Source organism: Oryctolagus cuniculus, chromosome X (assembly GCF_964237555.1).
Source record: "Oryctolagus cuniculus chromosome X, mOryCun1.1, whole genome shotgun sequence".
NCBI lineage: Eukaryota > Metazoa > Chordata > Mammalia > Lagomorpha > Leporidae > Oryctolagus > Oryctolagus cuniculus.
This window is the reverse complement of record NC_091453.1, coordinates 124,316,978-124,387,319: the sequence shown is the minus strand read 5'-3', so window position 1 is coordinate 124,387,319 and position 70,342 is coordinate 124,316,978. Positions and strand designations below refer to the sequence as shown.

Below are 70,342 nucleotides of genomic sequence, written 5' to 3'. Positions count from 1 at the left end.
AACTGGGGCTTATATGGATGCTGGCACTGCAGGCAGCAGCTTTACCTGCTACACCACAGCGCCAGCCCCCTGATCATGTTTTTATGATAATCATTGCTGGTGCTAAGAGAAGCTTTTTGATTTTGTATATGTCTTATTTGCCCACCCAGTTTTGTGTATATGTGTGTGTGTGTGTGTGTGTGTGTGTGTGTTTGGTAATAGATATGTGTGTGAGGCATTGCAAAACTCCAGGAAAACTCCATACCTCATTTTGATAGGATGATATCAGGACCAAGGCCTCAGTATTCATCCACATCTGCATTTTAGAGGCAGGATGCCCACTTCTATTTAAGGATCTAAGTTCTTTCTGGTCATTGTTGTAAGATGATACTGTTACCAATTTATGTAAGCCTTCTTACTGTCGCTCCCCGTCTTCGTGGAGGAACGACACAGGACCCTGCGCTGTTCTTTTCGTCTGCTCGGCCCTCCCCGGGTTTGCTGCTGGTTCTTCCCGGGTTGGCTACTATCCCTTCCACCTCCGTGGAAGGGCGGTTCCCCCTGGCCACATTCCCCACTTCCGCAGGGGAGCGGCACACCGCCGGCCGGCTCTTCTCGGGGGCTGCACAGGTGTTCCTTCAGCTAGATGTTCCCCTTAGATGTTCCCCATAGATGTTCCCGGTGCATGCCGTCTCTCTCCTCCTTTATAGTCCTCCTCCGCCAATCCCAACTCGGCTGCCCACACGCCGAGTACGCTGCTCTCCAATCAGGAGCAAGTCCTACAGTTTATTGGTTGAACTGGAGGCAGCTGTGCGGAAGCTGTTTACTTCTCTCCCAGCGCCATATTGTGGGAGAGCAGATGCATAGAATAAGTCTTAATTCCAGTAACTCAGTCTAGTCCGGATTGCTCCCCACACTTACCCTTAGACTCTCAAGAGTTTCAGGTCCTTTTTATTGAATATTTATTTATTTATTTATATAAAGGCAATGGATTTCATCTATTTCATATGTACAGTTTTATGAACATAATACTTCCTACCCTACCATTCTTCTCTCCCAAACTCCCATTCTTCCTCCCCCTTCCTTTCTTATTTTTCTTTTAATTTTTTTGCAATGACATACTTTCAATTTACATTGTAATAATAAGCAAATTATGAGATTAATGTTATCCCACAAGACAGGTAAGTAGGGTCCAGTGCTGTGGCGTAGTAGGTTAAGTCTCAGACTGCAGCACCCGCATCCCATATGGGCAATGATTTGGGCCCCTGCTGCTCCTCTTCCAATTCAGCTTCCTTCTGATGGCCTGGGAATGTATTGGAAGATGGCCCAAGTGTTTGGGCCCCTGCACCGATGTGGGAGACCCAGAAGAAGCCCCTGGTTCCTGGCTTCGGATCAGCCCAGCTCCAGCCATTGTGGCCATTTGGAGAATGAAGTAGCTGATGTAAGATCTCTTTCTCTCTCTGTTTCTTCCTCTCTGTTAATCTGCCTCTCAAATAAATAAATACATCTTTAAAAAATAGATAGGTAAGAAGTCTATATGTCAGAAATGTATACATTATGTTGAATGGGAAATCCAAGGGTGAGATACTGGCATTGTACCTGTGACAGTTTGCAGATTATAGAAATTTTTTTGTATATTGTCTTATTTAATGCTAAAGACAATTATGTGATGTAAAATCTTGATACTTGTATCAAGAGGTGGTTGTGAGTACATAATAGAGTACTGAGCAACCTGCATATCCCTGAGAACACTTTCAATGAATAGCAATGACTTTATTATTGTTTTGTAGTTGCTATTAAAGAGAGATTTAAAGGTAATAAAATGAACAGCCTGTAGAAGTTACATGACTTTTATATGGTTTCACAGAAAATAACTAGTTAAAGTTTACGTTTATTTAAAAATCTCTTGATGTTTACAAACAATAGCAGAAGCATATTCTTAGCCTAACTGGTGACAAACGTATTTAACAAAAATTAATCACAATATACAATTCCACTGTGTGTATATACCACATTTTCTTTATCCATTCATCTGATGATGGACATCTTGGTTCATTCCAGGACAATGTGGTTGATTTTGAAGTTTGGCTATTGTGAACAGTGCTGCTATAAACGTGGTGGTGCAGATATCTCTTTGCTACATTGTGTTCAAATCTTTTGGGTATATACCCAGTAGTGGGATTGCTAGATCATATGGCACATCTATTTCTAGCTTTTTAAGAAATCTTGGTATAATTTTCCATAATGGCTGCAATAATTTACGTTCCCACCTACACTGTATAAGTGTTCCCCTTTCTCCATATCCTTGCCAGCAATTTTTAATCTCTGTATTTTGGATTTTAGCCATTCTTAGAGGAGTGATATGCTAGCTAATTGTGGTTTTGATTTACATTTCCTTGTTGACTAGTAATGTTGAGGATTTTTTCATATATTTATTGATCATTTTTATTTCTTTTTGTTTTTTTTGTTGTTGATTTTTTAAGTAGCTGATATATTCAGGATATTAATCCTTTGTCAGAAAAGTGGTTTGCAGATATTTTTTCCAATTCTGTTGGTTGTCTCTTCACTCTATTATTCATTTCCTTTGCTATGCAGAAGCTTCTGAGTTTGATATAGTCCAGTTTATTTAGTTTTGCTTCTGTTGCCTGTGCTTTTGGGGTCTTGTCCAAGAAGTCGTCACCCACACCAGTGTCTTGGAGTATTTCACTAAGTTTTCTCCCAACAACTTCATAGTCTGAGGTCTTATTTAGGTCTTTAATCCATCTTGGGTTTATTTTTATGTATGGTGAGGTTTATGGATCTGATTTCATTCTCCTACGTATAGATAGATAGATAGATAGATCCAGTTTTACCAGCACCATTTGTTGAAGAGATTATCCTTAACTCCATTTTATGGTCTGAGAATTTTGTCAAAGAATAGTTGGCTGTATCTTTGTGGATTACTTTCTTGGCTCTCTGTTCTATTCCATGCTCTATGTATCGGTTTTTATACCAGCACTATGCTGTTTTAATTACTATAGCTTTGTAGTATTAATTGAAGTCAGATATCATGCCTCCAGCTTCTTTTTTCTTGTTCAGGGTTGCTTTGGCTATTCAGGGTCTTTTGTGATTCCATAGGAGCTTTAGGATAGCTTTTCCTAATTCTATAAATAATGTCATTAGTCTTTTGATAGGGGTTACAATGAATTTATAGATTGCTTTAGGTAGTATTGACGTTTTAATGATATTGATTCTTCTGATTCATGAGAAGGGAGTATCTCTATTTTTTGTGTCCCTGATGATTTCTTTCATCAGTGTTTTACTAATTTCCATTGTAGAGATATTTCACTTCTTTGGTTAAATTTATTCATAAATATTTGGTCTTTTTTTTATAGCAGAGTGGACAGTGAGACAGAGAGAGACAGAAAGAAAGGTCTTCCTTTGCCGTTGGTTCACCCTCCAATGGCCGCCGCAGCCTGTGCGCTGCGGCCGGCGCACCGTGCTGATCCGATGGCAGGAGCCAGGTACTTATCCTTTTCTCCCATGGGGTGCAGGGCCCAAGGACTTGGGCCATCCTCCACTGCACTCCCGGGCCACAGCAGAGAGCTGGCCTGGAAGAGGGGCAACCGGGACAGAATCCGGCGCCCCAACCGGGACTAGAACCCGGTGTGCCGGCGCTGCAAGGCGGAGGATTAGCCTAGTGAGCCACGGCGCCAGCCAATATTTGGTCTTTTTATGGCCAATGTGAATGGGATTTCTTTCTTCATTTCTCTTTCTGTGAGTTCATCATTAACATACAAGAAAGTTACTGTTTGTTTTGTCTGTTTATTTTGTAACCTGCAACTTCACTGAATTGGTTTATCAATGCTAACAGCTTTTTGGTGAATTGTTTAGATTTTTCCATGTACAACACCAAGTCATTTGCAAACATGGATAATTTGGCTCCCTCTTTTCCAATTTTGATGCCTTTCTTTCTCTGCCCTAATTGTTGTTGCTCAAGCTTCCAGTACTATATTTATTTTTTGTACATTTAGATGTTGAAATTTTAATGAACAATTTATTCTATGAATAAAGTTTTCCCCCACCATATATAAGGAATATAATGTTATAAGGAACCTTCTGATGTTAGAGTATATTTCTTATCTTATTATTCACCTTTCTGATGTGGCTTGGTATGTTTGTATGAATTATATTGAGTATTTTATACCTAAAATACTATCTGCAATTTTTGGATTCTAATAATGTAACTGTATAACATACCTTCCATATAATACACCACCTTAAGTAAAGGTTATCTCTGAATTATTAAACAAATGAGTTTTTGAAACTCCCTTTTTTCCTTTGTCCCATTTGGCCCTCTCCAAACCCCAGTTTTTTATTTTATTCTAGGTTTGTTCACCTCTGCTTTGAATAGTGCATCCAGCATTTTGCCAGGACATGGATCACAACTGATCAAAGGATGCTTTAGCTGTCACATGCAATCCAAATTCGTTAAAAGCAATTTGTTATAAAGCATTACCATAGAGTGGAAACATAATATGAGCTATATATGTAGTGTTATCTTATGGTCACATTAAGTTTTAATAATAGGTACATCACTTAACCTTCTGTATCACTAATTTTATTTCAACTTCCCATCAAAATAAAATGTATTAGATATTTTATATTTTTCTAAGTTTGAAACATGGTATCCATTTTACTGTTATCATACATCACAATTTAGACAAGCCACTTTTCAACTGCTCAACGTTTCAGACCTAGATATTTTTTTAAAAAAATAGAATTTTTAGAAAAGGAACATGTTGATTTGGTTCTGGGAAATTCGAGGGAGGGAGTTGCCATAATCTAGATGGGTAAGTCTCTTTTTTCAAGAGGGGTGGTAGCAGATGAGAGCACGTTTAAAGGCAATGGCCAACAGCAGTGATTGTAGATCACTCTGTACCTCCTGACACCTCCACTGGTTAGGTATGAGCAAAGAAGAAAGGCAGTAACAGTAGACTACAGGCTGAAGCAGAAATGGATTGAGCCTCATCCCGAGTTTGGAAGGATTATGCTTCCAGTTCCTGGGTTGTCCTATGATGTATCTAAAATGCAAAATTTTTTAACTTCATGGATTAGAGAGATGATTGAATAGTGATAGTGATTGTAACTAATATTAAAGAAAATTTTGCATTTGGTGGAAAGTTGAGATTGCAAATAGGACATATTTTATGATGATTTTATTTATTATATTGTAGTTACAGAATATCTTTATTTCTTTGCTGCTTCACAGGTTCCAAAAGTATTTTCATGTGATTCCTCAATAATCCTTATGCCAAATCTGTGTCAGTGAGTTAGTAAAAGATTTATTGACCTAGGTATGTCACGAGAGTCAAATGATAAAACTTTCATGAAAAGCCCCAAAGACATAGCCTGCTGGTAAGTAAGAAAGTAAGGAAATCCTGTTCAATTTCTGTTACCTTTATTATCTTCTTCCCTGGTTTTTAACAGCTTCTTCTAACTGTTGTCCTCCTCATCTTCTTCCTTTATCTTCTTTTCAATTTCTTTTATTCTTTTTAGTAGTGTTATCACTAATTAATGCTACCATGACTATGAGTAGTTTTATGACTCACTTTTTATTTTTTTAAACATCTTATTTATTATTTATTTGAAAGGTAGAGTTACAGACAGAGGGGGAGAAAGGGAGAGAGGTCTTTCTTCCATCTGCTGGTTCACTCCCCAAATTTGGCCAGAGCTGCGCCAATCCGAAGCCAGGAGCCATGAGCTTCTTCTGGGTCTCCCATGCCGGTGCAAGGGCCCAAGGACTTGGGCCATCTTCTACTGCTTTTCCCAGGCCATAGCAGAGAGCTGGATCTGAAGTGCAGCAGCCAGGACTAGAACCAGTGCCCATACAGGATGCTAGCACCGAAGGCAGAGGATTAACCTACTGCGCCACAGTGCCCGCTCCCAATGACTCACTTTTAATTAAGACTGGGAGATCACATTCTAACAAGTAGTGTGTACTGATGCATGTAATGCTAAATATTTTCCTTCTTAATAGTGGACTTTTCTGACATTATGTCCTGAGACAGAAATCCAAGTTGTCTGCAAAAATTGATTTGCACAAGGAATAGTCCTGCTGCTATGTGAACTACCATAGTCACCATCTCACTAGTCTTTAAGATGAAGAAGTTTAGTTTGCACATATGGGCAATTGGCCAGTTGGGGCCAATCCCAACAATTAAGAAGAGGCTTTCAAAGTATATCTAGCTCATCACCATATACAGGTTCCTAAGAGGTTGTGCTATCCAGCTGTGAGTTCCTGTGGACAGATTTGCTGTTTAACTCATAGATACATGGAAATAATTTGCTATGTTTATGAATAGTAATTTCATTTTTTGTATTTCACTTTTATTTTCTTTATATTTTGTGACAATTTATTTGTATTATAAACATAGTGTTAGAATATTTCCTTTTTGTTCTACCACTTTACCTTTTGATGTTATTCATGAGTTTGAAAAGCTAGCATTTTATGATTATACCTATTGAGTTCTGAAATTATTTTTAATAAAACATTGCACAACCTAAGACATCTAGTAAATGCTTTAAGTCATTAGCAACTTTTAACTCTCCTCTTCTTAGGGTTCATATTATTTAGAGAACTGAGCTATTAAATCCTGAGTCAAAAGGTTTTTATTTCCTTCACATGCAACCTTGTGGAGTTTTCTCTATGAAGCAGTAAAATCTAGAGAATTTGAGAATAATATAGCATAAACATTTAATCTACATTAAAAATTTCTATGAGACTTTATTGCTTCATAGAAAAGACAGATAATAGATACTAGTTGATCTTTTTCTATTAAATTGCATTTGATAAGTATAAAAATTTTAGATATTGTGATAGCTTTTGAATTTTTATGGATGTTTATTGTCCAAATGTATTTTCAGAATGTTTTTCACTTAAGTCTTATCTCAGCTGAGGAATTATTAAGTATTCTTTTTAGTACAAATTTGTTCTCCGTGTCAGATGTGGAAATCTACATGAAAGCCTCAACTACCTTATCTTTCAGGTATGAAAACATTGAACAAATTTTTTTTATTGCTAGACCTCCAGTTCCTCCTCTTCTCTTTATCCTCCCACCATCCTTTTTCTTCTTTCTTTTAGTAGTTTGACAGTTAATAAGTCCTAATGCTGTCACTTTGGGTAGGTTTATGACTCCTTTTGCTTTCAAAAGTGGGAGCAAGTTAATTGCCTCTTAGTGTTATTATCCTTGGATATCCTGAAGCATTCAAGAACAAATGACTTCCTTCTTATTAATCAACTTTTCTGAGCTATTTCTTGGGAACTTTAGTGAAGATTGGGTGTATGTGGCCCTTACTTTAATATCGTCAAAAAGAAATTGTTTGTGGCAGTGGGACATGTTACTATCATGATAACATTATTGTCATTAAACCATTATAGTCATAATGACCTTAGTTTTCCTGGAGACCTTTAGACCCTAAAGATTACCAAAAGGATAAAGAAAGTTAATTTTAGCAATTAGACAGGGGTTCTCAAGATAGATCTAGCGCATTCCTTTATTTTTTTTATTTTTAAAGATTTTATTCATTTATTTGAGAGGTAGAGTTACAGATAGTGAGAGGGAGAGACAGAGAGAAAGGTCTTCTGTCCGTTGGTTCACTCCCCAAATGGCCGCAATGGCCAGAGCTGCACCGAATTCAAAGTCAGGAGCCAGGAGCTTCCTCTGGTCTCCCAGACGGGTGCAGGGACCCAAGGACTTGAACTGTCTTTTTACGGCTTTCCCAGGCCATAGCAGAGAGCTGGATTGGAAGAGGAGCAGCTGGGACTAGAACCAACGTTCCTATGGGATGCCGTTGCTGCAACCGGAGGATTAACCTGCTGCAGCACGGTGCTAGCCCCTAGTTTATTCCTTTGTATAAATTTCTGATCAGTTATACAATCTAGCTTTTAGTTCCTTTTGGAAAGATTCACTCTTTTCATTGTAGGTGTCTGGAAAGAATATGTACTCATGCCTTGCTTTATGTATTATATATGCTTAATATATAATTTCTGCTCTTTTATGAATGATTGTTGTTTGAGGATAGGAAATATACTGATTTTTTAATATTTCCTTTTTCTCTATCACCTTACTTCTCAATACTACTCACCTTTCACACCATTCTACTTTTATGACTGCACCTCCAGTGTTTGAAATAATTCTCAATTAAACAATGTAACCGAACATCTTTTCAGTCCTTTACATGATTAACAATTTTCAAATCTTCTCTTGTATAGTTTGTATTTTGCTGACAACTGAGTTCTAAATTTATGACTCAGAAGAGCTTTCTCTCCTTTTGTAGCCTTGCATTGCTTCTTCCTGAAGCACTGAACCTCTAGAGGAATTTAGATATTAAACAACAATTTTTGCTCCCATTAAAAATTTCTGAAAGCACTTACTTCTTCTTCTTCTTCTTTTTTTTTTTTTTTTGACAGGTAGAGTTAGACAGTGAGAGAGAGAGAGACAGAGAGAAAGGTCTTCCTTCTGTTGGTTTACCCCCCAAATGGCCACTATGGCCGGAACTTTCCTTTCTGAATATTTCATATTATATATGGTAATATAATAGTTTTGCTTCTCATTGATTTTTAGGTTCCAGAAGTATCTTCATGTGATTTCTCATTAATTCTCTTGGCTAATCTGTGTCAGTGAGTTAATAAAAGATTCAGTTACATAGTTTTGTTATAAAGGCCCCAAGTCCATTGACTGCAAGTAATAAGTAAAAAATGTAACTTTTTCTTCTTTTTCTCTTTCTTGTTTCTGTTTCTATCATTTTTCTTATTTTCTTTTCTCATCTCTTCTGTTCTTATTTGTTTCCTCTTCCTCTCTTACTCATGCTCCACCTACTCTTTTTTCTGTTCTTTTTTTTTTTTAGTAGCATGACTCCTAAGTCTTAATATTCACAGTCAGTAGTTCTATCATGAGCTAATTATCATCTTGTAATATAATCCTACAGTTATCCAGGGATATACAAAGTAAATGGCTTACTGCTTAGTAGTCTCATTGTCTACAATATATCCATTTACATGGGGCCAGCATTGTGATGTGGCTGGTAAAGCTGCCACCTGTGATGCTGGTAACCCATATGGGCACTGGTTTGAGTTCTGGCTGCTCTACATCCAATCAAGCTCCCTGCTAATGCCCTGGGAAAAGCAGTGAAGATGGTCCAAGTGCTTGGGCCCCTGTGTACCTACATGGAAGACCTGAAAGAAGCTCCTGCCTCCTGACTTCAGTCTGACCCAGCTCTGGCCATTCTGGCTATTGCAGCCTTTTAAGGGGAATGAACCAGTAGATAGAAGATTCCTCCCCCCCCCCCAACTCTGCCTTTCAAAAAAAAAAAAAAATCTTTAAAACAAGAAAATAAAAAAGAAATCCGTTTACAGCCCTGCAGCAATTTTGCTGATATTTGAACCTGATTCTTCGCTTCAGCCTCAGTAGTACGCCAGATATTCTGCCTTGACTGTGAGCAAAGTGTTATAACTAACAATCAGGAAGGAGTTCTTAATATAACTGAAGTTCATCCCTGATGTGATCTCCTAGGAGGTTATCAAACACAGATTGTGATGTTTATTCATTGTAATATATGGTGAAGACTTTGGAGTACGTATTATTGAGTACGTATTATCGGAGTACATATTATTGAGAGTTTTTAATTGACTTTTCACTCAGAAAACATAGTTTTCATAGGCATTTCAGATTCCAGATTTGTTGTAGGAAATTGTTCTGGATTTTGTTAACCAATATTTCTCTGTGTTAACTCCTGTGAGTTTTGTTCATGGCATTTTGAATCTGATGTAGCAGATTCCCTGTATTTCTTTTAAAATTTTAATTTTATTTATTTTTATTTTTATTTGAAATGCAGAGAGACAGAGAGATAGAGAAAGAACTTCCATCTGCTGCTTCACTCCCCCAAAATGTTCACACCAGCAAGGGCGGGGCCAGGCTAATTTCAGGGACCCAGAACTCCATCCAGGTATCCTACATGGCTGACAGAGACCCAAGTTCTTGAGCCATCATCTGCTGCCTTCCAGGGTGCACCTTAATAGAAAGCTGAATGGAATGCAGGACCTAGACTTGAACCAGGCACTTTACATTCCTTACGTTTGCATTCCCTGCTGTTCTCTTAAATTGATAATTTCCATTAATACTGAGTTTAAACATTATAAATCTATTCTCAAATTTCCATTAAAATAGTATTGACAGTGTTAATTGTAGATAAGTAATGGATAAATTTGACAAAAATCAATAATGCTGTAATATAGATTTTGTTTACCAGGTTATGGTTAAACTATCAGTTACATAATTATTTTATTTGTGTATGTAATTTTCTAGAATTTGAAGCTATTTGCTGGTGACAGAAAAACATATGCTAATTATTATTAGGAATTCTAAACTTTTAAAATGTTTCTGTGCATTCCTATTTTATCAGTCTTTCTCTGATGATTATTGATGTTATTTTGGTATGCTACTAATACTTTTTTTTCTTTTTCTAAAACTTGAGTTATCGTCTACTGCTCTCCCAGGAGCATTAGCAAGGAGCTGGCTTGAAGTAGAGCAGCCAAGCAGCCTGTGTGCTTCTGGGATGCTGGCATTGCAGGTAGGAGCTTAACCCACTACACTACAATGCCGGCCCCTAATGCATTTTAAGGAACTTAACATGTTATAATATTTAGTAGATTTTGTTGTGCTAATGAAATTGCTTTTCAGTTTCTGTTGATTTGCAGTTTCAAATGTATTTTCACATACCGTGTCTTTTAATATGCATGATGTATTAGTAATTATTATGATGTATTAAGAATTTTGTTAATGATTTGCTTATTGTGATTTTTATTTATTTTACTCCTTATTTATTTATTTATTTATTTTGTTTGTTTATTTTTTGAAGATTTATTTATTGGGTCTGACACTGTGGAGTAGCGGGTAAAATCACTGCCTGCAGTGCCGGCATCCCTTATAGGCGCTGCTTTCAGTCTCGGCTGCTCCACCTCCAATCCAGCTCCAGCTCTCTGCTGTGGCCTGGGAAAGCAGTAGAAGATGGCCCAAGTGCTTGGACCCTGAAACCATGTGGGAGACCTGGAAGAAGCTCCAGGCTCCTGGCTTCAGATCAGCCCAGCTGCTCCAGCTGTTGCAGCCATTTGGGGAGTAAAACAGCAGATGGAAGATCTCTCTCTCTCTCTCTCTCTCTGCCTCTGCCTCTGCCTCTCTAACTCTGCCTTTTCAAAAAAATAAATACAGCTTAAAAAAACACAAAGATTTATTTATTTGAAATGTACAGAGTGTGAGGAGGGGAGAGAGAGAGAGAGAGAGAGAGAATCGATTTTCTATCACTTCCAGATGGCTGATAGCTGCATCGGCCAGGGCTGGGCCAGATGAAACCAGGAGCCAGGAGCTTCATCTGGGTCTCCTATGTGGGTGTGAGGACCCAAGAACTTGGGCCATCTTCTGCTGCTTTTCCAGATTCATTACCCAGGAGCTGGATTGGAAGTGGAGCAGTCAGGACAGGAACTGTTGCCCAAATGGGATGCCAGTGTTGAAGACAGTGGCTTTACCCGCTGCACCAGAATGCCAGCCCCTGGATATGGTTTTTAGATGAGAAAATGCATATAGGAAAGTAATCATTCAGAAAATTTTACTTAGTACTTTTGGCTGTTATTACTATGATATTTGTTAGCAACATAAAGAACACTGTTGCTTACTTTTTAACTTCGTACAACAAAGGAAGACATTTTGTAAAAATACATTCAGCTATTGATAATTTATAAGGATGTATAAAATTTTTAAGTTCAGTTAATCTAGTGCAATGAATAGGTGGTTTTAATGTAAAATTTCATTTTTCTTCCAAACATGCTACTCCACACTTTATTTTCAACTAGCCCTACATATCTAGTACTTAACATTTAGATGTATTTTTCATTTGTCAGGAAATATAGACAGACCAGTGTTCGATTTAATTCTAGAGAGTGGTGGTTTATTTAGTTTTTCTGTACATATTGACACCTACTCACTTTATTAGCTCTCTAGAATGCTTTCAATAAGGAACAGGCCATCAAGGAGAGAGGCGCCTTTCTCTAAAGGGAGGAAGGAACCTCCACTGTGATACGGCCTTGACTAAACAAGTTCAGAGTCGGTGAGCCTAGACAGCTCATAGCAAGAGTCTCGGGTGATTGCTGACATCATAAATAAGAGTGCCAATTGTTAAATCAACAGCGGGAGTTGCTGGGTACTGTCCTTAATGTGTTCTACTATGAAACTTAAAAACAACAACTGATTTCTTTTGGTTTTGGTAAATTTCCAAGAGTGGGATGGCTGGATCATATAGTAGGTCTATATTCAACTTTTTGAGGTATCTCCATACTGTCTATCACAGTAGCTACAGCAGTTTACATTCCCACAAACCACGGGTTAGGGTACCCCTTTCCCCACATCCTTGCCAGCATTTGTTAATTTCTGTATGAGAGCCATTCTAACTGGTATCATGTGAAACCTCACTGTAGTATTGATTCAAATTTCCCTATAGTAATCCTGAACATTTTTTCAAGTGTCTGTTGGCCATTTGAATTCCTTCTTGAGAAATTCCTGTTCAAGTCCTTTGCCCATTTCTTTACTGGATTATTTTTTTTTGTTGTTGTTGTTGTTGTTGAATTTCTTGAGATCTTTATAGATTCTGGATGTTAACCCTTAATCAGTTGAGTAGTTCGCAAATATTTTCTCCTGTTCTGTTGATTGCCTCTTCACTTTGCTGGGTGTTTCTTTTACAGTGAAGGTGCTTCTCAGCTTGATGTCAACCCATTTGTCCATTCTGGCTTTGAATGACTATGCTTCTGGGTTCTTTTCCAAGAAGTCTTTGCCTATGCCAATGTCTTGCAGAGTTTCCTCAATATTCTGTAGCATTTTGAAGGTATCAGGTCGTAAGTTTAGGTCTTTTATTCCATTTTGAGTGATTTTTTGTGTGAGGTGTAAGGTAGGGGTCTAGTTTAATACTTCTGCATGTGGAGATGCAGTTTCCTCAGCACCATTTGTTGAAGAGACTGTCCTTGCTCCAGGGATTGATTTTTGCTCCTTTATCAAAGATAAGCTGGTCGTAGATGCCTGGATTGATTCCTAGAGTTTCTATTCTGTTCCATTTCTCTATGCATCTGTTTTTGTATCAGTAGCAGGATGTTTTGATTATAAGTGCTCTGCAGGATATCTTGAAATTTGTTATTGTGATGCCTCTGGCTTTGGATTTCTTATATAAGATTGCTTTAGCTATTCGTGGTATTCTGTGTTTCCATATGAATTTCAGCATCATTTTTCCCTAGATCTACAAAGAATGTCATTGGTATTTTGTTTGGGGCATCATTGAATCTGTGAATTGCTTTTGGTAGTATGGACATTTTGATGATATTGATTCTTCGAATCCATGAACATGGAAGATTTTTCCATTTTTTTTTTTTTTTGACAGGCAGAGTGGACAGTGTGAGAGAGAGACAGAGAGAAAGGTCTTCTTTGCCATTGGTTCACCCTCCAATGGCTGCCACGGCCAGCGCACTGCGGCCGGTGCACCACGCTGATCTGATGGCAGGAGCCAGGTACTTCTCCTGGTCTCCCATGGGGTGCAGGGCCCAAGTACTTGGGCCATCCTCCACTGCACTCCCTGGCCACAGCAGAGAGCTGGCCTGGAAGAGGGGCAAATGGGAAAGAATCCGGCGCCCCGACCGGGACTAGAACCCGGTGTGCCGGCGCCGCAAGGCGGAGGATTAGCCTAATGAGCCGCGGCGCCGGCCGATTTTTCCATTTTTTAACTTTTATTTAATAAATATAAATTTCCAAAGTACAACTTTGGGATTATAGTGGCATTTTCCCCCCATAACCTCCCTCCCACATGCAACCATCCCATCTCCCACTCCCTCTCCCATCCCATTCACATCAAGATTCATTTTCAATTATCTTTATATACAGATGATCAATTTAGTATATAGTAAGTAAAGATTTCAACAGTTTGCACCCACACAGAAACACAAAGTATAAAGTACTGTTTGAGTACTAGTTATGTTGTTAATTCACATAGTTCAACACATTAAGGACAGAGATCCTACATGGGGAGTAAGTGCACAGTGACTCCTGTTGTTGACTTAACATTTGACACTCTTGTTTATGGCATCAGTAATCACCTGAGGCTCTTTCATGAGCTGTCTTCTTTTTCTTTCTTCAGTGTTTTGTAATTTTTATTATAGAGATCTTTGACATCCTTGGTTAAATTTTTCCAATGTAATTCTTTTGGTACTATTCTGAATGGGACTGATCTTAGAAGTTCTTTTTTCAGCCATGACATTTTCTATGTATACAATGGCTGTTAATTTTTCCATGTTGATTTTATATCCTGTCACTTTACCATTTTTTTTTTTTTTAGTTTCAATGGTTTCTCAGTCAAGTATTTTGGATTATGTATATATAGAATCACATTATCTGCAAATAGGATTAGTTTTATTCCCTCCTTTCCAGTTTGTATCCCTTTGATTTCTTTTTCTTGCCTGATGGCTCTGGCTAAATTTTCCAGGACTATATTAAATAGCAATGGTGAGAATTGGTATCCTTGGGCCGGCGCTGTGGTTCACTTTGCTAATCCTCTGCCTGCAGTGCCGGCATCCCATTTGGGCACCGGGTTCTAGTCCCGGTTGCTCCTCTTCCAGTCCAGCTCTCTGCTGTGGCCTGGGAGGGCAGTGGAGGATGGCCCAAGTGCTTGGGCCTCTGCACCCTCATGGGAGACCAGGAGGAAGCGCCTGGCTCCTGTCTTCAGATCGGCACAGCGCCGGCCGTGGCGGCCGTTTGGGGAGTGAACCAATGGAAGGAAGACCTTTCTCTCTGTCTCTTTCTCTCACTGTCTATAACTCTACCTGTCAAATAAATTAAAAAAAATTGGTATCCTTGTCTGGTTCCAGATCTTAGGGGGCATGCTTCCAGCTTTTCTGCATTCAATATGATGCTGGCTGTGGGTTTATTACAAATTGCCTTGATTGTGTTGAGATGTGTTCCTTCTATACCCAATTTGCTTAAGGGTTTCATCATGAAAGGATGTTGTATTTTATAAAATTTTTTTCTCTTCAACTATTGAGATAACCATATGATTTTTGTTCAATTCAAATAGCTAAGATATGGAATCAACCCAGATGTTCATCAACTGTTAAGAGATTATGATATATGTACACTATGGAGTATTACTCAGCTGTAAAAAAAAAAAAAAAAGAAAACCTGTTTTTTGTAACAAGAAGGATGCAAATAGAAACCATTTATACTTAGTGAAATAAGCCAGTCCCCAACAGATAGGTATCATATGTTTTCCCTGATCTGAGGTAACTAATAGAGTACCTGAAATTTAATAGAATGAAATAGACATTTGGAGTTTCAATGATTGTTTACAGCCCTTGTCTCTTCTGTTAAGGAACAGTGTTTTAATTTTTTTCACTTCATATTATTTATTGAACTCTTTTACTTAGTGTAGGAGGTACTATATGATCATTAAGTAAACTGAAAATAGATTTTTGTAAAAGTTAAGAGTGGGAATGTGAGAGAGAGGAGGAAGAAGGCATTAGAGGGTGGGTGGGAGGGAGGGTAGGAGGAAGTGTCACTATATTCCTAAATCTGTATATATGAAATACATGAAGCTTGTGTAACTTAACTAAAATTTCAAAAATAAGAGAAACTCGTGTGAGATTACCTAAGCAAATTGAAGAGCATAATGAAAGACTAAAAGAAGAGATGTTAAATAAACTAAAAGATATTGGGAACTTAATTCGCCAACCTTTTGTGGTCTTTTCAGAAAATTTCCAGATCAAACAGGATTCTTCCACTGGCTTTTACTCTTATCAATTTTGTCTAAAATCCAAATAATAACAGATGAAAAAGTGGTAAAAACTGCCTTGGAAATTGTGTGCTGCTTTCTGTTAGCAAGGGGTAATACCTGCCAGTATTTAACAGTATTTAGTTTTCAAAACCTCTTAGCTAAATAAAGGGCTTTACAAGTAGAAACTAGTGATCCCTCCTTGCTCTTGTTTCATGATCAAGGTGAAACACGCTTCCTGATGTAATAAGCCCAATTTGATTTTGATTTTAAGGTTTACTGTGCAGCTGTTGTCCTCGGTTCTAGTTGTCCTTGGTCTTGGAAGAAGTTTGCTTGTCGAGGCTGACCTCTCTGAGCTTGCTCCGCTCCCTACACCACACACCCCCCACAAACGCCTCTCCTGACCTGAGCCCACCTCTCAGATGGAAGACTGTCAAGGCAGGGCTGACAGGACACTCCCCTGCTTCTCATCCTTGATCACACACGCTGTCCAGGCTGCTGTAGTTGCATACTCTCCAGTATTTCCTGATTTCCTCTGTGGTAATAAAAGCTTTCTGTGATGGTCAAACAAAAAATCAATGTCAGTGATTTATTTCTCATATAAAAATGTGAAACATTCATGGTTGCTTATTATTATTTGTTTACTTTCCAGAGCATTACTTGGATACCTATGCTAGAAAGATGTATTTATTTATATTTGATTTAAGTTTAAAGTCACAGGGAATGCATTGAGAAGATCAATGGATAAATTGGCAATCTTTAGATTCTTCCAGTTTTATCAAAACCACACTGTAAATAATGATCTCTCAGTTTGTACATACAAGCTTGTCATTTATTGTATCCTCTCACAATGTTCCTTGTGAATTACCTCTTTTGAGTTTATTGTAGATACTAGGTTAGGCCTCCATGTGAGAATCAATAAAAAATCAAAAGATGATTTTCCATTATAGAAGCAACATTGCTGCCTGTTGATACTATTGGAACTCAGCAACCCACTTAGAACACAGAACGATGACAAATCCCTAAAACCTAAACAGGCAATGGAATAGTATGGTTTAATTTTCACTAATAATAGCACCATGTCCATTGTTTAGGTCTTCAAGCGGCTGTAAATTAGAAATTGCTGTGGCATAAATAATTATTTGTGATAGTTGAAGTATTTTGAAATCTGAAGTGATGAGTATTATAATACATGGTCAGTGACATGTTGTATTTTAGATTACCTGACAGTTTTACACAGGTTGCACCATTCATACCTGATAGGAAACCTATAGCATAAAATTAATAATGCTTTGTAAACAATATGTGTGTTATCCTGATCAAATGAAATTATTGCCAAATATATGCTGTGCACGCTGACTGATGAGTTAACATTGAGTCAGTATTAATGGTTATCTTTATTGTTACAGTGTTTGTTAATAAAATTTATCAAATTTTTATTTACTGAAGAAAATCATTGATAATGGATAGACAGATTGTGCAAGATACCACAGAAAAATAATAGTGAAAATTCTTTTTATGAAATGAATTTGTCTTAATTCTTCAATATATTACTATCTCACCATAATTGGGGCACCTATTGAAATATTTTCAATATTCAAATATATTTAATTCTATGCTACTTTCTTAATTATTGTTAATTTTCTAGTTCCTTAAAATTAAGAAAAATATCTAAACAAATTCATCCTATGTCTACTAAAGGACAGTAGTTTTGTGTATCTGTATAAAAATTTATTCCTACTAACAATTTATGATTGTTATTTTTGTTTTGAATACATTCTTATTTTCCTTATTTTGCTGATTAATTACTTCTGAAAAACAGGAAAGAAGATTTTTTATATCTTTCCTTCTTGCCTCATTATCTGTCATCCAGTTCTCTTTATTTTTCATATGATTCCAGGAACATCATAACCTCCTTTTGTATAAGGAGTGGCACTATTCAGTAAATCCTATCGTACACCATCAAAGTTAGTAAATCAAAAGGTCACTTCTGTTCTCACAACTAGCCTGTCATATCACAAGTTTGAATGAACTGTCAGTTCATTCTGGGTTTTCCAGTCATCTGCTTCATTTAATATGTCATGTGTGCTACCAATTTTTTTTGCTATAAAAGTCTCTAATTTTGTAAGACATACATTTGTGTTTAATGTTGTAGCTGTTAAGAATATCACTTAAGATCTCCTGTGGCAGATTCTCCATCTTTCTATTCTCTGTGAAAACTCTTAATAATACTTTAAATGTATATTAAGATATAAACACTAGGAGAACTTAACAACTTCTAAAAAAATTGTGAGATAGGCAATGAATGAATTTGAAAGAAATTGACAATGTAGGACATTGACATTAATGTGATTAAATTCCCAGTTATATACTACTGACTGCATTGATGTCTGCCAATATATGTGTATTTTCAGAGATTTTTAACTTTTCTGTTTTGTTGAATTCTTATTTCCTTAATCTTTTCTTGGATATTATTGCTGGTTGTGGAGGGTATGTTTCTCATTTTCTAACCTGTCTTTTGTTTCCTCCCAGCTTTGACTGACTGCTGGTAGATTGTCACTAACACAATTGGACAAAAAAGTACGTGTTCTGATAGATAGTTTGTGAGATGGAAATTAGCATATCAATTTATTTTAGGTGTGGAATGTTGCATAGTCATAATATAATTATTTAATTTCTTTGTTGCTTTGTAGTTTCCAAAATTGTCTAGAAATGGTACCTCATCAATCCTTATTAAACAAGCCTGCGCTGGTGAGTGAGTTAAATATTGAGTGTCTCAAGTTCATTTTGAGTGCCAAATAAGATATTCTGAAGGCCTCATGGTCATTGCACGCCTGGTTAAGTGGCCAATCACAAGGCAGAATTATTCTTTCTCCTTCTTCACTTCTTTTTAGTGACACGTTCTCTCACCTGTCTGCGGTCCAGTAGTGGTTATGATGGTGGTGGTGGCGGTGGCGGTAGTAGTAGTGGTAGTGGTAGTAGTAGTAGTAGTTTTGGTGGTGGTGGTAGCAGAAAATGAATTACTGCTACTTTGTTTAAAATAAGAGCATATTTAACGGTCACCTTTTTATTAGGGATGGAATTAAAGAACATTTTAAAAAATATTTCTTTGTCCATTTGAGAAACAGAATTACAGAGAGAGGGGGAGCCAGAGAGAAGTCTTTCATCTACTGGTTCACTCCCCAAATTGCCACAACTGGAGCTAGGCTGATCTGAAGCCAGGAGCCTCTGGGTCTCCCACGTGGATGTAGAGGCCCAAGCAGTTGGTCCATCTTCCATTGCCTTCCCAGGTAATCAGCAGGGAACTGGATCAGAAGTGGAGTAGTGAAACTTGAATCGGTGCCCGCACAGGATGCTGCACTGCAGGTGGAGGCCCAACCTACTACATCACAATGCTGGCTCTAGGATCAAAGAACTTGGAGCAGTAAAATGACTTCCATCTTATTTTTCACATTTTCTGAGTTTAATATGCAAATTTTCCAAGAAATTAACATTGCTGCCAGTCTAAAGTCAGTGTTTCTCATAGGCAGCTGAATAGCTTTGTTTCTGGATGATCCACTGGGTCTTGTCAGCCACATGGAAACTAGACAAATGAGAATATGAAGGCAGTAGTTATGGGTTGTGGAAAAGTGGGTGTTAGTCTTCCTTAATAATAAAAAGTTTTCAAGACTAACACATAGTGTGTTGGTAAATATTCCTGAAGGGAATATCACTGTGTCACCTATGAATTTGAGTTGAAGAATATACAAATGAACATGATGATAATAAAAACATCTTTTTCACATTTTTGCTTACATACATATTTTCAGTATATAACTTCATTTAAAATAGTAAACAAACTTACGTTACAAAATGCTTAATAATTGCATATGATAAGGGGCTATGAGAATTTAAAACAATCCACAAATTTGTATTAAGCATACTATGTGATAAGAACTTGTTTATCCCTTGATTTAGGGACCTATTCAATTAGTCTGTATTCTCTGTTCTATGTAAAAAACCATGCTGCCATTCCATGTTTGGAATGATTATTACCAAATTATATGTGTACTGATTATGCACATTTTTTCTGTTCTGTTTATCTTATTTCACTTTATATGATAATGATAGTTGGGCCAGCAATATGGTACAGCAAGTTAGGCTGCTGCTTGCGATGCCTGTTCCCGTATCAGAGTCCCTATTGGAGACCATGCTACTCCACTTCCCAGCCAGCTCAGTGCTAATGTGCCTGAGAAAGCAGCAGAAGATGATCCCAGTGCCTAATCCCTACCACATATATGGGAGACCGAGATGGAGTTGCTGGCTCTTGGCTTCAGCTTGGCCCACCTTCAGCTTGACCCATTGTAGCCATTTGGGAGTTAGAGTGAAAATTGCTTTCTTGCTGTCTCTCTCTCTCTGTCACACTGACTTCACAAATAAGATTTTATTTAAAGATAATGCTTGAGTGTTGTCAGGGTGCATATCAATTTTGTGTATTAACTATTGTTTCACTGCCTTGTCTATGCATCACTTTTTGTATAATACTATTCTGATAAGAAGATTTAGAGAGTTTCCAAGACAAATTAAACATGAATCTTATGACCTGCTAGTGCCGTTAAATACCTTAAATAACAATGCAGAAAGCCAAAAAAAAAAAAAACACATTTCATTATCTTGGAGAACTTTGCATCCTTCTGAACAGATTGATTATGAGGCCTTCCTGAACCATTGCTTACCTAGATAATAGCTGGTATGAGAAGCTGAAGATTCTATATCACATTAAGAATTCCTAAATGAATTTGCTTATTGTCAGTTAAGTAAGTAGGTTTGCAGATATAAATTCTGTCATACTTCAGTAGGATTTAATAGGTACAGAATATATTGTTTTGATACTCTGATTGCTTTCACATTTCTGATGGTTTTGCGTTTCAGAGGGTTTTAAGTTTGCAGGTGTATATTTTTCCTTTAATCATTTTACTTAAATGAAGTATACATACCAAGAAATGCAATAGGCTGTACAGATAAATGAGTTTTCTGTATTTTGATCATACTTTTGTCTTAATTTGGGTGTTGGTTATGAGTGTGTCAAGATGTATAGTCTAGTCATTCCCTTAATCATCATGAGAAATCAAAGCTTTAGAATTATTAAGTGTTTCTTTGGTACAGATTTGCCATGGATATCAGTTATCAAAATCCACATGAAAGTCTGAGTGAAGTACATATATGTCTGGTATGTAATCATATAGCAAATTGCTCTTTTTATTATCAATACTACTTACACAACTAATGCTATCAGTGTTAATTATACTTTTTTAAGATTTATTTTTATTTATTTGAAAGACAGAGTTAAAGAGAGAGGTAGAGACTGAGAAAGTGAGGTCTTCCACCCACTGGTTCAATCCCCAGATGGCCACAATGGCCGGAGCTGCACTGAACCAAAGCCAGGAGCCAGGAGTTTCTTCCAGGTCTCCCACGTGGGTGCAGGGGCCCAAGGACTTGGGCCATCCTCCACTGCGCTCCCAGGCCATAGCAGAGAGCTGAATTGGAAGAGGAGCAGCTGGGACTAGAACCAGTGCCCTTATGGGATGCTGGCGCTTCAGGCCAAGTCTTTAACCCACTGTGCCACAGTGCTGACCCTGTTAATTATACATTAATACTAAGAAGAATATCATCAATTATCACTAATAAGATCTATTGGTGTTTATTTTTCAAATACATGTTGGTATATATTCTACTTATTGATAAATTCATGTGTTTTTCTAGAATATTATCTGTAATTATGCCAGTAGAGATTATTTACAGAGTAAATGTTCAAGCCATTGCAAACATGGTGGGGGAGAGTAAATGGCTGCAGATAACAAACTTTCTCAATTTTGTACATTCAAGATTTTAAATTATAATTCATAATTACTTTAACTTGGCATTGTTGTGGCATGGAAACAGTGAGGGCAACCACCCTTGCCTTTTTAATAATCTCAAGATTCAAAAGGTTCAAAAGTAAGTCTTATGTTAGTAATAGGTTTTTATTGATGCCTTTTATTGATTTGAGGATATATTTTGCTATGCTTAATTTTCTGCTACTGTTTTTTTAGATATGGGTGTGACATTTACTTAGGTATATCTCTTCATTTATTGAAATGATTTTTTTTTTCCATTTCAGTCTGTTAATATGAGAAATCAGCAGGCCCAGCTAGGGTTCCCCATCTTTGCACTTGAGCCTGTGTAGTCTCCCTCTGAAGAGTGGGCCTGGATTTTCTCATTTTTAACCCATCTATGGATGGCTTTCTTGACTTGATCTTTGTACAATGTCTAAAAAAAGACCTTTTTCTTCTGTATGTTTCTTCCAGGTTTTATGTTATTTTAGATAGCATATGTAGTTGGTCCTTGTTCCTCTATCTAATCTAGGAGTAGTAATGTCTACTTAACAAATGGAAGTTCCTGGAAAACCTGAGACATGTACAGGCTAAAATTTTGTGTAGTGTCTCACAGAAAGTTATTTTTATAAAAAAAGAATATATTGGTGTATTCATTATTGATAAAATGACTAGTAATTAATTTAACCTGTAAAATAAGGTAAACAATTTATAGTGAAATGTATAACAATCTCTCACTGTAAGGTAACTGGTATGTCTGTGGTTTTATTTTAAATATATTTACTTCAGCATACGAGGCTTCCAAAAGATAATGGAAAATGTCCATTATCTTTTATTGCATTTTCCATGAATTTTTTGAAGCCTTCTCTTATTTGATATTCCTAGACAAGCATGTAGACCTTTGTCCAGGATGTAGTAACTATGGTTTTGTGCTTTTTTTGTGAGTATTGAAACTCATGTCCATTATTTTACTGCTTGTATATTCTCCAGAATCCTCTGTGAATGCATATCTGTGATTAGATGCATGAATGTGTGCATGTTCATGTGCCTATCCATACACCCATATACAGTGATTGCATCACAGGTTACTTGGTTGCAAATAATATAGTCTCCTGATTTTATCCCCATTATTAGAATTTACTTAATGCTTTATCTTAAGGCATACTCCCTTGAACTTGTTTTAACTGTCTTAAACATCATACTCGATTACTGATTGCATTATAGAATGGCCATTTAACTCATTTCTACTGTGAATGCTCTTTATCTGTCATGTTTGTTTGAGAATATGGTAGGTTGGTCTCTACAGGATAGAAATGCATGCATGTATTAATTCAAGATGTCAAATAATAAAACATTAGTTTGGAACTACTAGAGCCACTTTGCTTCTACTTGATGTGATTGGGCCTTGGAAATCACCAGTTCGGAGTAATATTGGAGAACATCAATCTCTAAACATGAGGAACAACATCATAATCAGTAAGTGACAAAAGAATGCTTCTATTCTGAAAAGAGTACCATGCTATCATGAATCTGGAAGGGCTATGCTGCCGGTTCCTGGATTGTCTTACCACATATCTGAAACACCAAATTTTTTAGGCCATTTGTTTAAATAAATATTATTTAATAGTAAGGATGAACTACAGGTAATATAATTGTTTAAAAAAATCTATCTAGTAGATACTTAAGCAGAGTATAATCAGGAAGTGAACATGCTGTAAGTAACTTTTTCTTTTTTCGATTTTCTGTATTATGTAACAAAGTACCTTTACTTCTCTGTTGCTTCTCAGAATTTGAAAGTATCTTCATTGTTTCATCATTCCTCACAATAAGTCCATATCAGTGAGTTAATAAAAGTTACAGTGATGTGGATTTTTCATGAGGGTAATTCTTTCTTAAAAAAATTTATTTGAGAGGCAGAGTTACAGATAGAGAGATGGAGAGACAGAGTGGTCTATCCTCCACTGGTTCACTCCCCAAATGGCCACAACTGCCAGAGCTGGACCGATCTGAAGCCAGGAGCCAGGAGGTTCTTTGGGGTTTGCCATGTAGGTACAAGGGCTCAAGCATTTGGGCCATCTTCCACTGCTTTCCCAGGCCAATAGCAGAGAGCTAGATCAGAAGAGGAACAGCCAGTACACGTATGCGTGAGAGCATCTGTAAAGTGTCAGCAAGAAAGGATTACCCAAAACTTGGTGTCCAGGGTTTTCATTGGAGTTCATTCACTTATGTAGGCAGCACCTGTGTGATTGAGCTCAGTTACTCAAAATTCATATCGTCAGAGCAAAAGATAGATGTGTTCACCATAAATCACATTGTTAAAGCATCTGGTCAAGCAGGTTGAGTGTTTCCAAAGTCCTCGGGTAAATCAAAACAGTCATCAGGTAGAACATTCTAAGGGTTTAGAAGAAAGCTCATAGACACTGCCAAGAGCCAATACTGAATTTGGGGTTTTCTTGAACATATGCTGGGTTGGAACATCTGAGGCCTTCTGAGTAAATCCTCCTTGGTACAGAATCTGTGATAGCCTGTGCATTGTTTTGGGAGGTGGTGGTGGAAATCTTCATTTTCTAAATTTACTTCCTAAATGTTTCTTCAGTTAATTATCATAACAGTAGAATTAGGGCTTACTTGGTATATACTTATTTTGTCAAATGTGAAAACCTACTATAAATACTGCCATAAATGTATCCTATTTTTTATTAGTAAAATCATAGAAGAGCATGTTCAATTTTTGTATTCAGTTTGTGGTAGATATTGGAACATACATATTGGGATATATTATGCTTATTTTTATTTGATTTGCTTATTTACTAGAGCACTATGGGTACTGATGACATGATGATTTTTCTAGAGTTCAAGCACTAAAGAAACAACAGGTACGTGAAGACGAAGTGAACACTTTGCTGGTGATAAAATTTCTTGATTATGATTCATCCAACATTCAAAATAGAAAATGAAGGAAGAGATAATTAGAATACAGAGCCAAGCACCGTGCTTTTTATATAATTTAGAATGAATGTATATCTATGCATACATTTATGCATATGTGTATTTTGGGCATATAAAAACAAAGTAGATCATCTCAAACTTTAATGTTGTGTAAATAATATTTATTGTGACTGATTTCGCAAGCATTACATTTCCCAGTATTTTAGAATAAGCTCCTATATGCTAGTACTTGGAGAAACGAGTAAGACATGTGCCTCTTTCCTCCAGATTCTCATGATCCAGTGAGGGAAACAGAAACATTGATATTAGTGCAGATATATTCTGGAAGACATTCAGAGGCATACAAGACCTCCAAAGCCTTGTGGGAGAATGAAAGGTGAATCCTGATGTTCTGACTCTGAGAAAAGTTTTAGAATAGGTAAGGTTTTAACGTGGACTTTGTGAATGATAGGACCTTGAAATGAATACAGAATGAAGCACTGTGCTAGTATTTTAGACAGTGTCAGTTCAGAGAAAATGGATATGAGATATTCAGGTTCCCTGTAGGTTTTCTAGCTGACTTCTTGAGATTGTATGGGAAGAGATTTTTGTGGAGAAGCACTTTCATGAATAAATATTGTACAAGAGATTATAATTTTACTTGTCAGGTACCTCTTAGAATCTGAGCCTAACAGGGTGTAGAAGGCCAAGTGTCTAGCTGATAGAATAAAAAAGGGAGAGAATGATCCAACATGGGAAGTGAGATACACAGCAGACCCATAGAATGGCAGATGTCCTAAACAGCACTCTGGCCTCAGAATCAGCCCTTAAGGCATGTGGATCCGGCTGAAAAGCCCATGAGAGTATTTCAGGCATGGAAAGCCAAGACACTCTGGGGAAAAAAAAAAAAAAAAAACTAAATGAAAGATCTCCGCGAGTGAGATCCCAGTGGAAAGAACGGGTCATCAAAGAAGGAGGTACCTTTCTCTGAAGGGAGGAGAGAACTTCCACTTTGACCATGGCCTTGTCTAAAAATGATCAGAGTCAGTGAACTCAGGGGGCTTCCATAGCCTTGGCAGCTCATGACAAGAGCCTAGGGTGATTACTGATGCCATAAACAAGAGTGTCAATTTGTTAAGTCAACAACAGGAGTCACTGTGCACTTACTCCTCATGTAGGATCTTTGTCCTTAGTGTGCTGTACACTGAGATTTAATGCTATAACTAGTACTCAAACAGTATTTTTCACTTTATGTTTCTGTGTGGGAGCAAACTGTTGAAATCTTTACTTAATGTATGCTAAACTGATCTTCTGTATATAAAGAGAATCGAAAATGAATCTTGATGTGAATGGAAGGGGAGAGGGAGTGGATAAGGGGAGAGTTGCGGGTGGGAGGGACGTTATGGGGGGGAAGCCATTGTAGTCCATAAGCTGTACTTTGGAAATTTATATTCATTAAATAAACGTTTAAAAAAAAAAACAAAAACAAAATACCATGATCAAAAAAAAAAAAAAAGGCCAAGTGACTCCTCAATAGATTGTATATATGATTTTGTGTTGATAAACATGATACCTTAATTTTTTATGTAACAATGGGTCAAATGAATAGTGTAGTAGAATAGTGAAAGTGTGCTCTCCTGTGAGCATAGACCCTGAAAGCTTTGGAAGACTTCTGTGTATGTCTGGGTAGGTTACATTTTAGGTCATACTGCTGTAAAAGTATGACCATGTAGAAATAAGTTGACAAATTCATATTCCTAAAATATGTCTAAGAGTACAACTGTGCCTAAAAATACACTCATAACCAATTATAATTATGTCTAAACAAACTAAAAATATTCACAGAACTATGAACAAACACGACCAAGAATCACATCTATTTAGTAATCAGTAATAACTAAATAGTAGCCACTACCAGGAACTCCACAGTTAGTAGTCATGAATAGTTACAACTGGCTAGTAGCCATAGCTAATAAGTAAAGAAATCAGCAAATATAACTATAATAAGTGTGATTAACCATAAATATAACTAGTGATATAATTTAGTATTTCCAACTATATTGTTATAGCTAATAAAATAGCAGTAATTAGATCTAATCATAGCTCTCACAAAAACTATAGCTAACCATGAGGATAGCAAAAATAACTATATACACTGTGGAATACTACAGAGCGGTAAAAAATAACTGAAATCCTGTCATTTGCAATAAAAAGGGTGAAATTTGAAAACATCATACTTAGTGAAATAAGCCAGTCCCTAAAGGACAAATACCATATGTTCTCCCCGATCTATGGTAACTAATAGAGCACCTAAAAGGTAATCTATAGATGTGAAATTGCCATTTTGAGATGTTATGACTTTGAACAGCCCTTGTCTTGAGTGTTGAGGAACAGTTTTTTCTCAGACTATTTGTTGAACACTTTACTTAGTGTAGAGTTAGTCTTACATGTTCAAAGTTAATTGAGGCCAGTGCCACGGCTCACTAGGCTAATCCTCCACCTGCGGTGCCGGCACCCCAGGTTCTAGTCCCGGTCGGGGTGCCGGATTCTGTCCCGGTTGCTCCTCTTCTAGTCCAGCTCTTTGCTGTGGCCAGGGAGTGCAGTGGAGGATGGCCCAAGTGCTTGTGCCCTGCACCCACATGGGATACCAGGAGAAGCACCTGGCTTCTGGCTTCGGATCAGCTCAGAGTGCCGGACACAGTGCACCAGCTACAGCAGCCATTAGGGGTAAACCAACAGAAAAAGGAAGACCTTTCTCTCTGTCTCTCACTGTCCACTCTGCCTGTGGAAAAAAAAAGTTAATTGAAAATAGATCTTAGTAAAAAAATTAGAATAAGAGAGGGAGGAGAAAGAAGAGTGGGACTGTGAGTGGAGGGCAGTTACAGTGGGCAGAACAACTATATTCCTAAAGTTGTATTTCTGAAATGCATCATTTGTATACCTTAAATAAAAGATTTCTGGGAAAAAATTACTACAATCATTTTTGAAGCACAAAATTAGATGCTACAAACCACTGTAAACTTTTTTTTTAACTTTTATTTAATGAATATAAATTTCCAAAGTACAGAATATGGATTACAATGGCTTCCCCCCCATAACATCCCTCCCACCCGCAACCCTCCCCTTTCCCACTCCCTCTCCCCTTCCATTCACATCAAGATTCATTTTCGATTCTCTTTATATACAGAAGATCAGCTTAGCATACATTAAGTAAAGATTTCAACAGTTTGCTCGCACACAGAAACATAAAGTGAAAAATACTGTTTGAGTACTAGTTATAAACTTTTATTAAAAAGTTTATTTTCTTTCAAGATTTGCTTATTTGAAAGAGTGACAGAGAAAGAGGCAAAGACAGAGAGATCCACAGAGAGAGAGGGAGAGCTTCCACCTGAGGTGGTTCCACAAAGCAGCACAATAGCCATTATCAAGCCAGGCTGAAGCCAGGGGCCAAGATCCCCATCTGCTCTCCCATGTGGGTGGCAGGGACACAAATATTTAGGCCATCTTCTGCTGCCTTCCTAGCAGGAAGCTGGATCAGAAGCAAAGTAGCCAGGACGGGAACTGTCAATCCGAGGTGGGATGTCAGTATTGCAGTCAATGGCTGTTCCTCAATGCCAGTACCTCTTTTATCATTTTTCTAACTTAAACATAATAATTGTCCATGTAATATTTTGATACATGTGTACATTATGAAATGATCAAATTAAGATACTTAGCGTATTCATCACCTCATAAATGTATTGTTTCTTTGTACTGAGAACTGTGAGTTCTCCTTAAATTCACTGATGTGAGAATATGGAAGTTTTTCTGTGTGAAGAAAAAGGGAATGTTGATGCTATAATGTAAGCAGGATTTGGCTCCCCAATTCATGCAGAGATTTAAACTTCAAAGCTGTAAGTTAGTGGTACTAAAAAGGGTGGAAACTTTATCTGTGTTTAGTTGGTGGGCCTACTTGGAGGTGCTTGGAGAAGTGCCCTTGGAAGGTAGTATTTGTGAAATATTGGTTATAAATGATTGAGTCGGGCCTTAGCTGCTCTCTCTCTGCTTCCTGATTCACCATGTAATTGTTCATCTGTATATGCTGTGCCATTGCCACTTTCCAGGCTCATCTAACAGCTGAACCATTAATGCCTACCTGATCTTAGACTTAACCTCCAAAACCATGAACCAATATAAACTTTCTTAATTCAGAAGTAGCTTTTTGTAGGCATTTAGTTACTGTGATGAAAAGCCTGACTAATAAAGTCGGGTTGGGTATTTTATGAATGCTAAAATATCAGTAGAGTGTATAGTTTCTGCCATGTGGTTTATTTGCTTTAGGAGGGGCTACTGCCATGAGGCTTGCTGCATAGGTAAACTTAACAGTATGTAGTTAAACTATTCTGTGTTTGGATAAGTGCTGGGAGTTACAAATGCCTAGTAAGAGGTATGACTGGGGCAAGGAAAATGAATGCCAATTCTAAGAATAGGGCCTTGTGTCAGGAATGCAGACTGGTCAAATGCAGGAATTTAGACATTTTAAGGGATGTAATAATTCCCATTGTAAAGCCTTTTCCAGTCTAGGAAGCAGAAAGAGGTACACATCTAATTAACAGGGTTGTTAGGAATGATGTGTTCTTAAAATTTAAATTTTTAATTTTTTTTTAGATTCTTAAGATCACAGTGAATGCATGACAATTACAACACAATTGTCAATTCTTACGTTAATGTTATGTTAATGCAAGTTGTTCATAGATATAATTCTTATAATACTTTGCTTCCTCCCCCCTCCCTCCATCTCAATTTCTTCCTTCCTTTCTCCCTCCCTTGGCTGCCTGCCTGCCTGTATTCTTTCTTTCCTTTCTTTTTTCATTCTCTTTTTTAATTTCTGAGATAAGATTTTTAATTTACATTATAGTCAAGGGCTTAATGCTCCTCTAAATAAAGAATTCAACAAGTGAGAAGTAAAAAGACTATATAGTTCAGCAGGAATATAAGCAAGGATTATAAGAATAATCAAATGAAAATATATATATATGAACTGCTCTATATACATATACAATAAAATCAATAACATACATATATAGTATATATATTATATATAATAAAATTAAGTACATAATAATATGCATAATACACATATAATGATATACATATGCAGTATATATGTATATTATACACAGTAAAATTAATGATAATAACTGATCATTAAAACTATAGTAGTATGTCTTTTTTTTTTTTTTACAGGCAGAGTGGACAGTGAGAGAGAGAGAGAGAGACAGAGGGAAAGGTCTTCCTTTGCCCTTGGTTCACCCTCCAATGGCCACTGCGACTAGCGCGCTGTGGCCGGCGCACCGTGCCTATCCGAAGGCAGGAGCCAGGAGCCAGGTGCTTCTCCTGGTCTCCCATGGGGTGCAGGGCCCAAGCACTTGGGCCATCCTCCACTGCACTCCTGGGCCACAGCAGAGAGCTGGCCTGGAAAAGGGGCAACCGGGACAGAATCTGGCGCCCCGACCGGACTAGAACCCTGTGTGCCAGCACTGCTAGGTGGAGGATTAGCCTATTGAGCCGCAGCGCCGGCCCAGTATGTCATTCTTAACTATTGGTTTGACAAATATATAAAGCAGAATTTGCCAAAACTATATTTGCAGCAATATCGATAAACACAAGCATTTTTGTTTTTGGGGTTTTTTTTTTGTGTGCAAATTTTAGCTCTCATATATAAGGGAGAATATGTGATATTTGCCTTTTTTATTTTATTCATAGAATCAGAACATAATTCATGTATTTCATAGATGCAGTTCTAAGAAGATAACTATACTTCTCTCTTCTCCTTCCACCAATTTTCCTCCTTCCTTCTCTTCTTTTCGTTAATTTTTACAAAGACATAGTTTTAATTCGCTCTATAATCACAGGTTCAATTAATCAGTAAGCATAATATTCAACAAGTAAATAGTAGCAAGACCACAACTCCACAGGAATATAAACAAGGGCTAAAAATGGCAATTTCATCATAAGATGTCCATTTCATTCCTGTGCATTTATTTTGCAGTCTGTATTGACTGTCACATAACAAAGAAAACATGATATTTGTCTTTTGAGACTGCCTTGTTTCACTAAGCATAGTGGTTTCTACTTGTATCCATTTTTGGTGCAAAAGACAGAATTTAATTTCTGAGTCTGGCTTAATTCACTCAACATGATGTCTTTCATTTGTGTCCATTTTGATGCAAATGGTTTAATTTCATTCTTTTTATAACTGAATAATGTTCTATTTTATTTATATACCACACTTTCTTTATCCATTCATCTGTTGATGGACACCTCGATTGATACCATATTTTGGCTGTTGTGAACAGTGCTGCTATAAAACATGGTGGTGCAGATATCTGATACAGTGTGTCATGTCTTTTGGGTAGATAGGCAGTGGTGGTATTGCTGGATCTTAATGGCAAGTCTAATTCTAGTTTTTAAAGAAATAGCCATACTGTTTTCCACAGTGGCTATACTAATTTACAATCTCACCAACACTATATAAGTGTTCCCCTTTCTCCACATCCTTGCCAGCATATGTTATTCTGTCTTTTGGATAATAGCCATTCTGACAGGAGTGAGGTGATATCTCAGTGTGGATTTTGATTTTGATTTACATAATGGACGGTGATATTGAGCATTTTTTTCTTACATTTGTTGGCCATTTGTATCTCTTCTTTTGAGAACTGTCTGTTGAGTTCCTTTGACCACTACTTAGCTGGATTGGTTGTTTAAAGTAAGTGTTTTAATAGGTAATAATGAGTGGAAAGCAATGAGTTGGTTCCATACAGGCATTGCTTTGGTATGCATAGAGCCACTTCAGATTGTGTTGGCTCTTTCATGCCCTGGGGGTGGTTAAGCATGAAATAAAAATGTCTTAGGTCATTCTAGTCATACTGGAGAAAAAATAATCAAAGGAATTATGACCTGTTCTTCAACAGGCAAAAGTGAATTGGTTCCCACTCAAGGCTGATTGGTAGAGGGTAACCTTGATTAAGTCCTCTGAAGAAGGTTTTGTCTTGATCTCCCCTCTCTACTTATATTTTCCTGTAATATTCACACATGATTGGGAAGTAGGCATAACAAGTGAGATGAAATCTGTCCTGTAGATGTTAGAGTGAACTTGTAGCTAAAAATGAAACTCTTAGGTATAATGATAGCAAATGTTTTGAAAACTTGTGTACTTAAGATCACAATTTCAGTGAAAGAAATAAAAGAAGGTTCAGATAAATGGAGAATTATATTATATTCATGGATTAGAAATCTCAACAAAAAAAGATGTAAATTTTCTTCAAATTGAAATAGAAACTTAACGTAATTCCTCTCATAATTTGAGGAAAGACTTTTTTCATACAAAATGCGATCATCCTCACATTTCTATGAAACTGAAAAGAACTAATGTAGCTAAAACAGTTGGAAAAAAATAAAAGGAGGATTAGGTCTATGCAACTGTACTACAGAAGACTATGTTACATTGGTAGAGACACACAGATAACCCAGAAATGGACCTATACAAATAGGCTCAACTGATTTTTAACAATAATATAAAAGCAAGTCAGTGAAAGAGGGATAGTCTTTTCAATGTATGATAATGGAGCAATTAAAAATCCATGGGCCGAAAAATGCACCTTGATCTAAGTGTTAAAATTTAGGCAAAAAATAATGCAAAATTGATCTTGATCTTAAACTACAGAGGTCATACTCTTCTATGATTTGGCCTTCCATGATTTTGGTTGCCCTGTTGTCAACTGCAGATTGAAAATACTAAATTGAAATTTCCAAAAATAATGAGTTTGTAAGTTTTAAATTGCGTGCTGTTGGGAGGAATATGGTGAAATCTCATGCTATCCTGATGTACATCACTCTGAATGTGAATCACCCCATTGTTCCCACCCTGCATACCATGTTAGTCACTTAGTAGCCACCTCAATTATCAGACCAACCAAGTAAACTTATTTTTCTTTGTCTATTTATTAAAATTTTGTTTCAAACTCAGAGAGAGATACTGAGCTCCCATCTGCTGTTTTACTCCCCAGATGCCTTTAAAGGCTGAAGCTGGTTCAAGGCCAAAGCAGTGAGCCAAAAACCCAGCTTAGGTCTTTCACATAGGTGGCAAGAATTCAGTCTCGTGAGTCATTATTGCTGCATCTCCGGGTCTGCAATAACAGAAACTTGAAATCAGGAGCTGGAGCCAGGAATTAAATCAAGGTACTCTCATGTGGGCTGTAGACATCATAATCACTGTGCTAAATGTCCATCCTCTTTTTTAAAAATAATTGCTGCCAAGTGCAAGAGTAGTGAGGTGCTGAAAATTGGGATGTGCTGAAAAGAAGACTATTATCATAGGTATTTATGTACGGAAAAAAATTATAAAGATACAATGCTTCTGTTTTTCATAGGTGTCTAAAAAATATCTGGTAAGTGCATTCCTAACAAATCTTTGTTTCTTTTCCTTTTGACTATATCGCATTTATGACTACTGCTGGTGAACAGATTTAATATCTATGTTTCTTGATGCCCCCAATTTGCTCAGTTATTACTTTGTTTTAGATCATTTTAGCTGAATAATCATACTTTTATGATTTAGATTTATAGTAAAGACTCATAATATGTGATCCCTTTATTAACTGTTTAAAATGCAATACCTTAAAAAGAGAGTGTCACATTGGTTTGATCTTAGTGTTCCCCCTAAGTACTTTTCCATTTTTCTTCTAGAAAGATTTATATTTATTCTGCAGTTTGGACCATATCATCCTGAGTTAAAGGACTTTGCTTCTGCAAAATAATTTGCTGCCACTGTCTCCTCCGGATTTTCTACCATCAGGAAACTTTTTTTATACATAAAAAAGTAATTTAATATTTGGTATTCATTCTGAGAAGAAATTTTTGAAAAATACTTATTTCTTGGTATTCAGGTCAGTAATTTGTAATACAATAAATTCTGGCAAATATAAATGTAACCTTGTGATGATAAAACTATTTTTGTTTCTTTTTTTGCTTATCATGTTCCAAATATTGTTACAGATTTTCTCATTTATTTCTCTTGGCAAATTTGGAGTGCAGAATTACATTTTAAGAATTATTTATTTATTTATTTGAAAGCCAGAGTGACAGAGACACACACACACACACACAGAGAGAGAGAGAGAGAGAGAGAGAGAGAGAGAGAGATGGGGAAAGATCTTCCATCTGCTGGTTCAATTCCTGAATAACTAAAATAGCCAGGTTGGGGACAGGCTAAAGCCAGAAACCAAGAACTCCACCTTGTTCTCCCATATGGGTGGCAGGAGCCCAAGTGTGAAGGATATAATCTTTTGAATTCCTAGGAACATTAGCAGGAATCTGGATTGGAAATGGAGCAAATTGGAAATGTTCTGTATGTTTTACTAGTAATTTTATATTTTCCATTGTCTTCTGATTACATCCAGTTTTATCTGGTGATTCATTACCTCTGGAGAGCATGTAAATATATATCTTATTTATCTTATTTATTTTGCTGTCCTGGGTCACTTAGACGGTGCATTCTCAGTTGACATTGAAAATAGTGGTGAATGAATTTAGTGCTGAAGATGAATGAGTTTGGTCAAAACTGATAAGGACAGAGTACGATATATTTATCCCTCAATATACTTAATTGTGCAATGATTGAATAATTTTCTTTTGTGTATGTATTTTTTCAGGAGTATTATCATGTTTTCCACATAGTTATTTTAACGATATATGTAGGTAGCTTCTATAAAATTGTTATTTCTTGAAAGGAATCTTATTTTAATAGTATTTACCAATAGTTGATGCTAATATTTTGTGAAGGTTCTTAGTGTGATATCTTTCTTTGTTTTTTCCCACCCTTACCTATCAAGTGGTTGAAAGTTTTAATTCATTTTAAGTGTAAAATGATATATCTGTTGTTAATTTTTTATGAGCTTCTGTATTAAAGAAATCCTCATCCCACATAACGGCAATCACTGGGTTAAAAAGGGGACACTTCTGAGGTGTCTGCCTTCCCATCACATATTTGGAAGTATTCATTGCCAGTTCTGCCTGGACTGACCTCTTATGTGTCAGAATTAGCAATGTCTCAGAACCATTTGATTTAAGGAAAGACATTTTTAAGAATGGTGGTAAAATACAGATAATAGAAAGAATTACCTAATAGCAAAAGTAAAGAATAAATAGGAAATATTATAAGTAATTTTTCATTATTTGATTTATCATAACACTCTATATTTCTTTCTTGATTTTTAGATTCCAAAAATATCTTCATTTTTCCTCGCTGAGTCTCATGACACATCCGTGCCAATGAATATGTAAAAGATTGAGAGTCATGTGTGTGTAGTGGGGGTATGAGGACATCTACATAAATGTTCCAAGTATATTGCTGTTGTGTAAGTAAGCATTTCAGAAATATAAAATCATGCTGCTCTCATCTTATTTCTGATTGTTTTTTTCTCATAATCTGTGAAGTAAGGCAGTGAAGTATAATGAAATATTTAATACCCTCTCACTACATGTCAACTGCTTCCATTAGAGCACTCAGCTTATTTCCTACTTGGTAAGCAGCCTGTCCTGTTCATGTGAGTTAAATAAACGACCTAAAGCAAGTAGAATATGTAAATAATGGAAGAAATGTATCAGAGAGGATTGTTTTCCAGATGTCTGCCCTCACAACTTTCATAGTTGTCTAAGAGTCCCAGAGAGCAGGTGTATTTCTTCTCTGTGTTGTAAGAGGTACTATTTTGCTTTTGGGAAGAAAGGAAATGAGTCTTTTCTACATGTATGCCAAGCTTTGTCCGAGGATGATAAGTGAAATGTCACATGAGTATTGCTAATTTTGGGTAGGAGCAAGAAGGAGGTTCCAGTCCCGACTGAAAGAGAACTGGTTCAGGGTCAGGTATCTCCTCACATATTCTTACAGCTTCTCTCAGACTTGGATTCAGGGAAAGGTAGAACACAAGAGGCCTGTATTTCAGAATGTAAAGCAAGAAAAATGAGAGTTCCATCAAATACAATTCAGAAGAAGGGCTGAGGAATCCGAAGCTGAGGAGAGGATAAGGGAAAGCCCAAGGTTCTAAGTTGATTTCTCTTATGGAATTCAACAGACGTGAGTTAAAAGTTTTATTTCCTCTCAAGGGATGAAGGAGGAAATTAAATTTTTGTCCCTTTCAGTTCTCATGTATTTCCACTTCCATTTATAGCATTCCAGGTATCTTGTCAGAGTTTTTTCTGTATTTCTGGACACAAGGCATTCATATAGAAAAGAATAATGTAGTTGGTATTGGAGGTTCCATTTTTTTCTCCTTTCTTGTTTTTTTTTAGCTTCTGGGAGAAGCAAACCCTTTTATAGGCTACATGTCTAACATTTCACTCTCTGCAGGCTAGAAAAGATGAAGCTACTTCCTAAAGAAGAGGAGGAAATGGGACAAAACTATTTCTTCCTGGTTCTTCACAGTCATCCAGATGAACAGAGCAGGTGAGAGGATCATAACTGAGAGATGGATTTAAATTAAAGGACAGTTGAGCAGACATTTTCTAGGACTTAAGAATACATAAATTCAGAATTCAAGCATTGGACTTTGCTGGTGGGAGGGTTGATAGCCTCAGAGGTTGGTGGTGGGAGATGAGGCAGATATTCCATATTCAATCATTCTATATGCAGTGACTGAATCACAAAGGGGGCATTCTCTTGGATTACTGGAAACTGCCAGCTCTCTGGGTAGACGACAGCCTACAAAGTACAATGTGGTGGCCTCCACACCCAAAGTAGTGGGAAGAGAAGTATAGGCATCTTGAGCTGCCTAACCTGAACTCAGGAGAGCTTCAGCAGCCAGCTGGGTCTCAGGCATCATCACAGTGATTTCATTGATCCATTCAGAACAAGGTGAACACATACAGGTTACTGACAATAAATCAAGGAGATAAGGGTGCTTCTTCATAGAACAAAGCAAGCTTGTTCCTCTTGATTCTGACAATCACCAGGTAATGAAGGAGCAGGTGAGAGAATCCTCACTGAGGGAGAAATGTAGGTTGCATAGAGTAGTAAACAGCCTCCAGCCAGATTCTCAGGTGCCAGGCATCTGTTGTAATGGGAATATGATGTCAATTGTTGGGGATAATGGAGGCTAATGGAGCAGAACTTCTAAATGCAGTAGGCTATATAAGTGCTGTGTTCAGACAGGTGTGGATCACTTAGAGTAAAAGGGGACCAGTGCCTCTTGGTAACAAGCATACCATCAGTGCTGACCTCCAGACCCAGTGTTCATTGACATGAGCAGCCAATACCTCTCTGGGTAGAGTAAGGCTCACTAGGTACACCAGGTGTCAGGACTTTCAGACGGGTGATGGCAGCACAGCTGCAGGAACATTAAAATGTCATCAGATAGAGTATCCAGTAAGGCCTTGACAGCCACCTGGACCTCAGATATTGCCAGGATGATTCCAGTGGGTCATTCTTAATTCACTGAATGCATGTCAGATAGAAGAGATTCAGGATATATTAAAATGTTACTGGAGAAACAGAATAAAACAAGTTTATTGTGGTGCAAACATTTTTGAAATCCATACTTTTATTTTCATAATATGCGTTTTTATGAAGTTTTTGCAGACCCTTCAAAATTTCTAATAGAATAGAACACAGGAACAAAGTAAATCACCCTTGGTACTGACAATCATCAAAGTAAAGAAAGAGCAGGTGAGAAGCTCTTCACTGAGGTAGAAATGCAAGTTGGAAGGGCCAGGACTCCCCTAGGAGGTAGGAATAAAGAAGTTCAGGGTTCAGTCATTCATCTGTAATGCGTGGAATGTTGAAGGTTGTAAGGGATGGTGGGGCCTGATGGGACAGCATCTCCACATTTATACAGCATGCAGTGCCCTACTCAGGGAGGCACCAGTGTGTGAATCTAGCTACTTCTAGTACCACTTTGGAGAAAGTAAGGCTCACCAAGTAAACCAGCTGTGGTGACCTCCATGCTGGTGATGGGGGCGGAGCTGCTGACACTTCGAACTTCAGAAACCTGAGGTACCTTCTGTGTACCAAAGAAGGCCTTAGCGGCTACCTGAATCTACAGTGTTGTCAGGATAATTTCTGTGGTTCCTAATACCTTGAAGTCATGTCAGTTAGAGATAAACAGAGAAGATCGGGATACAGGGTTCATTAAAAATGCCCTGGAGAAATGGAATTAAAACAGAAGGTTATTGTGGTGCAAAAAATTTTTGAAATCCGTACTTTTCATGTGAAACATTTTCCATGAGCTTTTTTCAGACCCTTCAAACATTGTAATATGGTAGAAAAAAGGAACAAAGTAAATCCCCATTGGTCCTGACAATCATCAGAGTAAACAAAGAGCTGGTGGAAATGCAGGTAAAAATGTAAGTTAGAAAGTCATGGGATTGGAATCTCGTACGTGGTCGGAATAAGGAAATCAGGTCTCAAGGCATTAGGCTGTAATGCTTGGAGTGATGAAAGCTGTGGGGAATGGTGGATCCTGATGAGCCTGCAGATTGGCATGCAGGTTGTGTGCAGTGCCCTGCTTAGAGAGACACTGGTGGCTGAGAGTAAGGACATCCTGTACCTCTGTGTAGAATAAGGTTCACAGAGTACACTATCTCTGGTGACATCCAGACCAGTGATGGGACAGACCTGCTGACTCTTTGAACTGTCAGTATCTTGAACTACAATCTTTGTACTCAGTAAGTCCTTGACAGCCACCTGGACAACAGATATTGCCAGGATGATTTCAGTTATTTGATCCTGATACCTTTATTACATACCAGTTAGATAAGCATAGAGGAGATAGGGATACAGGGTATGTTAAGAAGTTACTGGAGAAATGGAATTAAAGCACAAAGTATTGTGCAAAAAATGTTTGAAACCATACTTTTCATGATGCTCTTATTCCATGAGTTTCAATGTGTGGAATGATGAAAGCTGTAGGAGATGGTGGAGCTTCATAGGAAGCGCTTCCACATTAATGATTTGTGCTGTCCTACTGACAGAGGCACTGGTGACTTCACTGTCCAGCACCTCTCTGGGTAGAGTAGGCTCACCAATTATGCTATGCCTGGTGACCTCCGGACTGGTGCTGCAGTGCTGCTGCGGAATTTTCAGCTGCCTTCCTTGTAATCACTAAGTCCTTCGTGGCCACCTGGAGCTCGTATTGTGGATTGCTCCTAATACCTTAAACACTTAATAGTTAGAGATAATGTTACATAAGATAGGGGATACCTAATGGGACAGCACCTTGACATTTGTGTTCTGTGCAGTGCCATTCTCAGGCACTGGTGACTGTCACTATTATCAGGCAGTATCTTTCTGCATAGAGTAAGATTGCGGTGCAAACGTTTTTCAACTCTGTATTTTTCATGAAATGCATTTTTTCTGAACTTTTTGTAGAACTTTCAAACTTTCTAATCAAATAGAAAAGAGAAATAAAGGAAGTCTTCCTTGGTCCTGACAGTCATCAAGGGAATCAAGGAACAAGTGGGAAGATCCTCACTGAGGTAGAAATGCAAGTTGGAGAGCTGTGGGGTTGGCATCCCCTATGACATAGGAATAAAGAATTTCAGAGCACAGACATCAAGCCAGAATGGATGGAGTGATGAAAGCTGTGGGGTTGGTGGAACCTTATGGGAAAGCACCTCAACATTTATGCTGTGCGTATTGCCCTACTCAGGGAGGAACTGGTGACTGTTACTATGAGCAGCCAGTACCTCTAAAGTAGAATAAGCATCAGCAAGTACACCATCTGTGTACTTGGAGCTACAGGGTATTTGAACTGCCGGCATCTGGAGCTGCCTTCTTTGTACTCTTGAAGGTCTCAGCAGCACTCTGGACGTCTTACATTATCAGGATGTTTCCGTGGTTTCTTCCTAATAACCGTAAACACCTTCCAGTTACAGAGGGAAACATAGATTCGGGATACTTTAAAAAGGTACTTGAGAACAGAGATCAAAACAGGAGTTCATTGTGGTAAAAAACATTTTTAAAATCCATCCTTTTTAAAAAAAGATATCTATTTGAAAAGTCAAGGTTTACCCACATGCACACAGTGAGAGAGAGAGAAACACTTTCATCTGCTATTTTATTCTCAAGATTGTTGCAATGACTGGGGCTAGGCCAGGCCAAAGCCTTGGGACCTGGAACTTGATACATTTCTCCCTCACGGGGGCAGGAGTCCAAGTACTTAGGCCTTTTTGCCTGATTTCCCATGTTGATTAGCAAGGGTGTAGATCAGAAGTACAGCAGATGGCACTTGAACCAATTGTCAGATTGGATGTTTGTGTTGCCAGTGGCAGCTTAACCTGCTAATTCATACTACTAACCCACATACTTTTTTGATGATATGCCTATTCCATGAGTTTGTTGTATACCTAATCACTTTGTAATAGAATAGAAAAGAGAAACAAATTAAATCTCCCTTGGTCCTGACAGCCATCAAGCGACACAAAGAGCAGGTAGGTAGAACCTCACGGAAGTAAAAATCAAGTTGGAGGGATATCGGATGGGCATGTCCTATGAGGTAGGAAAAAGAAAAGTTATTGTATTAGTTAGATACATTTAGAGAGGAGAGGGATACTGGGTACTTTACACTTGGCTGGAGGAATGGAATGTCAAAAGAAATATATTGTGGTACCAAAATGTTTGATTTGCGTACATTTCATAATCCACATTTTTTTCTGAACTTTCGCAGTACTCTCCAACTTGCTAACAGAACAGAAAAGAGCAGCAAAGGAAATGTTCCTTGATCCTGACAATCATCAGGTTAAACAAAGTGCAGTTGAACAGATTCTCACTTAGTTAAAAATGCCTCTCTCTCTCTCTCGGTCTCTCCTTCTCTATAACTTTTTTTAAAAAAAAATTTAAAAACTAAAATAGAAATGCATGTTGTAGGGTCACTGGATTGGCACAGCATAGGAGGTAGGAATACAAAATTTCATGGATCAGACATCAGACTTCAATGCATGGAGTGATGAAAGCTGTAGGTGTTGGGTGCTAACAGTGTAATATCTCCACGTTGCTACTGGGTGTAGTATGCTACTTGGAGAGGAACTGATGTATCCCTCTGGGTAGGCTAAGGCTCACCAGGGACACCAACTGTCGTGAACTGAAGACTGATGCTAGGCTATGTGGCAGGTCCTTTGGAATGCAGGCATATTGAGGTGCTTTCTTTGTACCAGTAAGTCCTTTACACTGCACCGTAACCTCATATGTTGTCAGGATGATTTCAGTGGTTTGTTCCCAGTAGCTTTGAAAACACACCAGGCTGAGAGATAAGGTTGGGAGGATAGGAATACTGGGTACTTTGAAAAGCTACTGGAGGAATGGAATGAAAGAACAACTATATTATGTTGCCAAAATATTTGAAATGGATACATTTCATGAGACACACTTTTTTCCTGAAGTCTTTACAGAAATTTCCAACTTGCAGGTAGAGCAGAAAAGAGGAATAGAAGAAATCTCCATTGGTCCTGACAACCATGAAGGTGAAAAAGAGCAGTTGCGAAGATTCTTCAGTTCGAAATGAAGCCGGATGGTCATGGGATTGGCATCCCCTATAAGGTAGGCATAAAGATAAGGGTTCAGTTATCAGTGTATAATGTGAGGAGTGAGGAAACTGTAGGGGATGGTGGAGCCTGATGGGCCAGCAGCTTGACATTCGTGATGTGTGCAGTGCCCTACTCAGAGCGGGACTGGAATGTGAACCTCTGAGCATCCAGGACCTCTCTGGGTAGAGCAAGGCTCACCAAGTACATCATCACTGGTGACCTCTGTACTGGTGGTGGGAGTGCAAATGTTCAGTTTAAATTGCATGAATCTTGAGCTGCTTTTATGGTCTGCAAAATTGCCATGGCAGCCCCTATGACCTCAGTTATCTTATGAAATATATAGTGATTTTTTTTCCTAATACCTTTATCTCATACCTGATAGAAGATAGTCAGAGAAGGCAGGGAATCAGGCTAGCTTTAAAAGTTACTGGAAAATTGGAATTAACAATCTGATTATGGTGGTGTGAAAATTGTTGAAATCTATGCTTGCCTTTTGACAAAATGCCCTTTCATGAGCTTTCTGAAGAACTTTTATACTTACTGTTAGAATAGAAAAGAAAAACAAAAGAAATCTCCATTGGTCCTGACAGTCACGAAGGTAAATCAAGAACAGACAGGAACACTCTCCCTGAATTTGAAGTACAAGCTGGATGGATGGTCACGGGATTGGCATCCCCTGTGCAATAGGAATAAAGATCAGGTTGTAGTCATCAGTGTGTAATATGAGGAATAAGGAAAGCTGTAGTATGGGGGAGCCTGATCTGCCAGTACCTCCACGCGTTAGCTGTGTGCAGTGACCTACTCAGAGAGGCACTGGCATGTGGAATTACAAACATCCAGGTCCTTTCTGGGTAGAGCAAGGCTCACCGAGTACACCATTTGTGGTGGTCTCCTGCATGGAGAGGGAGTGGAATCCCTGGCACTTTGAACTGTGAGACTCTTAAGCTGTTTCATAGTCCGCAAAATTAGCCTGACAGTCACTTGGAACTCAGTTGTTGTCAGAAAGGTTTTAGAGGTTTGTTCCAAATAACTAGATCTGCTATCAGGTAGAGAGGTAACATTAGAGACAGTCGGGATACACAGTATTTTTAAATGTTCTTGGGAACTGGAATTAAAAGCCATGATTATGGTGATTTGAATAATTTTTGAAATTCATACTTTACTTTTCAAGAGTGCCCTTTCCATGAGCTCTTTTTAAGAACTTTCAAACTTATTTATAGAAAAGAGGAAGAAAGGAAATTGCCATTTGTCCTGACAGACATCAAGGTAAACAAAGAGCAAGTGGAAAAATCTCCCTTGAGATAGAAATTAAACATGGAAGATCATTGTGAGGCATCCCTTATGATGTAGGAATAGGAAGCTTACCATATTAGCTAAGGAGATAAAGTTACAGCTGATAGGGATAGCAGGCACCTTAAAAGTCACTGGAGGAATTCACTGAAAATATAAGTTTATTATGATGCAGAAATGTTTGAAATCAATACAGTTCATGATACAAATTTTGTTTCTTAACTTTTTCTCAAATTTGCCAACTTTATAATACACTGGGAAAAAGGAACAAAGGAAGTTTCCCTTGTTCCCAACAATCATCAGATTAAAGAAAGTTCAGGTAAGAAGATTTTCATGTGGAAATGCAAGTTGGATGGTCATGGAATTGGCATATCCTATGATGAGGCACAAAGGAGTTCAGTATTCATAGTCTGTAATGCGAGCAGTGGTGAAGGCTCTAGGGACTGGTGAAGCTTGATGTGATAGCACCTTCACATTTGTGCTGTTCGCAGTGCCCTCCTCACAGAGGCACTGTTTTTTTTTTTTTTTTTTTTTTTTTGTTTTTTTTTTTAGACAGGCAGAGTGGACAGTGAGAGAGAGAGACAGAGAGAAAGGTCTTCCTTTGCCGTTGGTTCACCCTCCAATGGCCGCCGCAGCCGGCGCACTGCGGCCAGCGCACCGCGCTGATCCGATGGCAGGAGCCAGGTGCTTCTCCTGGTCTCCCATGGGGTGCAGAGCCCAAGGACTTGGGCCATCCTCCACTGCACTCCCTGGCCACAGCAGAGAGCTGGCCTGGAAAAGGGGCAACCGGGACAGAATCCGGCGCCCCGACCGGGACTAGAACCCGGTGTGCCAGCGCCGCAAGGCGGAGGATTAGCCTAGTGAGCCGCGGCGCCGGCCTAACACTGTTGTTTTAATATATGAACATCCAGGACCTCTCTGGGTATAGTCAGGGTTACTAAGTATACCACCTATGGTGACCTGAAGACTGGTTGTACCGCATGTTGCCTTCATATTCCACAATAATGGATGCCACTTGGGCCTCAGGTATTTTCAGAGTGATTTTAGTGGTTAGGTTTTAATACTTTGATCTCATAGAAGTTAGAGAGATAAAGTTAGAGAAGATTGAGATACAGGACAGTTTCAAAAGTTACTCAAGAAATGAAATTAATATCAAAGATCACTATGTTGTGAAAAAAATTTTGAAATGTATACTTTACTTATCATGATATGCCCTTTCCAGGAGCTTAATGCAGAACTTTGAAGCTTTATGATAGAATAGAGAACAGAATCAAAGGAATTCTCCATTGGTCCTGGAAACATCAAGAGTAAAAAATAGCAGGTGGGAAGATTCTCCCTAATGTAGAAATGCGCATTGGAAGGCCACAGGATTGACATTGCCTATGATATAGGATTAAAGAAACTCAGGGTTCAGATGTCAGGCTATAATTCCAGGAGTGAAGAAAGCTGTAGGAGATGGTGATGCCTGATGGGACAGCACCTCAGATTTCATATTGCATATACTGCTCTATGCAGAGAGGCAATTATTTGTGAATCTGTGAATATCTAGTAACGTTCTCTATAGGGTAGTCCTCATCAAGTACACTAGTAATCATGTCCTCCACACGGATGCTATCCTGGTGCTTCAGGTCCTTTGGTATGCCAAATGCTTGAGCTATATTCTTTGTATGCAAGGTGCTCTTGGTGGCCACTGTGACCCCAATACTGTCAATATGTTTTTAATGGTTTCTTCCTAATACCTTTAAAACACACAAGTTAGAGAGAAAATGTTGGAAAATGTAAGTTAGAGTATACTTTCAAAGTTACATTAGAAATGGAATAAAATCACAGGTTATCAGTATGCAAATAATTTTTGACATGTACATTATTTCTGACGTCTTGCAGAACCCTCCAAATTTCCAACACAATGGAAAGGCAGACAAATATATTCACCTTGGTCTTCACAATCATCAGTTTAAACAAAGTGCAGGTGAGAAGATTCTCAGGTAAAAAAGTACATTGGAGGTCCACCAGCTTGGCATAGCAAGGGAGGCAGGAATCGAGAAATTCAGGGTTCAGATATCAGGCTATAATGGATACAGTGATGAGAGCTATAGGGAATGATGGAACCTGATTGTGTAACACCTCTACATTCAGGCTCTGTGCACTATACTGCTAAGAGAGAAATCGTTGACTATAATTAAGTGCATCTACTACCACTCTGGGTAGAGTAAGGCTCACCAAGGACAGTAACTGCCAAGAACTCTGGATTGGAGTTGAGCTGATCCTTTTGAAATACAAGCATATTGAGGTGCCTTCTTTGTACCAATAGTGCCGTTGCGTTCTACAGTGACTTTATATAGAGTCAGGTTGATTTCAGTATTTTGTTTTAACAGTTTTAAACACATACCAGGATGAGGAATACAGTTATAGAGGACAGGGATACTGGGTGTTTTGACAAGCTACTGGAGAAACTGAATGAAAATATAAATAAATTATGTTGCTAAGATATTTGAAATGGATACATTTCATGACACACACTTTTTTCCTGAAGTCTTTACAGAAATTTCCAACTTGCAGGTAGAGCAGAAAAGAGGAATAGAAGAAATCTCCATTGGTCCTGACAACCATGAAGGTGAAAAAGAGCAGTTGCGAAGATTCTTCAGTTCGAAATGAAGCCGGATGGTCATGGGATTGGCATCCCCTATGAGGTAGGCATAAAGATAAGGGTTCAGTTATCAGTGTATAATGTAAGGAGTGAGGAAACTGTAGGGGATGGTGGAGCCTGATGGGCCAGCAGCTTGACATTCATGATGTGTGCAGTGCCCTACTCAGAGCGGGACTGGAATGTGAACCTCTGAGCATCCAGGACCTCTCTGGGTAGAGTAAGGCTCACCAAGTACATCATCACTGGTGACCTCTGCACTGGTGGTGGGAGTGGAACTGTTCACTTTATTTATTTATTTATTTTTGACAGGCAGATTTAAACAGTGAGAGAGAGAGAGAGAGAGAGAAAAAAGTCTTCCTTTTCCGTTGGTTCACCCCCCAAATGGCTGCCACAGTCGGAGCTACGCCGATCCGAAGCCAGAAACCAGGTGCTTCCTCCTGGTCTCCCATGCAGGTGCAGGGCACAAGCACTTGGGCTGTCCTCCACTGCACTCCCGGGCCATAGCAGAGAGCTGGACTGGAAGAGGGGCAGCCGGGACAGAATCCAGCGCCCAAACTGGGACTAGAACCCCAGGCTGCCGGCGCTGCAGGTGGAGGATTAGCCAAGTGAGCTGCAGCACCGGCCAGAACTGTTCACTTTAAATTGCGTGAACCTTGAGTTGCCTTCACGGTCCACAAGGCCTTGGCAGCCATCTACACCTCAGTAATTTTCCAAAAGATGTAAGTGGTTTGTTCTAATACCTTTATCTCATACCAGCTGGAAGAAAAAGTTAGAAAAGATACAGATATAATGTAGTTTTAAAAGTTACTGGAGAGTTGGAATTAATACCCTTGATCATGTTGGTGTGAATAATTTTTGAAATACATACTTACTTTTCTAGAAGTAGCCTTCCCATGAGCTTTTTTGCAGAACTTTCTAACTTGCTGATAGAATAGGAAAGAGGAACAAAGGAAATCTGCATTGCCCCTGACAAATATCAAGGTAAACAAAGAGCAAGTCAGAAGATTCTCCTTGAATTACAAATGCCAATTGAGAGGCTACATAATGGACATAAACTATGAGGTAGGAATTAAAAAACATACCATTCCATTTAGAGAGAGAAAATTAGAGAAGATAAGGATATTGAGTGTCTTAAACAGTTACTAGAGGAAGGGAATGAAAACACAAAAATACTATGGTGTAGTATTTTTGAAATGCATAATTTTTTTTTTGTACAGACAGAGTTAGAGAGAGAGAGAGAGACAGACAGAAAGGTCTTCCTTTTCTGTTGGTTCACCCCCCAAATGGCCACTACGGATGGCGCGCTGTGCCGATCCGAAGCCAGGAGCCAGGTGCTTCTTCCTGGTCTCCCATGCGGGTGCAGGGCCCAAGCACTCGGGCCATCCTCCACTCCCAGGCTACAGCAGAGAGCTGGACTGGAAGAGGAGCAACTGGGACAGAATCCGGTGCCCCATTCGGGACTAGAACCCGGTGTGCCAGTGCTGCAGGTGGAGGATTAGCCAAGTGAGCTGCGGTGCCAGCGAAATGCATAAATTTTTGAAATGCATACATTTCAATATACGCTTTTTTTAAGCTTTTCACTGAATTTCCCAAGTTTCTAAAAAACTGTAGAAGAGGAACCAAGAAAATCTCTATTGATCCTCGCAATCATCACCTTAAAGAAAGTGTATGTGAGCAGAACTCACATAGTTTTTAGAAATGCCCCCTTGGAAGGCCATCGGATTGGTATGACATAGGAGGAAGGAGTAGAGAAGTTCAAGATTGAGCCATCAGGCTATAATATGTGAGGTGATGAAAGCTATAGTGGATGGTAGCACCTCATGAGACAGCAATTCCACATTCATGCTGTATGTCATGGCCTACTGAGAGAGGCACTGGTGGTTGTCATGAGTATCCAGGACCTCGCTGAGTAGAGTTAAGTCTCATCAAGGTCCCTAAGTGTTGTGACTTCTAGATGGGTACTAGAATGGCTGCCCCTTTGGAATGACAGAGTCTTTAGTTGCCCTTTTTGTACTCAGGTTTTGTGGCTCACCTGACTTCATGTATCTTCAGGATGATTTCGGTGGTTTGCTCCTAATAGCTTGGACACATAACCAATTACAGTGATAAAGTTAGAAAAGATAGGAATAGTGGTTCCATTAAATGTTACTGGAGGACTTGCTTATTTCACTGAGCAAAATGGTAAATAAGCCAGTTACAAAAAGACAAATAAAACGTGTTTCCCCTGACTTGTTGTAATTAATATACAGAGAACAAAAAATGTAGTGTATATGCTTTAAATTGACATTTTGAGATGTGATTATTGTTTACAGCCCATGTCTGTACTCTTGAAGAACAGTGCTTTTTCTACTTACTGCTTATTGAATTCTTTCTTTAGTGTGGGATTAAGCTTGTGATTATAAAATAAACTGAAAGTATGTCATTGTAAAAACTTTAAAAAAAAATAAGAAAGGAAGGAGGATGGAGCGTGGGAATGTGGGTGAGAGGTTAGTGTAGGCTGGGAAGTATCATTATGCTCTTAAATCTGTATATATTAAATTTCATATTTTATAAATTTAATTTTTAAAAAAAGTTACTGGAGAAATCTAATGAAAGCACAACTATATTGTGGTGAAAAATACTAGAAAATCATACATTTCATGGTACCATTGCTTTTTGAGCTTTTTGCAGTACTCTCCAACTTGCTGATAGAACAGAAAAAAGGATTAAGGGAAATCTCCACTGATCCTGATAAGGATGAAAGTAAAGAAAGAGCAGGTAGGAAGATTCTCCCTGAAGTTGAAATGCAAGTTGAATGGTTATGGGATTGGCATACCCTATGAGGTAGGTGTAAAGAGGGTTGGGGTTCATTAATCCGTGTGTAATACAAGGAATGATGAAAGCCATGGGGATGGAGGAGGCTGGTGGAACAGCACCTCCACATTCATGCTGTTTGCAGTGCCCTAATTAGAGAGGTACTGGTTTGTGACTCTGAGCATCCAGAACTTCTGTGGGTAGAGTAAGGCTCACAAAGCATACCAATTCTCATGAATTTTAACTGATGCTGTACTAGTGCTGAAGGCCCTTTTGAATAGCAGCATCTTGAGCTCCCTTCATTGTACCCAAGAAGGCCTTTGTGGCCACCATGACCTCACATATTGTCAGGATGATGTCAGTGGTTTGTTTCTAATGTCCTTGATTGCGTATCAGTTAGAGAGAGAGTTAGAGAGGACAGGGATACTGGGATCTTTACAGTTACTGCAACAATGGAATGAAAACACAAGTATATTATAGGGCAAAAGTTATGAAATCTATACATTTCATGATGCACATTTTCTGTCTGAACTTTTGGCATACATTTCCAACTTGCTGTCTATATAGAAAAGAGGAACAAAAGAATCTCTATTGGTCCTGATAATCATTAAGGTAAAGGAAGAAAGCTGCAAAGAGTCTCACTAAAGTAGGATTAGCTTGTGTATCTATCCCTAAGGTAGAAATGCAAATTGGGATGTCATGGAATTGGCATCCCCTCTGAGGTAGGCATAAAGAAATTCAGAATTCAGTTACATCAAGCTAAGAAGCTTCCACACAACTCTCAACAAAGAGGCAGCCAACAGAATGGGAGAAAATATTTGCAAGCTATACACCTGATAAAGGATTCATATCCAGGATACATAAGGAGCACGAGAAGCTCAACATCAGCAAAACAAATAATCTAGTTAAGAAATGAGCTAAGGATATAAATAAGCATTTTTCAATGGATGAAGTGCAAATGACCAACAGACACATGGAAAGATGCTCAGGATCACTAACCATCAGAGAAATGGAAATGAATCACGATGAGGTTTCACTTCACACCAGTTAGAATGGCTGTCATCCAAAAATCAAAAATAAAAAATTCTGAACAGGATGTGGGGAAAAAGTTACCTTAACTCACTGTTTATAGGAATGTAAAATGGTAGAACACCTTGGATATACAAAAAGAAGGAACCTCTAAACCTTAAAACAGGCAGTGAAATAATGGCTGTAAATTTCCTCTGATCATAAGAACTTTTCACAGTGTTATAGTTTGTTAATTAGGAAATAACATCTAAGTAAGAAATTGCTGTCATTAATGTTTGTGCTTAAAATCTGTGGATATAGATATTAACATTTTAGCATGTATGTATGTGTATGAATTGTATCAATTTTAGGTAGCAAAAGTATTTGAAAAAGGATGCTTCATTCAGGTTTCATAACATTTCTGTTGCCTCACCCCAGTTAGAATGGCTATCATCCAAAAAAAATGCTAGCAAAAATGTGGAAAAAAGGCACCTTATTACGCTGTTTGGTAGGAATGTAATCTAGTACAATCATCATGGAAGACAGTATGAAGATTCCTTAGAAATCTGGAAATTGATCTGGAATAAGACCCAGCCATTCCATTCCTGAGAAATTACACAAAGGAAATGAAATCAGCTTCTGAAAGAGTTATCTGAACTCCCATGTTTATAGCATCTCAACTCATATTAGCTAAGATATAGAATCAACCCAGATGTCTATCAACTGATGACTAGATAAAGAAATTGTGGTGTATATACATGATGGAATGCTACTCAACCATAAAATAGAACAAAATCCTGTCTTTCACAAGCAAATGTAACTGGATACCATTATGCTTAGTGAAATAAGCCAGTCCTCAAAACACAAATATGTTTTTCTGATTTGTGGTAACTAATATACAGAGTACAAAAGCGTAATATGTATGAGTGAAATAGATATTATAAGATTTGATTATTTTATAGCCCCTTCTATATTCTTGAGTAACAGTGGTTTTTCTGCTTGCTCCATTTTAATTATTAGGTGGAGTATTAAGCTTGTGATTATAAAATAAATTGAAATAATTTATATATGATTTTTTTAGATTTTTTAACTTTTATTTAATAAATATAAATTTACAAAGTGCAACTTTTGAATTATAGTGGCTTTCCACACCCCATAACCTCCTTCCCACGTGCAACCATCCCATCTCCCACTGCCTTCCTAGCCCATTCTTCATCATGATTCATTTTCAATTATCTTTATATACAGAAGATCAACTTAGTATATACTAAGTAAAGATTTCAACATAGTGCACCCACAAAGAAACACAAAGTATAGAGTACTGTTTGGGTAGTAGTTTTACCATTAATTCGCATAGTACAACACATTAAGGACAGAGATCCTACATGGGGAGTAAGTACACAGTGACTCCCTTTGTTGATTTAACAATTCATAAACTTATTTATGACATCAGTAATCACCCGAGGCTCTTGTCATGAGCTGCCAAGGCTATGGAAGCATCTTGAGTTCACCAACTCCGATCTTATTTAGACAAGGTCATAGTCAAAGTGGAAGTTCTCTCCTCCCTTCAGAGAAAGGTATTGCTTTCTTTCATGGCCAGTTCTTCCCGCTGGGAATCTCACAGAGATTTTTCATTTAGGTCATTTTTTTTTTTTTTTTTTTTTTTTTTTTTGCAAACAGTGTCTTGGCTTTCCATGCCTGAGAAACTCGAAAGGGATTTGTAACCAGATACGAATGCCTTAAGGGTTTATTCTGAGGCCAGACTGCTGTTTAGGGCATTTGACATTCTATGAGTCTGCTGTGTATCCTGCTTCCCATGTAGGATTGTTCTCTCCTTTTTAATTCTATCAATTATTATTTGCAGACACTGGTCTTATTTATGTAATCCCTTTGACATTTAACCCTATCTTTTTAGTCAGTTATGGACTTAAACTGATCACTTTAACAAGTAACATGGCATTAGTATGTGCCACCTTGATGGGATTGAATTGGAATCCCCTGGCACTTTTCTAGCTCTATCATAAGGGGTAAGTCCGAGTGAGCATGTGCCAAACTGTACATAACTTCCCTCTCTTATTTCCACTCTTACATTTAACAGGGATCACTTTTCAGTTAAAATTTAAACACCTAAGAATAATTGTGTGTTAATTACAGAGTTCAACCAATGGTATTAAGTAGAACAAAAAAATACTAAAAGGAATAAAATAGTAAGTTGTTCCTGGACACTCAGGACAAGGGCTGCTCAACAAATTGTTCCTCATAGTGTCCATTTCACTTCAACAGGTTTCCTTTTAGGTGCTCAGTTTGCTGTCACAGATCAGGGAGAACATATGATATTTGTCCCTTTGGGACTGGCTCATTTCACTCAGCATGATTCTTTCCAAATTCCTCCATTTTGTTGCAGATGACCAGATTTCATTTTTTTTTACTGCTCTATAGTATTCTGTAGAGTACATATCTGATAATTTCTTTATCCAGTCTACCGTTGATGGGCATTTAGGTTGATTCCAGGTCTTAGCTATTGTGAATTGAGCTGCAATAAACATTAGGGTGCAGACAGCTCTTTTATTTGCCAATTTAATTTCCTTTGGGTAAATTCCAAGGAGTGGGATGGCTGGGTTGTATGGTAGGGTTATATTCAGTTTTCTGAGGAATATGCAGGCTGACTTCCATAGTGGCTTAACCAGTTTGCATTCCCACCAACACTGGGTTACTGTCCCTTTTCCGCACATCCTCGCCAGCATCTGTTGTTGGTAGATTTCTGAATGTGAGCCATTCTAACCAGGATGAGGTGAAACCTCATTGTGGTTTTGATTTGCATTTCCCCGATTGCTAGTGATCCTGAACATTTTTTCATGTGTCTGTTGGCCATTTGGATTTCCTCTTTTGAAAAATGTCTATTGAGGTCCTTGGCCCATCTCTTAAGTGGGTTGAGTGGGTTGTTTGTTTTGATGTTGTGGAGTTTCTTGATCTCTTTGTAGATTCTGGTTATCAGCCCTTTATCTGTTGCATAATTTGCAAATATTTTTTCTCATTGTATTGGTTGCCTCTTCACTTTCCTGACTATTTCTTTTGTCATACAGAAACTTCTGAATTTGATGCAATCCCAATAGTTAATTTTGGCTTTGACTGCCTGTGCCTCCGGGGTTTTTTTCCAAGAAGTCTTTGTCTGTGCCTATATCTTGCAGGGTTTCTCTGATGTTCTCTAATAGTTTGATGATGTCAGGTCGTAGATTTAGATATTTAATCCATGTTGAGTGGATTTTTGTGTAAGGTGTAAGATAGGGGTCTTGCTTCATGCTTCTGCATGTGGAAATCCAGTTTTCCCAGCACCATTTATTGAATAGACTATTCTTACTCCAGGAATTGGTTTTAGATCCTTGATCAAATATAAGTTTGCTATAGATGTTTGGATTTATCAGAACATTTAGAAGTTATCAAAAACAAATGCATGATCTACAGAAATCCATACACGATAGGACAGAAAATCTCTCTCATGAAAATGAAATGCTAAGGAGGAATCAAAATGAAATGAGGAATTTAGTAGAACATGAAATTGAGATATTGAAACAAAATCAAAATGAAATTAAGAATTCAGTAAAACAAATAAAAAACACATTTGAGAGCCTTAAAAACAGAATCAGTGAGATAGAAGAGAGAATATTGGACTTAGAAGATAGAGCACAGGAAAGTATATAGTAAAACAAGACAAGAAGAGGAAATTAGAAATCTAAAAAATATTATTGGGAATCTACAGGACACTACTAAAAAAGCCAACATTTGGGATCTAGGAGTTCCTGAAGGCATCGAGAGAGATAAAGGATTAGAAGGCCTTTTTAGTGAGATACTAGCAGAAAACTTCTTGGGTTTGGAGAATGAAAGAGACATCCAGGTACAGGAAGCACATAGAACCCCCAATAAACATAACCAAAAGAGACCCTACCACGACACATTGTTATCAAACTCACCACAGTGAAACATAAAGAAAAGATTCTAAAATGCACAAGAGAGAAATGTCAGATTACTCTCAGAGGATCTCCAATGAGACTCACAGCAGGCATCTCATCAGAAACCCTACAGGCTAGGAGGGAATGGTGAGATAAAGGCCAAGTACTAAGAGAAAAAAAAAAAAAACTGCCAGCCCAGAATATTATATCCTGCAAAGCTCTCATTTGTGAATGAAGGTGAAATAAAGACCTTTCATAGCAAACAGAAATTGAAAGAATTTGTCACCACTCATCCAGCCCTGCAAAAGATGCTTAAAGATGTGTTATATATGTTTTCTAAAAAAACTTATTTATTTAAAACAGATACAGAGATGGAAAAACAGTGAGAGAGGTATCTTTAAAATTCTGGATCCCTCCCCAGATGGTCACAATGACCAGTGCTGGAGCAGGCCAACGTCAGGAACAAAGAGCTTCTACCAGGTCTCCCATGTGGGTAGCAAGGACACAAGCAGTTGACTGACTTCCGCTATTTTTCCAGGCAATTAGCAGGAAGCTGAAATGGGAAGTGAGGTAGCCAACATGGACTGGTGCCAATGAGGGATGCCAGCATTGCACAGGTTAGCTTTACTGGCTACACCACAGAGCCTGTCCCAGTGCACACTTATTTATAAACATTTTCCATAATTTTCCAAACTTTTGAATTCAATATAAAAGAGGGAAAAGGAAATGTCCATTGGTCCTGAAACATCGAGGTAAAGAAAGGAGAGTTGTGAAGATTTTCTTGAGATAAATATGCAAGTTGGATGATAATGGGATTGACATATCCTTTGAGGTAGAAATAAGATATTTTAGAATTCAGACATCTGTTAGTTATATGAGGAAAGCCGAAATGTGTAGGGAGATGATAGAGTATCAAAAGAAAGCACCTACAAATTCGCACAGTATGCACTGCTCTACAAAGAAGGACACTGGAATGTGGAATGATGAGCTTCCAGTACCCTTCTAGGAAGTGTGTGTCTTGCTTATAACATGGTCTATGTGCCCTCCAGACTGGAAGTGGAGGTGGAGCTGCTAACATTGAATTGTGAAAACCATGAGTCACCTTCATGGTCCATAGTTAGGTGTTGGCTGCCCGCTGACCTCAAATATTGTGAAGATGGTTTTAGTGATTTTCACCTATGCTCTAGATCTCCTGGCAGAGAGATAAAGCTAGAAAACTGATGTTCTAGTGCACAAGGTACTAGATAATGTTATTAAAACCTTACATGATTGTGGTGAAATTTTCTTTAGGTTCCGTACTCTTCTTTTGATGACAGTGGGTTTCCAGGAGTATTTTGAGGAACTTCATACTTGCTGAAGGAATCAAAAAAGGAACAAAGGAAACCTCCATTGGTCCTGACAAAAATCAAGGTAAACAGGGAGCTGGAGGGACGATTCTGGATGGGCAAGAAGTGCAATTTGGATGCTTGTGGTATGGGATGCTTGTGATATGGATGCTTGTGGTATGCTACAGATATCAGAACACAATGCAACAGGTGATACAAGATGTAGAGGATGGTGGATTGTGATAGCAAAGCACTTCTACGACCACACTCTGCTGTTCTATACTCAGTGATGTAATGGTGACTATTACTATGAACATCCAGTACCTCTCAGGCTAGAGTAAGGTTCATCAACTGTCATGACTTTTTTTTTTTGACAGGCAGAGTGGACAGTGAGAGAGAGAGACAGAGAGAAAGGTCATCCTTTTCCATTGTTTCACCCCCACAATGGCCACTACAGCTGGAGCACCGAGCTGATCCGAAGCCAGGAGCCAGGTGCTTCCCCTGGTCTCCCATGTGGGTGCAGAGCCCAGGGACTTGGGCCATCCTCCACTGCACTCCTGGGCCACAGCAGAGAGCTGGACAGGAAGAGGAGCGACCGGGACAGAATCCGACGCCCTGACCAGGACTAGAACCCGGTGTGCCGGCACCGCAGGGGGAGGATTAGCCTATTGAGCCGCAGCGCCAGCGTGTCATGACTTCTAACACATGCTGGTGAAGTGTGGCAGGCCCTATGGAAGGCCAGCATCTTGAGCTGACCTCCAAGCACTGTTAAGGCCTTTGTGGTCACTAGGACCTCACATGTTATAATTATGGCTTCACTATTTCATAATGCCTTTTAATACCTACCAGTTAGAGATTTAGGTTAAAAGGGGATAGAGATACCAGAGAGTCCACAGAGTTACTAAATCAAAGGGATGAAAATGCAAGTGCGTCATCATTCCAAAATGTTTCTGATCCACACATTTTTTGATACACATTCTTATACCATTTGCATGGTTTTCCAAAATGCAGAGTGAATACAAAAAGAAGAAAACTCCGTTGGTACTAACCCCAGTGTCATTATGGAAACATCCTCTGGGGAGCTCCTCCTGGAGGTAGAATGCAACATGGATTCATTGCATGGTCATACCCTATGAGGTAGGTATACACAATTTTAGGTTGAGACATCCACGAGGAATTGAGAAGGAGTGAAATTTGTAGGGAGATGATGGAATCTCAAGGAATAGCCTGTCCACATTCATGCTATGTGCACTCCTTTAGCACACTACCTAGAATTCCTGGGAATTGTCGATTGATCAGCATCTGGTATCTCTTGGGTAGTGTATGGCTCACTTATATCCTTGCTAGTTTTGCACCCCACACTAGAAGATTTCAGTGGAGCTGCTGATATGTTGAAATGCTAGACACATGGGCTGCCTTCCTAGACCACAGTTAGATCTTGGCTGCCAACTTGACCTCAAATGTTGTTAGAATGCTTTAATTGTTTTCATCTATTTCCTGGATTTCATAGATCATAGAACGAAGATATTGAGAACATGTGAAGCAGTATCATTCTACAAAGTACCTTAAAACTATGTGAAAGCCCTACATGATTGTAGTGTGGAAATTTTTTAAATTCCAAACTTTTGGTTTTGTGAGATGGCCGGCCCAAGAGCATTGCACAGCAGAAGTGCTGATAACACTGGCAAGAAGATCAAGGCAGACTCAGTGGTTCTGATACACCTCCAAGGAAAGAAATCATCTGGGAAAAGTCATCTTAGAAAAAAGTGTAACTTGCAGAATCATGGAATGGCATTCCCTATAAGGTAGGTGTAAGGAAATTTGGGGTTACCACACTGGCTGTTAATGGGAGGGTTAGGAAATCTGTGGGGGCGAACCTGATGGGACAGGACCTCCATGTGCATGCTGTGTGCAGTGCCCTGCCTAGAACAGCAATGGAGTGGGAATCCATGACCTTCCTGTGCTGTTCTCGGTAGAGTAAGGCTCATCAATATCATCCTCTGTGTTGCCCTCTGGACTGGAAGTGAGGTTGGATCTGCAGACACCTGGAGTTGCTGAAGTCTGGGGCTTCCTCCACGGTCCACAGAGAGGGCTTGGCATCCACCTGGACCTTAGATATTTTCAGAATGATTTTACGTGTTGGCTTCATTAATGAGAACTCCTACAAGTTCTGGATATAGGTTTGAGAAGACGTGAGGCAGCATAGTGTTAGAGGTTACTGGAGGAATGGAATTAAACCCCCAGGTTTGAGTTGTGGTATATTCGGGATTCCATACTTTTATTTTATTATTTGCACGGTCCTGGAGTATTTTGCATGAGTTTCATCCTTCCTGATTGAATAGAAAAAGGAAGAAAAAGACTTCTCTCTTGGTCCTGACAAGCATGTGTCTGGGCCAGAAATGCACGGTGGCTATTCATGGGATGCACATCCCCTATGAGTTAGTGATCAGGAACCTTGAGGTTGAGATACAGGGCTGTAATGCATGGAGTGATGAAAGCTGTAGCGCGTGGTGGATCCTTATGACGCTGCACCTCTGCTTTAATTCAGTGTGCATTGGCCTACTATTGAGGCACTGGTGACTGTCATTATGACCATGCAGTATCTCTCAGATGAGAATATGCTCCACCAATTCACCAGTGACTCCAACTGTCTTACCCCTGAGGTTTGACACACGAAAGTGAGAAGAGCCCATTGGAATGCCAGCATCTGGAGCTGCCATACATGTACTAAGAAAGACTTTGTGAGCACACTGACACAATATACTGAGAGCATGATTAGTGTGGACGATTGCAAATGCCTGTAGACAGGGACCAGTTCGAGAGGTTACTTTAGAGAGGATAGGGATACAGGATACTTTTCAGAGTTAGTATAGCAATGAAATGTAAATGGAAGTACATTGTGGAATAAAACATTGGAAATCCCTGCATTCTGTGATGTGTAATGTTCTCAACGTTTTGTATAAGTTTTCTACTTGTGGATTAAATAGTAGAGTGGAACAAAGTAAATCTGCATTGGTCCTGACAACCATCTCTGTACAGGAAGCAACACTGGGAAAATTCTCCTTGAAGTGAAAAACAAGTGGTTGTCATGGGATCTGCATACCCTATAAAGTAGGCATGTGAAATTTTAGGGTTCAGAGATGCGAGGTACTGAGAAGGTTGAAGAAATGTGTAGGGGGAAGGTAAATTCTCATGGCAGAGCACCTCCAAATTTATGCGGTGTGCATTGCTCTACCTAGAAGAGCACGGGAATATGTATAAATGAGCTTCCTGTACCCTTCTGGGTAGAGTATGGCTCACGTTCCAAAGGTCTATGTGCCCTCGAGATAGGGAGTCAAGATGGAGTGGCTACCATGTTGAATTGTGAGAACCATCAGCTTTTGGCATGGTCTTAGTAGTCTGTGGATGCTACAGGACCTCGAATCTTGTTAAAGTGGCTTAGTAAATATTTTCACGTATGCCTTAGATCTCCTTTCAGTTATAGAGGTTAGTTAGAAAACTGATGATACAGCCATCGTTTTCAAGGTACTGGAGAAATGTTGAAAAACTTTACACTATTGTGTTGAAATGTTTTTTGACTCCATATTTTTTTTTTTTTGCTTCGGCTGTTCCCAGAAGATTTGCACGAATTTCAAACTTGCTGATAGAATACGATGAAGAAGAAAGGAAATTTCCTAATATACTGAAAAACTTCAAGGGAAACAGTGAGATGGAGAGACAATTCTGCCTGGGGTAGAAGGGCAAGTTTTATGTTAGTGTATGGATAAACCCTATGAGGTATCGGTAAGGAAGCATAGGCTACAGATATCAGAACATAGTGCAACCAGTTTATAAAAGTGTAGATGATGGTGGTTTTTGATACAAAATACTGGACGACCACACATGTGCTGTTCCCTACTGAGTGCTGCATGGTGACTGCCATCATGAGCATCCAGTACCTCTCAGGGTAGAGTAAGGCTCCTTAAGGTCACCAACTCTCGTGACCTCTAACTCAGGCTGAGGAGGGTAGAAGGCCCTGTGGAAGACCAGCATCTTGAGGTGACCTCCAAGCACCGTGAAGACCTTTGTGGTGTTCCAGACCTCACATGTTGTCATCATGGCTTCATTGTTCCTATTGCCCTAAAGGGGAATGTAGGGAAAGTGAACATTTCTGGTATGGAAAGTAGGAAAAAAGAGTATTTCTTGGACACAAGAGGGAAATTCATTCTCAGTATTGCATATAGTCTCTACGGGAAGCACCTGGCCAATAGAGCCATAGATGGCAACATCAGTATTTTTGACATCACAACTGGGAAGCATCTGCATACTCTGGAAGGCCATGCCATGCCCATTCACTCCTTAACCTTTTCCCGGATTTGCGCCTCCTCGTCACTGCCTCAGATTATGGCTATCTCAAGATCTGTGATGCACAGCACGCCAGCCTGGCTGGCACACTTAGTGGACATGCCTCCTGGGTGCTGTCACCCTTTGTCCTGACGACACACACTTTGTTTCTAGTTCATCTGACAAAGTGTAAATGTCTGGGATGTTGGGACGAGGACCTGTATCCACAACTTTTTTGATCCGTAGGATCAGGTCTGGGAGTAAAATGCAGTGGAAAGGCCTCAAAAGTTGTGTCTGTTGGTAATGACCAGGAAATCCACATGTACAGCTGTCCACTGTAAGCCAGTCTCCGTGCTCAGGCTGCACCAAGAATGCACTGCTCCATCGTGACACTCCTTTCCTTGCCAGGCTCTCTTTAGAGAAATACAGCTTTTATTATGGCAGAGACTCAAGTTTTGTAGATACAGTAAAAATCTTTCCATTGTATTGTGGATGCAGTTTGTACTTTAATGTAAATAAAGCATTCTTAATGTAAACAGTTAAAAACAAAAGGGCATACATGAAAATTACTTTTTTTAAATAATTACCAGCTAGATATATCAATTAAAAGGGGTTATAGATACCAGAAAGTCCACAGCGTTACTCTAGCAAGGGTATGAAAATGCAAGTATATCATCAATCCAAAATGTTTCCGATCCATGCATTTTTGATACATATTTTTAAACATTTTGCATGATTTTCCAATGTGCAGAGTGAATACAAAAAGAAGAAAAGCTCCGTTGGTACCAACCCCCATGTCATTACGGAAACATCCCCTGGGAAGATCCTCCAGGAGGTTGAATGCAACATGGATGTTCATTGGATGGTCGTACCTTATGAGGTAGGCATACACAATTTTAGGTTGAGACATCCACGTGTAATCAAGAAGGAATGAAATTTGTAGGGAGATGATGGAATCTCATGGAATAGCCTTTCCACATTCATGCTCCCAATATACTGGGAGCATGACTAGAATGGATGGTTACGAAGGCCTTTAGACAGGTACCAAATTAGAGAGGTTAGTTTAGAGAGGATATGGATACAGAATACTTGACAGAGTTAGTATAGCAAGGGAATCAATATACAAGTATTATGGAATAAAACATTGGAAATCCCTACATTCCTTGATGCATAATGTTCTCAACGTTTTGCTTTAATTTCCTACTTGTGGATTAAATAGTATAGAGGAGCAAAGTAAATCTGTGTTGCTCTTAACAAGCATCGCTATACAGGAAGCACCACTGGGAAAATTCTCTTTGAATTGAAATGCAAGTTTGATGTTCTTAGGATTGGCATACCCTAAGAAGTAGGCATGTGAAATTTTAGGGTTCAGAGATGTAGTGGTAACGGGAGGGCTGGTGAAATGTGTGAAGTGGATCCTAAATTTTCATGGGGGAGCACCTACAAATTCCTGTGGTGTGCATTGCTTTGCCTAGAAGGGCACTGGAATGTGGATGGATGAGCTTCCAAGACCCCTATAGTTAGAGTATGTGTTGCCCATCGCAGGGTCTGTGTGCCTTCCAAATTGATGAAAATTGATGATACAGCCAACATTTTTAAGATATTGGAGAAATGTCACTAAAATTATATTATTGTGGTGAAAGATTTTAGACTCTTTACTTTTTTTAATGATATGGAGTTTCCTATAGGATTTTCAGGAATTTCAGACTTTCTGATAGAATACAAAAGAGGAACATGAGAAATTTCAGTTGGTCCTGACAAGCATCAAGGTAAACAGTGAGCCGGAGGGACGATGCTGCCTGGGCCAGAAGTGCAAGTGAAATGGTCATGGTATGTGCATTCCCCTATAGGGTACAATAAGGAAATTTAACTTACAACTCTCATACCATAACCTAATGAGTGATAAAAGCTGTAGAGGATGGTGGATCCTGATAGAAAAGCACTTCCACCATCATGCTCTGTACTGTTCCCTACGTAGTGATGTACTGGTGACTGTCATTATGAGCATAAAGAACCTCTAAGGGTAGAGTAAGGCTCCTTAAGGTCACCAACTGTCATGACCTCTAACATACTCTGGAGAGGTACAGAAGGCTCTATGGAAGACCAGCATCCTGAGCTGACCGCCAAGCACCCTTCAGGCCTTTTGCCACAATGACCTGATATATTGTCATAGCTTCATTGAGTGAGAAGATACAAACTCTTTCAATTTCTGCTTGTTGTTGAAAATCCTTATTTCTCCTTCATTCATGAATGAGAGTTTTTCAGGATACAGTATTCTGGCTTGACAGTTTTTTTTTCTCTTTGGACTTGGAATATGTCTTGCCAGTGTCTCCTTGCCTATAGGGTTTCCAGGGTGAGTCTAATTGTGTTTCCTCTTAATGTGATTTGTAAATTCTCTTGTGCACATTTTAATATCTGTTCTTTGTGTTTCACTGAGATGAATTTTGCTACAATGTGTTGTGGTGTAGTTGTTTACAGGTCGTGTCTGTTGGGGGTTCTGTGTATTTCTTGCACTTGGATGTCTGTCTCTTTCCTCAGATTGGGGAAATTCTGTTATTTTTTCATTACAAAAGCCTTCTAATCCCTTCTCTTTTTCCATACCTTCCAGAATTCCTAGGATCTGAGAGTTGGGCTGCTTGATAGAATCTTTTTTTTTTTTTTTGACAGAGTGGACAGTGAGAGAGAGAGACAGAGAGAAAGGTCTTCCTTTTTGCCGTTGGTTCACCCTCTAATGGCTGCCACGGCCAGCGTGCTGTGGCCGGTGCATGGCTCTGATCCGAAGCCAGGTGCTTCTCCTGGTCTCCCATGCAGGTTCAGGGCCCAAGGACTTGGGCCATCCTCGACTGCACTACCGGCCATAGCAGAGAGCTGGCCTGGAAGAGGGACAACCGGGACAGAATCCGGTGTCCCAACCAGGACTAGAACCCGGTGTGCCGGCGCTGCAGGTGGAGGATTAGCCTAGTGAGCTGCAGCACCAGCCGCTCGATAGAATCTTGTAAATCTACAACTGTGATTTTTAATTTTCTAATTTCTTCCTCTTGTATTTGGCCTGACTGTATTATTTCTGGAAATTTGTCTTCTAGTTATGATATTCTTTCTTCTGTCTCATCTATTCTATTGCTAAGACTTTCCACTGCATTTTTTAGTGGTCTGTTGAATTCTTCACTTCAAGTATTTCATTCTGAATTCTCTTTAAAGTCTTAATGTCTTGGGAGCACTTTTCATTTAGATCATGAATTTGTTTCTGATTGCTAATAAGTAATCTTACTGTTAATTTCCTGAATTTGTTTTCTGGCATATCCTCAGTCTCTTCTTCTTCAGCCTCCATTTTGAAGATTTGTATTGCTCCTTTGAGGATCTCGTTAAGTCTTCCTTATTCTTATACAGGATTTTTCCTTTGTTCTGCAGTATTTCTGGTTGATTTCATTTTTGAATTGTGACTTTGTTCCCGTGGTGTGATTTCCCTCAGCTATGAGCTGCTATGTGTCTGTGCGTTGCAAGTGGAAGCATGCATCCCTGCCTCCTGGAGCCCTATTTACATCTAGATTGTGATGGTGGTGTTTACCAGGACTTTGGTGTACTAAGCCCCGCCTACTGGGGGGGGCCGAGCTCGCTTCTCACTGGTGCATGAACCAAACTTGGTTTTTCCCGGTTTAGGGCTACACTTTGTTGTACAGCTTGTGTGGTAGGGAGGAAATCACTCTGAAATGTTGTGATCCCTATTCCCAGGTGAGGGGTATTGGGAGGTGGCTCCCACAATTAATGGGTGAGTGCACAGGAGGCAAATGGGGCAGTCCCCGGCTTACAATCAAAAATGTAAACAATATGACATCTCCCCTGGCTGTGGTTCCAGTTGTGGTGAGAGGGGAGACACAGATGTATTGTGACATGCCCAACCTCTCCAGTTGTTCCCCTATAATTTCTCATTCTTCCCGCTTGGAGCTTCAAACACAGTTTGCCAAACTTCCCTGCCCGCTGATATCTGCAGTTCCATGGACTTGTGACCTCTCACCTGGTTCACTGGGGGATGGCTCCAATTTCCACATTCCACATTCGTCTCTCTGGTGTTCCTTTTCTGCAAATCCACCTCTTCTCTTTCTCTTTGCTCCCTTAGTGTGGACCTGAGCAATCTCTGGTGGAAATCTGGGCTACTGTTCATGAACTCCTCACGATTCCTTTTCTGGCTTGTATTCCCTCTGCTTATTAACTATTTTTCCCAGAGTTATCTGACCATCCTGTTGCTATACCACCATCTTGGCCCTTCATAGTTTCCTAATGCCCATTAATACCTACCAGTTAAAGAATTCAGAAATTCCACAGTGTTACTATAGCAAGGGGATGGATGTGCACGTGTATTAACATTTAAAAATGTTTTTTTATCCACACATATCTGAATAGACATTTTTAAACATTTTGCATGAGTTTCCAGCGTGTGTATAGAATGGAAAAGGAAGAAAACTCTGTTGGTCCTAATTAAAATCTCAGTCAGTGAAGCACCTCCGGAGAGATCCTGCTTGAGGTAGAAATGCAGGATGGATGGATATAGGATGGTCATACCCTATGAGTTAGCCATACAGAATTTTAGGTTCAGACATCCACCCACCTCTAATGGGAGTAGTAATGAAATGTGTAGGGAGATGGTGGAATTGTGTGAAAAGGACTTCCACATTCATGCCGTGTGCACTATTCTCCCACTCTACGTGGATTTCCCAGGAATTATGAATCGATCAGCATTTGGTAACTCTCAGGCAGTGTAGGGTACACCCATTTCATTGTAAGTGGTGTCCTCCACACTGGTAATTAACAGTGCAGCTGCTGACAAGATGAAATGGTAGATCATGAGCTGCCTTAATGGTCTGCAATTAGATCTTGCCCTCCTTCTGGACCGCACATGTTGTTAGAATTGTTTAATTGTTTTCATCTATTTCCTATCTCAGAGAGTTGAAGTTTGGGAATGTATGATACAGTATATTTCTAAAACAAACCTTAGAAACTGTGTGACAACTATACATGAATGTAGTGTAAAAATTTTTAAATTCCTAACTTTTGTTTTTGTGAGAAGGCTGGCCCCAGAACATTGCACAGAATTTGCAAGAGTTTCAGTACCATAGAAAAGAAGAAAAAATGGCAATCTCTGGTCCACATAGAGATCCAAGGGAAGAAATCATCTGAGAATATTCTTCTTAGCAAGAGTACGAGTTGCACAGACATGGAATGGCATTCCCTGTGAAGTTGAGATAAGGAAATTCAGGGTTACCACACAAGTTGTTAATGGGAGGAGTTGGGAAAAGTGTGGGGGTTGGAGCTTGATGGGGCAGGACCTCCACATCCATGTTATGTGCAGTGCCCTACCTAGAACAGCAATGGAGTCTGAATCCATGACCTTCCTGTGCTGCTCTGTGTGGAGTACAGCTCATTAATATCATCCTTTGTGTTGCCCTGCAGAGAATAAGAGGGATTGGTGCTGCAGACACCTGCAATTGCTGAAGTCTTGGGCTTCCTTAGAGGCCACCTGGACCTTAGATAGTTTCAGAAGATTTTGCTTGTTGTCTTCCACTAATGAGAATTCATACCAGTTAGCGACATAAAGTTCAATAAGACATGATGCAGCAATGTTTTACAGTTTACTGGAGAAATGTAATTAAACCCCCAGATTACTGTGATGTGGAATATTTGGGATTCCTTACTTTTATTTCATTATTTACACAGTACTGGAGTATTTTACAGATGTTTCATCCTTGCTAATTGGATAGAAAAAGGAACAAAGGGATTCTCTATTGGTCCTGACAGGCATCTAATTAATCAGTGGGCAGGTGAAAAGACTATGCCTGGGCCAGAAATGTATGTTGGATGGTCATGGGATGGCCATCACCTATGAATTAGTGATCACAAAGCTTATGCTTGAGATATTAGGGTGTAATGCAAGGAGTGATGAAAGCTGTAAGGCATTGTGGATCCTTATGATGTTGCACTGGCACATTCATGCTGTTTGCATTGGCCTATTAGTGAGGCACTTATGACTGTCATTATGACCATTCGATATCTCTCAGAGGACAGGAAGATGGACCAATTCACCAGTGTCTCCAACTGTCTTACCCCTAGATTTGAGACAGAGAAGTTAGTAAAGCTCATCAGAATGCCAGCATCTTGAGCTGCCATGCATGTAACTAAGAAGGACTTTGTGAGCACAATGACAAACATACTGACAGCATGATTAGAGTGGATGGTTGCAAATGCCTTTAGACAGGTACCAATTAGAGAGGTTACTTTAGAGAGGATTGGGATACAAGGTACTTGACAGAATTACTATAGCAAGGGAAGAAAATATAAATCTATTTTGGATAAAAAGCAGAAATCCTTACATTACATGATACACAATTTTGTCAGTGTTTTGCATATATTTCCTGCTTGTGGATTAAATAGTAGAGAGGAGCAAAGTAAGTCTTTTTTAATCCTATCAACCATCTCTGAACAGGAATCCCCTCTGGAGAAATTCTCTTGAAGTGAAATGCAAGTTTGGTGGTCCTGGGATCATCATAACCTACAAAGTAGGCATGTGAAATTTTAGGGTTCAGAGATGCTGGAGTACTGGGAGAGTTGAAGAAATGTGTAGGGGGAACATAAATTCTTAAGGGAGAGCACCTTCAAATTAATGCAGTGTGCATTGCTCTACCTAGAAGGGCACTAGAATGTGGATCAATGAGCTTCCTGTACCCTTCTGGGTATAGTACGGCTCGCCTATCAAAAGTCTATGTGCCCTCCAGTTAGGAAGTCAATGTGGAGCCTCTAACGCCTTGAATTGTGAGAAGCATGAGCTGTCAGCATGGACCACAGTTAGACTGTGGATGCCTCAGGACCTCAATTGTTGTCAAAATAGTGTTTAGTAATTTTCACCTATGCCCTAGATCTCCTTTCAATAAGAGAGATTTTAAAGTTAGAGAATTGATGATACAGCCAACATTTTCAAGGTACTAGAGTTACGTGACTAAAACCTTACATTATTGTGGTAAAAGTTTTTGTGCGTGTACTCTTCTTTTCATGATATAGGGTTTCCCAGAGGATTTTCAGGAATTTCATACTTGCTGTTAGAATACAAAATAGGCACAAAAGAAGTCCTCATTGGTACAAACAAACATCAAGGTAAACAGAGAGCCAGAGGGAGGATTTTACAGGGGCCAGAGGTGCAAGTTAGATGGTCATGGTATGGGCATCCCCTATAAGGTAGCAATAAGGAAACTTGGGCTCCAGAACTCAGACCATAACACCATGAGTGAGAAAAGCTGTAGAGGAAGGAGGATCCTGATAGCAAAACACTTGAGACCACGCTCTGTGCTGTTCCCTGCTCAGTGATGCACTGGTGGCCTTTATTATGAGCATCCAGTACTCTCAGTGTAGAGGCACATCAAGGACACCAACTGTTCAGATGTCTAACTCATGCTGGGGAGGTGCGACAGGCCCTATGGGAATCCCAGCATCCTGAGCTGACCTCCAAGTACCCTCAAGGCCTTTGTGGCCATGGGGACCTAACATCATGTCGTCATGGCTTCATTGTATCCTTATGCCCTCTAACACGTACTAGTTAGGGAATTCGGTTATAAGGGGATAGGGAATCCAGAAAGTTCACAGTGTGACTGTCACATTGGGATGAAAATGCAAGTGCATTATCATTCAAAATATTTGTGATCTATTCATTTCTTGATATACAATTTTAAACCTTTTGCATGATTTTCCAGTGTGCTCACTGAATAGAAAAAGAAGAAAACTCTGTGGGTCATAACCACCATCTCAGTAAGGGAAGCACCTCTGGCGAGATCCTCCTTGAGATGGAATGCAACAAGGATGGTCATTGGATGTTCATACACTTTGAGGTAGGCATATAAAATTTTCCGGTTCAGACATTGAGTGGTAATGGGAGAAATGATGAATTGTGTATGGAGATGGTTGAAACATATGAAATAGCACTTCCACATTCATTCTGTGTGCACTGCTCTACCACACTAGCTAGAGTATCTGGGAATTGGGGATGGATCAGCATCCGGTAATCTTTGCATAGATTGTAAAATGCTCATGCATTTTGTTGTAAGTGGTGCCTTCTACAATAGAAATTGGCAGTGGATCTGCTGACATGTTTAAATTCTAGAATCACGAGCTGCCTTCAGAGTCCACAGTTAGATCTTGGCTGCCACCTGGATCTCCAATGTTATTAGAATATTTTAATTGTTTTTATCTATTTTCCTAGATTTCATAGCACATAGAGAAATGAAGTTTGGGAACACAAGATGCAGTATACTTCCGCAATGTACCTTAGAAACTGTGTGAAAACCCTACCTATTGTAGTGTGAAATTTTTTTTAAATTCCAAACCTTTGCTTTTGTGAGAAGGCCAGCCCCAGAGCATTGCACAGAATTTGCAGAACTGCTGATACCACAGAAAAGAGGAAAAAAGCATTCTCACTGGTGCTGATAGATCCAAGGAAAGAAATCATCTGAGAATATTCTTATGAAAAGTTCGTGCTGCATGGTCATGGGTTGGAACTCTCTATGAGGTAGTTACAAGGAAATTTGAGGTTACGATACCAATTGTGAATGTAAGGAGGTGGGAAAGTTGTGGATGGTTGAGCCTGATGGGCCAGCACCTCCATGTTCTAGGTAGGGCACTACACACAACAGCGATGGAGTGTGAATCCATGTCCTTCCTGTGCTGCTCTGGGTATAGTATGGCTCATCAATATCATCCTCTGTTTTGCCCTCTGGACTCGACACTGGATTTCAGCTGCAGACACTTGGAGTTGCTGAAATCTGGGGCTTCTTCCATGTTCCACAGTTAGGGCTTGGCGACCACTTGGAGGTTAAATATTTTTATAATGATTTTTCTTGTTGGCTTCCATTAATGAGAATTCATACCTGTTATGGAGATAAAGTTTGAGAGGATGGGATTATGGAGATAAAGTTTGAGAGGATGGGATGCAGCATAGGTTTTCAGTTACTGGAGAAATAGAATAAACTACCAGATTACTGTGATATGGAATAATTGGGATTCCATACTGTTATTTCGTTATTTTTATTGTCCTGGACTATCTTGCAGAAGTTTCATCCTTGTTTATAGATTAGAACAAGGAAAAAAGTACTTCTTTATTGGTCTTGTCAGGCATCCAGGTAATGAGTGAGCAGTGAAAGGATTCTGCCTAGGGCAGAAATACATATTGGATGGTCATGAGATGGTCATCCCATATGAGTTAGTGATCAGGCACCTTATGGATGAGATAGGAGGCTGTAATGCAAGGTGTGATGAAAGCTGTAAGGCATTGTGAATCCTTATGATGCTGCACCTGCACTTTCATGCTGTGTGAACTGGCCTATTAGTGAGGCATTATGAACATCCACTAATTCAGAGGACGGTTAGATTCACCAATTGATGAATGTATCCAAATGTCATAGCCCATAGATTGGAGAAGGGGAAATGAGAAAAGCCCATTGGAACGCCAGCAGCTTGAGCTGCACACTGACACAATATACTGAGAACATGACTAGAGAGTATGGTTCCAAATGCCTTTAGACAAGTGACAATTAGATAGGTTGCTTTAGAGATAATAGGGATACAGGCTACATCACAGAGTTTGTATTACAAGAGGATGAACATACAAGTATTATAGAGTAAAACATCAGAAATCCTTACATTCCATGATGCACAATTTTCTGAACATTTAGCATGAATTTCCAACTTGTGCATTTAATAGTAGAGTGGAACAAAGTCAATCTGCATTGGTCCTAACAACCATCTCTGCACAGGAAGCAACACTGGGAAAATTCTCCTTGAAGCAAAACGCAAGTGATGGTCATGGATCTGCATACCTGACAAAGTAGGCATGTGAAATCTTAGGGTTCAGAGATTTGGGGTACTGAAAGGGTTGAAGAAATGTGTAGGGGGAATATAAATTCTCACTGGAGAATGTCTCCAGATTCATGTGGTGTGCATTGCTCTACCTAGAAGAGCACAGGAATATGTATAAATGAGCTTCCTGTACCCTTCTGGGTAGAGTATGGCTCACGTTTCAAAGGTCTATGTGCCCTCGAGGTAGGGAGTCAAGATAGAGCGGCTACCATGTTGAATTGTGAGAACCATCAGCTTTTGGCATGGTCTTAGTAGTCTATGGATGCTCCAGGACCTCAATTCTTGTCAAAATGGCTTTTAGTAAATATTTTCACGTATGCCCTAGATCTCCTTTCAGTTATAGAGGTTAGTTAGAAAACTGATGATATAGCCATCATTTTCAAGGTACTGGAGAAATGTGAGAAAAACTTTACACTATTGTGTTGAAATGTTTTTTGACTCCATATTTTTCTTTTATTGCTTTGGCTGTTCCCAGAAAATTTTCAGGAATTTCATACTTGCTGATAGAATACGTTGAAGAAAAAAGGAAATTTCCAAAGGTCCTGACAAACATCAAGGTAAACAGTGAGCTGGAGAGACGATTCTACCTGGGCCAGAAATGCAAATTGGATGTTAGTGCATGGGCATCCCATATGAGGTATCAGTAAGGAAACATAGGCTACAGATATCAGAACATAGTGCAGCCAGTAATAAAAGCGTAGATGATGGTGGTTTTTCATACAGAATACTTCCATGACCACGCATGTGCTGTGCACTACTGAGCAATGCATGGGTGACTGTCATCATGAGCATCTAGTACCTCTCAGGGTAGAGTAAGGTTCCTCAGTGTCACCAACTCTCGTGACCTCTAACACATGCTGGGGAGCTGTGGAAGGCCCTATGGAAGACCAGCATCTTGAGCTGACCTCCAAGTACCCTTAAGACCTTTGTGGTGTTCCAGACCTCACATGTTGTCATCATGGCTTCATTGTTTCCTAATGCCCTTTTTTATTTTTAGATATTCATTTTTTATTTTTTAACTTTTATTTAATAAATATAAATTTCCAAAGTACACTTTATGGATTACAATGGCTTCCCACCCCCATACCTTTCCTCCTGCCCACAACCCTCCCATCTTCTGTTCCCTCTCCCATTCCAGTCGCATCAAGATTCATTTTCAATTCTCTTTATATACAGAAGATCAATTTAGTATATATGAAGTAAAGATGCCCTTTAACACCTGCCATTTAGAAAGTTTGATTAAAGTGGTTAGGGATACCAGAAAGTCCACAGTATTGCTATAGCAGGGGGATGAAAATGCAAGTATATCATTACTCTAAAACTTTCATGATCCACATATTTTTGATACTCATTTTTAAACCATTTGCATGATTTTCCAATGTGCAGATTGAATACAAAAAGAAGAAAACTCCGTTGGTACTAACCCCCATGTCATTATGGAAATATCTTCTGAGAAGCTCCTCCTGGAGGTAGAATGCAACATGGGTGTTCATTGGATGGTCATGCCCTATGAGGTAGGCATATACAATTTTAGGTTCAAACATCCACGGGAATTTGAGAAGCATGAAATTTGCAGGGAGATGATGGAATCTCATGGAACAGCCTCTCCACTCTCTTTAGCAATCAACATAGAATTCCTTGGAATTGTGGATTGATCAGCATCTGGCACATCTCGAGTAGTGTTCGGCTCACCCATTTTCTTGTTAGTTTTGCAGCCCATACTACAAAATTTCAGTGAAGCTGCCGATAGGTTGAAATGCAAGAAACATGGGCTGCCGCCATAGACCACAATAGATTTTGGCTGCCACCTGGACTTCAAATATTGTTAGAAGGGATTAATTGTTTTCATCTATTTCCTAGATTTCATAGCTCATAGAGAAATGAAGTATGCTTAGTACGCTTCTACTAAATACATTAGAAGCTATGAAAAAGCTCTACATGATCGTAGTGTGAATTTTTTTTTAAATCCCCAAT

The 70,342-nt window shown here is 39.0% G+C and overlaps 1 long non-coding RNA gene across 3 annotated transcripts; it reads left to right on the top strand.

Moving 5' to 3' along the window:
* Window positions 1-18,173: 18,173 nt before the first annotated feature.
* Window positions 18,174-42,875, top strand: LOC127487111 (uncharacterized). 3 transcript variants are annotated; one of them, XR_011385483.1, is made up of 10 exons: window positions 18,174-18,390; window positions 18,504-18,561; window positions 20,956-21,019; window positions 23,035-23,138; window positions 24,477-24,538; window positions 24,879-25,029; window positions 32,639-32,810; window positions 33,318-33,517; window positions 34,848-34,987; window positions 35,977-42,875. It is a non-coding gene; the product is annotated as an uncharacterized lncRNA (long non-coding RNA). The 3 variants fall into 3 exon arrangements; XR_011385484.1 differs by having other exon boundaries at window positions 20,956-23,138; window positions 35,977-36,072; window positions 41,027-42,875; XR_011385482.1 differs by having other exon boundaries at window positions 20,956-23,138.
* Window positions 42,876-70,342: the final 27,467 nt, after the last annotated feature.